Raw genomic sequence first — 69590 nt, 5'->3', positions numbered from 1 at the left:
TGATGGTGTTTGTCCTCCAGGAGTTGGTGCCACGACTCTCTGTTGTTGGGATTCCCCTGCTCGAGGACGTTGGATATATGATGCAGAAGTGTATGAAGCGACAGAGCCAGCTTCGTTGATATCAGTAACGGTCTTTATAATACGAGTTTTTTGTCCAGGTGGGGCAACGATGGATCCAGAGACGGCTTTGGCTTGCCTGATTCGATCTAAATATGATTGAGGAGTGCTGTCGTATAAAATAGTTCGATACAAGAGAGCAGCAAAGACATCCTTTACAGTAGATCCAGTCACAAAACCGATACTCATGTTCTTGATGGAGCCTCTGTATATAGGGTCGACGAGACAATAAGGAGTTTCGAGCGTCCATGATATGGCGTCTCGAGTGATTGCATATATACCATTACGTGGCGCGTATCCTATACGTTTGGCATACCCCATAACAAGAGCCTTTCCAGGATGTTCAAAGTCTAATAACGACGAAGGGAGAGAATCCAAACTACCGTGACCTGTATATATACGTTTCCCAAGCTTGTATAGAGTTCGAATAAAATTATTGGATGGTGGCAGATATGGCAATGAATCATTCGCGACCGTCAATCGATGCAAGACAACGTGAGATCTTGCTAAGCATTCTGATATCGATGCTGCCAAATCTGAATCTCCTGGTTTCATGGCTCCAAACGTGTAGGCTCCTTGTACGGTGTCAGACCATCCATAGACTTCCTCTTTACCACTACCACCTAGACTACAAGACTTGATGTGGGTGAGAAACAGAGTGGCGAGGGTACCACCTAATTGATGGATTGTTCCAAGTTAATTGAGTTGGTGCAAGTCCAATCGGATTCAGTTTTGCCGCGCTCATCACCTAATCCGTGACCAGTAATCCAGATAGTTGGAGGAGGTTGATTCCAGCGTCGATCACCAGAATATCCAAACTCCTCCTTGAGCACCTCCTCGATCGTCCAGATCAACGCTTCAGTCAATCGTGGAGTATTTGAAGTATCATGATTGGGAGGTACGAATACTTCTTGAGCTCCATTGACATATGTATATCGAGCTCGATCACTCTCCCAGATTTGACGTCGCCTTTGCTGGTTGGTATTATATGATGCTGGAGATGCCAGTTCCAGAAGCGAGTATGCTGGTTCATGTACCATGCCACGAGACAGTTGTTGTCCATCTGAGCTGATCTTTGTAGGTGTCAATTCCATGAGCCACTATTGGGAAATTGTCAGTGTCAAACGGTGGTTGTACCGACACACCCAACAATTCAAGAGAGGACAATGATGTGCACTTACACCATCGAGATCAAAGAGCTCCTTGCCTTTGAATACTATAAACAGACACTTGTAATGGATTGAATATAGTACACAAACATTGGTTTCTCTACCACCACAGATAACAGACTCGACTTGTAGCTCCCAAGACGCATGGATCAACTGTTTCATGACCAAATCAGAGCTATAAGATGCAGCACAAGCTTGCATCAATAGTTCTGCGAGCGAGAAATTCACGTTGGGGTTCGACTTTAATGTTGGGGTGAGCTCATCCCAAACCGGTTTATACGAGATTGTATTGCCTCGAGTCATGTAAGATAGTGGGTAATTTTTGTTATTTATGGGTATATACTTGGTGAAGGATACCAACGAGAGCAGGAACAAGATCGGTGCCAAAACGAGGGCAAATACAAAAACCAAGGCATTCAAGGCAGCTAGTGAGAGGCCATCTAAGATGTTAATAACCACGACAAAGAATCTGCCAGTGACGTTTCTGATTTCGTCCTTCATGTTTGCTTGGAGCCGACGTTGCTCGTCGTCGAAAAGTTGCGAGACAGGACCAACCGACTGCAAGAGGACTGTAAGTGCAGAGACAACGTCGGCCAGAACGGAACGGAATTTTGAACACATCGTAGCGTTAAGAGGCTTTGTCAGTAATTTATATTATAAGCAGCAGCGACTACACTTTACACATCCCCTCTCCTTCTCCCTCCATAGACAAGGCCAACGATTCAGAATAATGCAAGCTATGAGGTATCATTCGTGTTATTCTTCAGCAGCAGCCTGTAGCTGCTGTTCTTTATGGAGCTTCCAGTTGGTGGCGACCATCTAAATCAAAAAATGTTGACAGGTCATCAACATGCACAACCTCTTTGGCAGCTCGTATTGAGTACTCACTTTGAATGCTGCCTTGTGATCAAGTCCAAGATGTTCAGCTTTCACGATTGGAAGTTGTTCCTTCATATACCGATTATATGCACTGCAATATTATGGATTTCTTAAGTATCCATCGACAAGCTTACACTTTATTGGGTCTATACATTACCTAATACCACGTTTTTGACCTATGATCATCAAGAGACATTTAATCATTGTCAGTATTGATAGAAAAGCTGTAAATCAAGTGGCTTCATCATGAGACCACACGTTCAATGACGTATGTCAGCGTAACAAGGGAGACGTATTTCATACCTACGACCTTTTTGCCAGATTTCTTTACAGATTCAGCTTTAGGCATAATCAGTTTACTATTAAACACTATGTTAGACTCGAGATCACGTATGTCATTATAATCAACAGATGTGAAGTTAAATTAAGTAGTTCGTTTCATTGAAAAGGAGCTCAATATGCGAATAATAAACTCGTAATAGCATGATTGACTTACTTGTACACCTCTTTGGTTGAGTTTGTCTAGTTAAATATGACGCAAAGTCTCCTGAGAGTTTTTACGAGTTTGAAGTGTCAATTTCGCGAAAGATGCAACGTCGATCACTCAGTAAACACGTCGAATTTTAAAGAAATAAGATGCAATTCGATGGTTTCTACATGTCAATTACTTGTGTTTCTAAGTGGCTTCCTACGCTAGAGCTTTGTCAGTTCAAGATGGCCTGCGATGGTGAGCGATTAACGACGCAATCGAACATGCAAGACAGAGGCACAGAGTCTTTATAATAACTTTATATAAAAGCTAAGCAAGTTTGGAGCGTTTGCTCTGATATACCACACAACTATATACAAGTATGTTCGTTTGATCATCAATTAAGACTGGTTCTTGGGATTCTCGGGAGAGTTGCTCCAATTACCAGCAGCCTTCTAATGTTCCATTGTGAGAAAGGTGTTAGAAGCACAGAAATCGCTCGCATTGCATAACAGAATAGAATGCGACAACATTCTCTTTCGTACCTTGAAAGCCTCACGATGGGTCAATGTTGGGAATTCTGCCTTTACGGAAGCCAATTCAGTTTTGATAAACACTAATAGAGGTGTGAAGCACGTGAGGTGAAGGAAAATCGACAAGGAATGCGTGAAACGGGCAAGGCAAACTATATAATGGATGCATCGACGTACTGTTGTATGGAGAGACCCGTTTGGCGTCAGCCGAGTTGGCTAAAATAGTTAGAAAAAAGTTGGGTGTCAATGTTTATGAATTGTGAAGTCATTCCAAAAGCAGTTCAGCCATTGTTCCCGCGAGATCTTGGCCCATTAAATCACTGTAAGCATCTGGCAGATGCCTCTCAAGTTAGGCGATGCCGGTACGTCGTCAAGTCATCGATCCATTGGTTCGATCATGTCACCAGTCCCTCTCCCACCGCTCCTTAGTGCATTTTTTCATGACCGATGCATAATACAGGTCTCATCAAATCCCGATAAATATAAATATTCAAAACAACACATCTTTTCGTTTCGATTGATCATCAACACGATCATCAACACCAACCAAAACCCACATTTCTCGTTTTGATGACTTACTGTTCTTCTTTGCGGCTTTAGTTTTCTTGACAACGGCGGCTTTAGGCATACTACATACATTAATACAAGCATTCGTCAGTATTTATATCTTTCGAATAGAGTGTCCTATCAGATCTATCCATCGTCCAATCATTCCCATTTTTGTTGACATTTGGATCAACCGCTGACAAGAGACGGGGGAGCCGTTTGAATAGTAGAATGAATGGATCGTGGAGCGTATACTTACTTGGAATTGATGTCCTGGTGTAGTTGAAGGTACTTTTGTAAAGGTTTTCTTGTCACGAGCGTGTTTGCGAATTACTTGATGGCAACTAACGAAAATGCAAAGGAAAAACACGCCAGGTGACATTCTATACTAACCGCGAGATTACAAGGCTTTTTTCGCATGCACGTTTTCGTTGGACATCATATCATGACTGGACTCATGCTTCCAACTGGTAAAACGGCTGTGTGTCAAATGCAATGTATATCAATATTACGCGTTATCTTGGCCAGATGCTACTATAAGACATGCCAAAACGTGTCTGGGATCATCGTAAACTGTTTCACGTTATTAACTTGTCGGTAGTTGGGTTGCTCGTGTAAAGAATGTGTATTGCTCAAACTTGTTACATTCGGCCACTCGCCGTGACACTTTGACCACCATCGAGTACAAACACTTGTCCCTGTATAATAGAAGGAGTGTTATTGACGACAGAGGACGCAGAGAGGGAAAAACCATCCACTCACGGTGATGTGTGCTGATGCCTTTGACGACAAGAAGAGAGCTAAGCCGGCCATATCCTCAGTGGCTCCAATCCGCTTCATTGGTTGAGAAGCATCGAATCTTTCGGCAGCCCCCTCTTGTTTAAGGGCAAAGCTGCTCATGCGAGATGGGAATAAACCTGGAGCAATACAATTTACTTGAATGAACTTTTTCGACAACGTTAGTGCCATAGTTCTAGTAAGATGGTTGACAGCAGCTTTGGAACTACTATATGAAGGAGTTCCTAGTAGTATAGAAAATGTATGTTCTGGTTAGATGGCTGACACGTCTGCCTAGAAAATGTCGTAAAGCAAACCTGTTCCAGCTTGACCAAGTCCTCCAGCTTCAATATCTCCGGCCATGACACCACCGGCAGAACTTATGTTGATAACTAGAACGACACGGAGAGATTGGAATCAGTAGCGAACTTGCTGGGTAGTTCCAAACACCGCACAGGCCTACCTTTAGCAGGATCAAAGTTTCCGTTTGCGGCCTTCTCAAGCAGAGGCAGTAAGAAGGCAGTAAGGTAAAAGATACCCTTCACGTTTACAGCATACAATTGATCCCAACCCTTCTCTGGGAAATCTGTCATTGGGCTAACAACGACGAAAAAGTTAAGCATTCGTTGTAACGGTTTGAGTCATACACCCAATCATATGTTTCTTACGCTCCCCATGTGATTCCACTGTTATTGACTAGGACATGAAGCACGTTTTCACACTTCTTGATCTCATTAGCTAGTGCCTCACATCCAGCCTTGGTCTCGAGATTCGCTGTAAGAGGAATACAGACTCCTCGTCCACCCATATCGTTTATTTCCTTGGCAGTAGCGTCAATGACGTCTCGTTTACGTGAAGCAATGTAGACTAATATACAAAGCGGGTCAGTGAGGCGAATAGCCAACTTTTCGCGTGGGGTTCTCGCTTCCCAGTCCAAAAGGAGCTCGAATTGAAGTAGCACGGACGTAATCGTGCACGAGCTTTGAATTACCTTTTGCTCCATTCTGTACTAATCCAGCTGTTATCATCTAATTCAATGTAATTCAAACTGGTCAGCACATTGAATGTATTGCACCTTCGCTAAATCATTAACCGCAAGAGGTTCGTTCAATCATTCCGGTTGAGCGAGCTGCTTGCGATCAGCTTCCACTGGATACCTTTCCAATTCCAGTTCCTCCTCCAGCTGTTTTTCAAGATGCAAAATGTTAGTTCACATAGCTGACTGGAAAAACAGTTGAAGACTTACTAACGAGGCATATCTTGTTTTCCACATTCAAGAGCGAGTTCAGCGTGAGATTAGGAGCCGATGCTTGAGCTGCCATTTTCGACTTTTCTCTATGCGCAAACGTGGATACAAAATGTCTAAAAGTGTTGTAACACAGGAAGCTTTAGTTCATCACATATATCGAATTAGCGTGCCTGAGGTAGCTCTGTCGCATTTTATCAGCAATTGAAGGGATTGCTGTCATCGTGGATCAGAAATCAGTCGAGTGACATGTTAACAACACGTAAATGAGTATTCTTTTGAAATCAGATAGCTACAACGGACAGACAGCAAACACCATGAGATTTTGTTATATACATGCTCTTTTAAACTGTGGCATGGAAAAACAGGATGATTTGTCCCTCAATTTCCTTCTTTTGATCCTCCGTCAATCGAGACTTCTTTTCAGCATGCTGAATCCTACTTGCAGTGTCTGGTCGTTCAATCATTTTGACTGAGATATCCTTGTATCCCAATTCTTCAAGCAAAGCCTGTAGAGATTCTTGACTATTCAACCATCGAATATCTTTTCGGTCTGGTGTTTGTCCCCATGTCTGAGCAGTTACATTTCCAACACAACGACCAAATAGAATGCCTGCAGATGGCTTCAGAGCGCGTCTAGCACGAGCCAGATAGTTGTGTTGTTGTTCCTTGGACAAGACGTGCAAGACTACATAAGATAATGGTTGACGTTAAACAGGGCTTCCCTTACAAAGCTAGTAGAAGCTCAAGGTCTACTGTCGCTTACCTGCATCACTGACGACGTAATCAAAGCCCGTCAATCCTAGGGTTTCTAGATTCACTGCCGCTTCGTCCGTATCATTCGTGGCTGCAAAGTTGCCAGCCAAGAAACGTACTTTCAAGGTATCTTCGTCCATAAACACTATTATTTGTAAAAGGTTGTGGTCAATTCCGTGAGTTACAGCACTTTCATTGTCTGACAAATAAACTTCAGCGAACTAACTCTTCAATCCCAAGTTCCAATATGAATCAACGACATCAACACATGTAATGTTTTCTGCTGGTAGGCCATCAAGAATGAGCTGGCGAGCATCTTGACCAAATGCACATCCTGCATCAAGGAGTCTCAGTTCCTTTAGATCTTTGCGTTCAATCAGGTCGATATACGACGGATGATGACGAATTGAAGGTGTCAAGAATACAAAGTCTAAGCATCAGAGAAGGATTGAAGAGATGAGAGCCAGATTCTGAGTGTGACATTCGTATAAATTACGGTGAGACGCGACAAACCTCGGATACATCGATACACGTGGAATTTGCCAGTAGCTTCACGCCATATGGAGTATATGTGGTCCTTAAGCTTTTGTTCGTCAGATATCTTGGTGTACTGAGAGATGAAGACCAACTCGCTGGAGGTTAATTCACGAGGAGCTGCGTCCTGGTGTACGACGAGCGATGTTGTAATGTTAGATTCCGCAAATGTAAATGTACATAGAATGGAAGCATAGCAATGACGAGAACAGGCTTCTGTACATGGAATACACGAAACGGAAGTGAAAAATCACTAGAATCTCATACTTTTTCATGCCATGCGTTTGGATCCATAGGTGGAATGTTCGAACGTTGTTTGGTGACGCGGAAAGCCTTGGAATCACTTGGACGCCGAGGGAGTATTGGATCTGTCGTCTGCTTGTTTACGGTGCTATTCCGGTCTTATTCCAGCTCTTCCTGGAATAAAGTTGAACTGCTTGTTGACTTGCTATGTTTCCTAGTGGTTTCGTGGACAAAAATGAGAAGGTTTTTATGACATGGGCCGACGTGTCTTTACTAATTTTGATAAGATTTTTGGACTCCAAAACTGCGAGCATTGAGAAATGGAACAAGCTCCGGTGTAAACCGTAACATGGTACCAAACACAACCGATGTGAGTCACTTCGATTTTTGAGGGCAGGTTGGTCCAGTCGCCCAACTGCGTGAATTAAATCATATCAGAAGCGGAGTGATCGCGATATTACTCATTACAGCCATGTTGTATTCAAAGACATTGGGAACGGTGTCCTCTAAGCGGTGCTGCTAATAGACATTGTTTTCAGGTAACTACAATGGACAATATGAGACATTTTGCAAATACTGGCTCTTCTACGCCGCAGCATGGAAGAAGAGAAGCCTTCGCCCCTCGACTTGTTTCTTTTCATCTTCTGTCAAAGGACCATCCTCTTCAGCACGTTGAATCCTGTTTGTAAAATCAGATCCTTCAACGGCCTTGACTGAGATGTCCTTGTAGCCTAGCTCGTCAAGCAAAGCCTTCAAACTATCTTGAGAGTTCAGATATCGAAGATTCTTTCGATCGGGCGTTGGTGCCCAAATCTGAGCATTCATGTGTCCAGCACAACGACCAAAAAGAGTACCAGATGGCTTGAGCGCACGTTTAGCTCGAGCCAGATAGTTGCGTTGTTGTTCCTTGGACAAGACATGCAGGACTTTAAGGGATTGATTGAGTGTTTATCCGTATTTGAAGTTTCAAGCTTATGACGTCTCATTGCTAAACGGTACTGGTGAATGCAAGGACGTCCGCTTACCTGCATCACTGACGACGTAATCAAATCCAGTCAAACCTAGAGTATCTAGATTTACAGCAAGTTCATCCGTATCATTCGTGGCGGCAAAGTTGCCAGCCAAGAATCGTACTTTGAGTGTATTTTCGTCCATAAACACTAGTATTTGGAATCAATTGTGGTTGATTAGCGACTTGCAGTGCATTCATCGTTGGCGAAACTCACGCTTCAGTCCCATGTTCCAGTAAGAGTCAACCACATCAACGCATGTGATATTTTCTGCTGGTAGGCCATCAAGAATGAGTTGACGTGCATCTTGCCCAAAAGCACAACCGGCATCAAGTAGCTTCATCTGCTTGAGATCTTTGCGTTCAATCAGCTTCATATAAGACGGATCTTCACGAATCCAAGGAGACAGGAATTTGAGGTCTAAGGGCCAGGTAAAAAGGAGATTCGGAGTGGTGAGATCTTGCTGTTTTGGTACAACACGTTCTTGCAAGGGAACAAACCTCGGATGCAACCATAGACGTGGAATTTGTTGGTTGCTTCACGCCATACTGAGTATATATGGTCCTTGAGCTTTCGTTCATCCGAGATCTGGGTGTACTGAGAGATAAAGACCAGGTCTTTCGACGCAAGTTCACGAGGAATGGCGTCCTATTAAAAGAAGGTGTGATTGAGGTTATGAAATGCACGAAGTAGAAGCTACGGAATCACAGGAATCTCATACCTTTTCAGTCCAACTGTTTGGATCCATGTTGTATTCGTGTGCTTTATCGTTTTAACTTTGTTAGCTACGCGGAGAGCTTTGGAATTACTTGGAAGGATAGAGGGCTGAAGGTGCTTTTTTGCCTTGTTGAAGGTGCAATTCCGGTAATCTTCCAAATCTTCCAAAGAGTAAACTTGAATTGGTTGACTTGTGTTGCTTGTTGGGATGGTGCGTGAAGGTTTTGAACCCCACCTTCGAAAATGGACCCGTCTTGATTTCTCTTACTAATTCTTAAATTGTTGATGTGCCCCATAGACACCAAAAGTCCTCATCATTGGCATCGATGGATTGCGCTTCGATCGTGTAAATTGTGACATTGCTCCAAACATTTCCCAATTGTTTGAGGATGGGCTGTCCCATCATCTTTACTGGCCTACTACTGCAGAGGAAAAGACATTATCAGGACCGGGATGGAGCACTCTCATGACGGGCACGGTTCCTGAAAAACACGGTGTATTTGAGAACAAATTCTTTGATAACCGTTATCAAGAGTACCCGGACGTTTTGACACGTGCAGTGAAATCGGGACGCTCAGCACACGCTGGTCTGTCTTGGCCTCCATTGGGAACGTTTACGGAAGCTGAAGGAGGGCCGCTATTTAGTGACTTGGTGCAAAAGAGCAACTTTGATGGTGAGACCCATCATACCTACAATAAGGTAGTTTCCCTCAAACTGTCTTATGTCCAACATCATTTTACACGCAAGGCCCTGTCTCATTTTTCGCATTTCTAGATCGATCCTATATGCACCAAGGTTGTTGCGGATAGGATACGGTCATCATCACCGCCAGACGTCAGTTTCGCATACGTTGGTGTGGTCGATATCGCTGGGCATGGTTATGGTGCACTTTCGCCGAAATACTCAAGGTGTTGTACAATGAAATTGCTCTTTGATTACCCATTGTTATTCTTGTTACAGAAACTCACAAGGAAACTCTCTAATTTAGAGCCATTCAAATTGCTGACGGATGTGTAGCACAACTGATGGATGCAGTCAACTCGCGGCCTGCATCAGAACATTGGCTGGTATGCTGGGCAGAGCCTCCAATCAACCCCAATGTACCATACCAACGAAGAAACCACACATAGATATTACTCACCACAGATCATGGACATCTTGATGAAGGTGGTCATGGCGGAAAGCATGAGCATGAACGAGAATACTTTTTGGTTGCGTGGATCAAGGGGCACGAAATCAAGACAATCGCCAGTCCGTATCGTGTGGGTGATAGAGAGAGTAGAAGGGATGTATCAGCAGTGGATTTGGCGCCAACTGTCCTCAGATGGCTTGGTATCGACGATCATGAAGAACTAGATGGGAAGGGTCTTGATCTTCCTTATTTGAGTTACAACAGTCGTCTATGAGTGAGCGCATGAAGATGGTGCTCCAGTGAATATTTTATTGTGAACTAATTTGAAATAGATTAACTCTGAAACCTGCAGAACTACATGTACAAATCGGACATGGAAATGTGTTTTCCCTGTCAGTTCTTTCAAGACTCTCGTCAGTGACTGCCAACTGATCGTACCTTGAATCATCTTAGCAGCATCTGATAGGACGACTAACAGCAATGAGCACGAATAGAAGTAAACGATTGCTGAAAAATGACGACAATGTTATACTGGTGAGGACTAGATCAAAATTTGTATAAACAGTGTATTCTTGAAGATTTGCTACTTGTAGAAAGAGAGCATTTTGAGAAATATCAGAAATATGGTTTCAGATGAGAGTTTAAGCTTCCTTGTTTATTTTGGTTGCTCGTCTGAAAGCTCGAAATTAGAGTCACTGTCGAATTCGACGCTCAACAACTCAAGAACGCCCAAATAGCTCGACGAAGCATTGCACCACGCTACTAAGAAAAGGAAATCACCATGAGTTCTTCTAACGGAAAGCGACGGGTAGCAGATGATGACGATCTTATTCTGGTTTCAGAAACCAAAAGACCAAAACAGTCAGAATCAAATGAGTAAGGTTTCTCGAGAACTTGTGTGTTTTGTTGATGAAGAATACGAGATCTGTCGTAATACGATAGCAAAGTCTAAGATCTATTCTCTTTTCAGTCTAGTGACGTGTCCAATATGCCAGTCAAGTGTCGCATCTGAGGTTTGATTTTTGGGACTTTGACAGCAAAGCTTCATGCAGAAGGAACATCATGAGGAACTGACATTTCACATCATATTTAAATAGGAAATCAATACACATTTGGACATTCATTTGGATTTACCACCTGCCGACAACAACAGCACCGCAGTCGTAGCTCCAACACCTACAATGCCACTTCGTCAAGCATTGGAAGGCGTAGCAGACTCGGGACTCCGTCTATTACGTATTCGAGATCTCCCAAGCTGGACGAACAGAGCTTGTCCCTCATTACGAGATATCTTGTCAATGAATGGACCATTGCAACGAGTGCTTCAACTCAACTTTATGTTTGAACTCGACTGGTTTATGAACCAGATTCCAGTTGAATCAAGACATGTGCCTATATACATCATTCATGGGATGAGGAATGTTGAGCCTGATCCGAGGAGCTGGGGTGACAATGTGAAGGTTAGACGAGCTGAGGTTCCTGATGCTTACGGCAGGTTTGGTATCCGGCGATGCATGATGCTCGATGTATTTATTTACTTTTTGTTTGGTGATTGAATGTAGGCACTCATCACACAAAGGCAATGGTACTTCAGTTTCAAGATGACACTCTTCGTATCGTTATACACACTGCAAACATGATCTCTCGCGACTGGACTAATAAATCGCAAGGAGCTTGGATCTCGCCACCTCTCAAGCGGAAAAGTGCTGGGCAAGCAGCTTCTCGCTTTGGTATGATAACTAGTGTGTTGATTTGCGGGTCAGACTTTGTGAAGTGGCACTTCGAAAACAAAGTATCTGATTCTGCCTCCTTCTGTTTATTCTTTAGAGCGGGATTTGATTTCATATTTCGAAGCCGACTCATATAAAACGGTACTACCGTCATGGTGTAAACTAATCAAGGAGTATGATTTAAGCCCCTGTCGAGCTGTGCTCATTGGAAGTATACCAGGTCGTCATAAAAACGGTGATTTGCACAAATGGGGTATTGGGAGGATGGCAAATGTGCTTAAGGATGTTGGGTGGGTCCGTCTTTTTGGTTGCAGAGCTATGAAAGCTAAAACCCCTGCTTTATCTTTCTTAGGTCTGAAGCTGAAGGAAGCATTATTGCTCAGTACTCTTCTATGGGATCACTTGGCAGCAACGATGAATGGCTGAAGGAAACTTTCCGCAGGGCCTTGTCACAATCTACTACGTTGAACAGTGGTATTTTAGCAAAGCAGGCCTCTCGTCTTCCGGATTTGAAGTTGGTGTATCCAACTGTAGAAGACATTCTTACAAGGTGGGCCAATTTCCAATATGATGATTGCTCTCTCGAGTACGTTTCTGTCTGTATATCATCGGAGTGAACTCTCTCCACTTTTCCAGTCTTGAAGGTGTTGATGGTGGTGAATCTGTGCGGCTAAGCGGAGAGGTATGTCCATTTGTTGAAGAGCTTCGCCATTCGAGAATCAATCGGTTTTGTTGATCATCTTAGAACTGGTCTAAGCAACGAAATTACCTTCAACCAATATTGCATCGCTGGCAGTCCCGCGATCAAGGTCGATATACTGCTATGCCACATATCAAAACATATACACGAGTGAATGGAGCTGGTAGTATCGCATGGCACTATCTTGGCTCGCACAATCTGTCTAAAGCTGCCTGGGGATCGCTGGAAAAGGACAAGAGCCAGCTGTTTATAAGGTCGTTTGAATTGGGGGTCCTGGTTTATCCACAGCTCTTCGAGGTAAGAGAAACGTGAATGAGGACTCGAATCAGAGAGAGTTACCAACGACACTTTCTACACGACACTTTCTACTAAGGACGCTGGCATCAACGAAGTCACAATGGTCAACACTACTCCCGTAGCACTTCCAGAATCACTCTGGCTTAATATCCCAAACGGTCAGCCCTATAAGAGCCAGTCAAACATCGTTCGCATTCCAATTCGCTTACCTTATGACGTCCCTTTGGTACAATATACAGCTCGTGACATTGCATGGAACGACGGAAACGATCCCAGGGCGCAACAGCACCGTTAAAAACTGGATCTTTTGTATACGTTGTTATACTGCTTGTATATTGTCCGACTGCACAATGAATCATAAACTTGTTCTATCATAGCAATGCGCTCATCCGCGAGGTTGTGTCGGACGTTGACGTTTGTGCTGAAGCGTATACACTATCAAACGAGACGAACGCCAGACCAGTCGAATACCAGAGTCAGCCTGAGCAGGAAGACGATTCTCTTTGGTGGTCGACAGCGCGAGACGTCCATTTCAACCAATGCTCACTAGTGGGAATCCGGACCAACGGATTCTTTCAAATAAAGAATATCTCGCTGATGACTGTGGTAGAGGTGGACTGTGATCTTCTATTGCGCCTTGATAAAATGGTCTTCCTGCAAGAAATGCGCTTTACGGTTTAAGGAACGATTGGCGAGGTAATGCGGTAGAGGCTTTGCCTTTTAAGGGCATCAATGAATCGAATCCCGCTCCTAGATTTAGTGTTTTGCAACATCCTGTTGAGTTATAAACAACATCTTGATTTCTCAACTTGTGGTCTACTATCAACAAGAGGCCAAGAAGATACGTATGTAGTTATAATAGCAAATATATTACGTATATTGAGTAACAATTCCATTTTATTGATGCTTCTATTGGTGATCCTCTGTGTTTTTCACACCAGGCTGGGAACTGGTCGTCGGCCCATTATCACCCAAGTGGCGCTTAACTGCTAGATCAAAGCTATTGTAGCTACAATAGACCTCAAAAAAGATCTATTTACCACTCGTGCCCTCATTAAACACCCATAAGCACAGGCAGCGAGTCTCTTCACAAAAATGTAAAGTTGCGACGTAACGAAGTCGGAGACGGATTAAACCTGTTGCTCCCTACCGGCAGTAGTACCGGATACCCCATTTCGCAAGACTTGCCAGTACCGACTTTGACTCATAGACTTGAAGACGTTGTCTGAATTTGCAATAAATTGCAAACCAAGTATCTACCATCCCGTCCTGAAGATACCATGAGGAGCCCGGATTTCTCCACACAACACCAGCAGTATCAGGTAGCTCACCGCAACTGGAGTCTTCCTCTTGCCTGGGGGAACCCCAGCAGAGCAGTCTGCCCTCATCCTCATGTTTTTCCAATGTCAGGAATTTTCCCGACAGGCGTTTGCTTAAGTAGTGTCTTTTTCGAATTCCGCTCCTGACAAAGCACACATTGCCACTGTCAAAAAATGTCACAAGGACGCGTTTTAAGAGAATAAATATAAATTGTTCAACGTTGTACTCACTGCAAAATCTGAAATCACGTTAAAACACACTTCAATTGCTGCAGTTCTGTTCGTCCGAATATGCTCAAAGTTCGAATATCTCTACTAAAATGGCTGGTACCAAACGAAGAGTATCCATACCTCGTCGGACGTCTCGTCGCTGTCTTTTCGTGTCTTTATCGCCACTAGTTCTGTGTGTCGCTCTTTATGGAAATGCTGCAACAGAAATCCTTTCCTCGAAACCCCACGGCTACCGGATTCATCGCGACAACTACTTAAGATTCTCAGACAAACTCTCGTTTAAGGCCTAGGGAGACGTTGAAGATACATGAACTCAGCGACGTCAGAAGTTTGAATTCTCGTGTGAAGAGCTTCAAGAGAATGAAACATCGCAACGGTACTCACAGTCTCTAGTATGTTATGGAGATCTAAAAGTTCATCTGGACACTCATTAGGCTCCACCTCCGTGAGCATTAAGGGCACGGTCGCTCCATCAACACATATCGGAAGGCGTACTAGCAGATCGGTCTGCGACGGATTTTCCATTTTGAACGACTAGAGCGTCTGGTTCATGAAGAGATAGCTTTTTAATGACCGGGGAACAGAAACACGTTCTACAGCTCAACCGCATGTTTGAACTCGATTAGTTTGTGAGCCAGTTCCTGCTCATATATTTTATAAACTTTTGACAAAGAAGCTTCATAGTACCGTGACAAAGTGGTATTCTGACGTGTAGCCATCTTGCATACGGATGTGGTCATCACGAAGTCACAGCGGGTCGACTATCTTCTGAGCTCCCTCATGTACAAGACACGTTGGTCAATGACGACAATAAGATTCAACCTAACCATTGTTTCATATACCGTTTTACTGTTTGTATATTCTCAAATCTGTACAAAGAAAGAGAAAGAAATCATACACTTGTTCTATTATATCTTGCTCAACCCCAAAGTTCCTTTTTATGATGTTTTGCCACCATCCCAAGACGTGAACACATCATCAAACAAGACAATGCCCGAGTCAGCATCAGCAGTATAACAATTATTCTCCTCGCTATTATTGAGATTCAACAGGTAATCTTCTAATGCAGCCATCGGACACGTATCACACCTTCCACCGGCTGCACACGGCTCTCCCAAGTCTTCTACATCTAGTAATAACTTATCTAGAGTCTCGTCAAAATTGTAGATATTGACAGCTTGACCTTGATTTCCTGGCAAGTTGTTTATGAATGCGGATGGGAGATTCATTGTCGTTGTTGATGCGGATGATGTCATTGTAGACGGTGGTGTTATAGGAGGTGTTATAGATGGTATTTGCGTAGATTGTTGCTGTAGGTGTTGTTGTTGCAGTTGTTCTAGTATCTGTTCTATTGTCTGTATATTGGATGACGGTTGTGTCATATCCGCCGGAAGATATTGTGGTGGCAACGACGGTAGCATGTTTGGTGCGATATTGGGCATTGGTTGCATGTTTGGTCGTATGTTGTTTCTCGGTATTATGTTTGGTAATACGTACTGTTGTTGCTGCTGTTGTTGTAATCTAGGAGGCGACTGATACAGCATACTTGGTAGTGGGAGCAGTGGTTGCAATTGAGCCCTTCGTGCCTAAAGCAGAGGAAGAGACATGAGTTGAACGTGCGACATGGCGAAAACGTCAACTGAACGTCCGAACGAAACTCCACTTCTTGACAGCACACGTGTCAAAACTCACTGGAACGATTTGAGCTTCTAGCTTCCCATACTGGTTTTGAGCAATCTTGACTGTTCCGACAGCATCCCTAGTCAATGACGATGGGAGCAATGGGCATCCAGCGCACGCTTGTTGTACTGTAGGCTTCTTTGGAGTAGCATCGACACAAGAGTCTTCACACCCCTTCTTTATACATCTTGAGCACGGTCGTGCCGAGTCACAAGAGACATGGCTCTTCCTACAAGGCAGACAAGCTTGGCATGTCTTGCGTCGTTTACCACACTTCTTTGGTAGCTCTTGTTGATCTTGAGGAATAGGGGATGTACTACTGTTACTATTGGGAGTGTTTGGCAACGTATAGTTTTGAGAATATGTTCTTTTGAGAAAAAGAGATGGTTGCTGTATGATATTAGTGCTATTATTATATTGTTCTTCTTGTTTGAATGCTGGCTGTTGCTGTTGGCGATTGATGATTGACGAGAGATCTTCAATGGCAACCAAAGGACAAGATTGACAATCAGGCCCTGTGTGCTCATTCATATGATCAAAATCATTGTGTTGATGATCCTGGGTGACCATCTTGTATATACGTTGCCTTGGTAAAACTCGTTTTTTTCTAGCGGGTTTGATGGATGTGAGCTCTGTGATGTCAATAGGGATTCCGGAGCAGAATCAACAAGGAGATAGCACTTACCAATGGCAATGAAGCGGTCGTTACTCCTATATTTCGTCTATAAACCACTTCTAGTTCAGCCAATGATGTCAGTTTAGGATTATGTTTAGGATGAGTGACGATGGCAACCAACTTGTTTTGTCAAGAAGCCTCAAGAAGCGGCGTGTTTGAGGAATCAGTACATTGTATAAATCTGATGTACAGATAAAATCGCCACAGAACGCGAAATCTTTGCCAAAAATGTAGGTGTTCCTAGGCTAAATCGATTTTCACCACCACCGCGAGATTCACACGAGAAAAACGCCGAATTCTATAAGTAATATAGTATTATACAGCTAGCATCGCGTCTTGTTGTATTAAGGGACCTAGTTCAAAGACACCGTGAATATGATCTCACCAAAATCAACAACATTCAAGATCAACAGTCAAGATGCCCACCCCAAGTGCCAATAATCCGTCGACGTTGAGCGCGATGCACCGCCAACAGATGAAGCAGTTTACCACCAACAAACAGGCTCTTGAACAAGTTCCAACGTAAGTTGATCACTTAATCGTCGTGTTGACTATTGAAAGCGGGAGGGATGCGTTCTGTTACGGATTTCTACAGATCCAATCCGTATTTTCAACCAGCTCTATTCATCATTCAACTGACCCTTCACCTTCTCTAGTCTTGTCATTGAACCGCTCAACGATACGTTTGATGCGAAAAAGTTGGACTTGTTTGAACCTATAAAGATTGGTAGAAAACTCGGGCCAAAGGCACCCGCTGAGGCCGGCAATGGAATATTCGACTCAAAAGTACTATCACGAACACATGCTGAAGTCTGGTTTGATCGTGGCAAGGTAGAGCTCGCTTACTTCACATACTCTTCACACGTGTTATACTAACACTACTACTCAAGGTGTATATAAAAGACGCCAAGAGTTCAAACGGAACGTTCGTGAATGGGGTGCGGTTGAGTGAGGAAGGACAAGAATCTAGTCCGCATGAGCTCAAGACGGGCGATATTTTGGAATTTGGTATTGATATCATGACAGACGATGGTCAATCTGGTATGCATTGTACCATGTATACGGTTCTCCGTGTTCGCGTTTGACTCTTGCACTTTCCCCCTAGTTCTGTACCAGAAGGTTTCAGGAAAGATTGTTGTATTAGTGGATGGCATCAACCCTGCAGCTTCAACTGCCGTCGTTCAACCTGTCGAGGGAGATCCTTCCAAGATGTATGTCAAAGCATCAGCGTCTCTTTACAAGAGGCTTTGGTATACTGACACCATTGCACCTCGTAGGACACTCAACAGGAAGAAACTGGATACCATGAACAAAAAAGTCGAGGTTGGTGGCAAATAAAATCGTCGTCTTAGACCGCCATTCTAATTGAGTATTCATTGCTAGGCCGAGATTGCTGCTGCTGTGCAAACGAACGCACAGCTAGAAGCATTGAAATCAACATTGACCAATCTGGAAACCCACGCACTACCCGCAATTCCAACATCAACACCAGCCAACAACGACAATAGCAACACTGAAGCATTAAAAGCAGCACATACCGCCGAAATCAATTCATGGACTGAGAAACATACATCGGCTCTGAGAGAAATCGAATCATATAAAGCAATGGTTGAGCGATCGACTCAGCAGGTTGACATGATAAAGAGTGAATTGGTGGATTCCAGATCAAGAGTTGATGCGTTTGTAAAGGATGTGGAAGAGTGGAAGGATAAATGCAAGAGGTTGAATGAAGAAATGGACATTGTCAGAAAGGTGCGTTTGTCAAAGTGCGACCAGATCTCACATTCACTTACTTTCGTGTGCGTTTGTTTACTTGCCCCCACAATTTCATCAAAGCACGCTGACTCAAATCATATAGGAACGAGACATTGAAAAGAAGAGATCGGAAGAAGGAGCATCAGACATACAACGCCTTACATCTCAAAACGCAGCTATAAATCAAGATCTAGTCCAGCTGACACAAGAACGAGATGAATTACGTGCTCTGTCAACCAAATCAAAACAATCTATGGATGAATCAAGTCTCGAGATCTCTTCATTGAATGCCAGAATCAAGAGTTTGGAAGTTGAGGTGGCACACAGCAGGAAACTTTTGGAAGAAGCACGTAGTGCCGCTGCTGCTGCCGCCGCCGCCGCTGTGTCTGAAAAGAGTAGGACTGTCAGTAAATCAGGAAGTGGTGGTCGAGGTGTTGCTCCGATATCGTCTACCAGGCCGGCCTTTTCGATATTCTCGGTACGTACGACTACTTCAATGCATTCTTTGTTGAATCATCCTGTTGTACTCTTTGACAGAGCATTCTTCTCTACGTTCATAGATTTCGTCATGGTTTTATCTGGGACTGACCGTGAGCAGCGCGTACGTAATATATTATCTTTTACTTGATTTTACATCTGGGGGCCCTTCTGTACAACATTGATGACATATACATATCTCTTTGTCCCTTCTGTGAATCCCACCCTTTTCCCCTGTTTTTGTTTGTTTCAAAGTTTGATCAATTGCGTTAATTCTGCTCCATCTACTCTTTTTTAGTTTCCTGAGAATGTTGGGCCTGACGGCTAAGGAAACTGATAAGGAGGCATGATTTAAGCTCGTCGAGTTTTTGGAATGGGACAGTTTTCAGTCCCTTTTTCTTTACGCAACGCATTTGTAAATGTCACTGCTTTTTACCGCACTTAGTCATATCTTCTTTTAAAATTCAGTATAAGCTTTCTAAAACGCATACACGACACGAAAGTTGTTTGGTGGGTCAATGTTCTATATTGTTGACATCTATAGAGACCACGGGCTCATGGAAACAACCAGACAAGACAAACTAGGTGGATAGTTCGAGACATGTATCTCTAGTTGATGATGGCTTCAATCGCTTGACCTGGTGACGAAAATGTAATGGTGAGCTTTCTTCCAATGAGATGCTATAACAAGACGTTCCAAGGTACATACCAACGAATGTTCCTTCACTTTCAGCGGCCTATGTCGCAACCGTCAGCATGCACTCAACACAACAAATCCGTAATACTCGAAAAGACACGTACCTCATGAACAGTCTTTTGAAGGGCAACAATCTCTGGATCAGCAGCGACAGTAGCAATAGTTGCGAGATTGTCAAACACAGATATGGATACTGCAGCACGAGGGTTTTCGGAATTGATGTAGAAAGCGAATCGCTTGTATCCAGGTACTTTGGCCATTACGTGTTGGATGTGGGCGTAGTCTTCGGCTTTTGGTTCGGGGGTGCCAGGCTTGGCGAGGATTACACCGATCGAGAGGACGTCGCCGGCTGCTGGGGCAGCTTTGTCGTCACGGTGCCTTGAGAATGGGGGATGGTGTGTGAGTTTGGAGGTGGCAATGTGAAACAGTCTTCGAGAACACATTCAACGGGATAAAACACAAGGAGGACGTACAAGAGAGTGTTACCACCAGCCAACCATGGCTTGAAGGCTGCGTAGAAGGCAGCAGCTTTGGGCTACAACATGATGTGATATGTGAGTTTATTGATTTTGCGTCGTCCCAAACATTTTTCGCGGGACATGAAACATAAACCCTGGAAAACGACAAGCTGGCGAATTGGAAATCTGGCGTTGCATTATAAAAACACTGACATACCATAAAGGCCTTCAGCTGGGCGTCAGTTGCAAACTGTTGCAACAAAACATGAGAAGATTTTGCGCCATTTTCGAAGGCCTTCTTGACGATGGAAGCGGTGGTGATTCCATCAACTTTGGCCATTGATGGCAAGAATGCCTTTAATGCGGCATCATCACCGTTCTATAGAGAACAACGTGTCAGTCTTGTTTTGCGTGTATTGCATTCGAAGCACCAAAAGCTGGAATCAGGAGGACATATGAGGCTAACTGTGACGAATAAGCAAGAGCATACTTCGATGAAAGCAAGGTAGATTGCTAAAAGCGAGAAAAACAGCTTTAGCTTGGTTGTCGTGGCAAAGTTACACCAGTCCAGAACGTGATAGTAAGCAAGAATGCATCAACGTCACCATGGCACGGCTACTTACAGTGTCCAGCTGAAGCCATTTGAATGTTTAGATGTAGATCGGATCGATTTGAAGTCAGGAAAGAAGTTGGTAAAAGTGTCGGTGTTTTTAGGAAAGTTTGAAATCGATGGTGCGATGGTGTACAAGGTCAAGTGGCACTCCTAGCCTAGCCTCGAATCTAAAAAGAGAAAAAGAAGGCTCCTTTGCGGAAGTCGATTGGATTGGTTAATCCGAGTGCAAGAATTTATTGTCCACTTCGCGAATCGCATGGCAGATCCAGGACGCAGGAGCTAACCGCGTGCGTACTAGCTTGAAGACGCATGTCAAGTCAATAGTTTTGGGGGTCTGTCTTGGCTTTACGCTTGTCAAAACTAGGAAAGGAGTGTCAATTCAGTTGGAAGGGAAGGCAAATTGAGCCTAAAAACTGGGTGCCAGTCCCAATGAGCGTTGTGTCTGTAAAAATTGAAGACCAGAATATAGATATCTTCCTGGTACATGTGGATGCATTCATGACTAAACCTGACGGTGCTTGAACAAGAGCCTGACGGTGCTTGAACAAGTTGTCAAAGTTCCTTGAATTTGCAATTTAGCTCACAGCCTGATCTAATCGTTCAGGTAATCCAAGAGCAGGTCCGAAAGTGTTCCTGGTATCAGTTTTCTCAACTTTCGCTATTTCTTCAAGATGTAATCAGTAGCCGAACGGATTGGGTACGATTTTGTAAAGTTTTCGCTAAACAGGCGCACACACCAAATTTGAGACGGTCAACGGGCTTGGAACTGCGAACGAATGTCTGCTGGATTATAATTGCTGCGTAAATTACGTTATAAACGAGAGCTCATGATCTGAATGCCTATATTTTCATCATGCTCCAAACTTGTTTTCGCGTGTTCCCACTAAAGGAGGTCTTGAACTGAGGACGAGCCGGCACACCATTCTGTGCCATTTTACAAGGTAAGTCATCGTGTCAGATATCGCTAGTAGTTGGCCTGCAGTGCGTTGTCGCGCGGGATTGAAATGACTGACCAAAAACTTGCTTCATTTATCTTTCAGTAGGCTGGATGTCATTCGTGGCAAAAAGTCGTGTCATCAGGCGTATCTCGCCATGTAATATATGCCATCTGAATCTCGTACAGTCCCGACTGTCAAGCACCTCAAACGACAAGACATCGACATCAGCAAAACAAGATACTAGTTCTTCTCCCTCTGACAATAAGAATGCAACTCCCCCAGACAATAAGAATACAACCCAAAAGCTGTTTTCTGTTTTGCCGCCGTTTAAAAGCAGAAACAGTTTGACTTATCGGTTATGGATGAATCGTAATCTCAACCTTGACAAACCAACTGGAGCTTCAACAACGACGACAACTGTGCCACGTCTAAAAAGCAAGAAGATGCATGATTCTTATGTTGCAGGTAGGGATGTCTGCTTTCATATTCAAAAGACTGTCTAACTAATACGAGCTTGGATGACAGACTACTTGCGATTCAAGACAGACCCAGCAGTACGGGAAGAATACATCAACGCATTTGGTACAATCCGTATCAGCAAGATATTAGAGGATTTAGATGCTCTGGCTGGCTCAATCGCTTATTTGCATGCTGATGATGGTAACAAGGATACGGTGCCTCCCACAATGTCAGTTGTTTAGCTTGTTTGTCTAAAGCATTCAAAGAAGCGCATCTATACCTCAACAGACTCAACACCCTTCCATGTTTTTAGAGTGACAGCATCGGTGGATCGTATTGACATGTTACAACGAATACCGCCTGATCAAGATATCCGAATGAGTGGATTTGTGACATTTGTTGGAAGCAGCTCACTTGAGGTATCAATAACAGTCGATTCGTTACCAACCGGAGCACCACCACCAGGCTCTGAGAATGTGCTGCCGGAAAACATTGAGAGCAACCCCATACTCGCAGCCAAGTTTATCATGGTGGCTCGAGATCCTGTGACTGGCAAAGCTGCTCAGATGTAAGATTGGCACACTCTTCTTGAAGCTGATTCTCGCTGAATGTTCACACGTTTGCCCCGTCCAGAAATGGATTGAAACTGGAAACTGATGAAGAACGAAGACTCTTTCAGTCTGGTGCTGAAGCAAAAGCTCGCAAACAAGTAGCCGCTTCAACTGCACTTACAAAGTTGCCACCGTCAGTGGAAGAGATGGTGCTAGTGCATGACCTGCACTTGCAATCTAAGAAGGTGATTTAAACTTTTTTTTGTTGTTGATATCGAACTGATTATTACGTGTCGCTTGTCTCTCAAACATTGACGTTTCCAGTTCTCGGATCAGAAACCAGAAAACGTCATATTCATGGACGAAACTGAAATTTCAAAAGTCGTCATATGTCACCCATCCGAAAGGAATATTCATGGAAATGTGTTTGGAGGATTCTTAATGCAGTCTGCATACGAATTAGGTAAGTAAGCAAGGAATTCTAAAACAAAAGTAGTCGGACCACAACAACAAAACGCTAAAAATTCTTTTCCAGCATTCGCGAATGCGTTAATTTTTGCGCGATCAGCACCATTTTTCATCTGCTTGGATGATATATCATTCCTCCGACCAGTACACATTGGAGCGCTGTTGTCGATGTCGAGTCTTGTTGTTTATTCACCGGGAGCTCCTAGTAGAAGCTTCCAAATCAAGGTGAGGTTTGCATTGTCATAGACACTTTCATAGTTCCTCCATCTTCCACGAGACTGATGATCTGTTGTACTTAGGTCAAGATCGATATCATTGACCCACTTCAAGGAACGCGAGACACGTCAAACGAGTTTCATCTAACTTTTGGAGTGGCAAAGGACTCTGCAAGTCCTCTGAAAGCTGTCATTCCTCAGAGCTATGATGAAGCCATGGTGTTTCTTGAAGGACGACGTCGTCGTAAGAGGTACGAAATCACGGTTTTGCAATCAGCAGAATGTTTTGGAGTTACAGCCATTTTTGTGTGCTGACCTCGAACTTTTTTGCACCAGATGGCTCGTGGCAGCTGCACACAATACAGCAACGCTCAAAGGACAAGGTCGTAAGAACATTGTCGGTGAGGAGATGTTGGGCGTTGAAGACGATATTGCTAAGCGTGTCTGAGGAATACCCACAATGTGAGGAATACTGAATCAAAGTCAAGCAGAAAAGCATCTGCAAGGATATGCACATTCATATAAGATTTTAGAATTTATGTCATATCATATTGTATACATGTACATTGTTCACATGAGGTTCGACGTAGTATCGCGGAGTCAACTCTCCTCATTTTAATATTTGAATGTCTTTGTGCATCAACAAATGCAATATATGTCCATCCAAATACGTCTCTCCAGTGTCAGCAGTATACCCAAGCGACTCATAAAACCCTCTTTTATCCACCTGAGCTTCCAGATACAACGAGACTTTCTGTCCATCTGCAACACGTATCGTATCAAGCACATTCTTTATAAAGTACTCTTCAGCGGCTCGCAGCAACCGCTTCCCAAGTCCTAACCCCCTTGCAGACGATAGTACTGCTAGCCTGCCAATCCAATACTTGATGATTTTTGGATCATCATCAGCTCGTATCGTAGTCTTCTTTACGAGTCGTGATGTTCCCAGGCTTGATGATGCTGCATCCTTGTCTGCTGGATGACATAGGAAATATTTGGTGAATGTGTGAGTGTCGTAGTCGTCGAATTCTCCTTCTGGAGGGTATCCCTATAGAAATATAAGAGTAAGATGAATTGAGATTGATCGCTTGCATTGGATCTGTGCAGAAAACCAAACTTGTCAACCTGTTCTTCAGCAAACACTTTCAGTCTAATGTTTCTCATCGTTGACAATTCATCTTCTGTAGTTGCCAAAGAGACAATGAATGCTCCCGATGAGCTCATTCTTGATACGATCTGCCTGTTGCGGTTAGGATTGGACGTGCTAAAATTTGAGCTGTCAGCTTCTGCGAACTCCGTCAACCAAGACACAATGGCGTTCCTTCGTTTCCCGCGCGACAAGATGTCCACGATCTCAAACTGCTCTGTGCAATAAAAGACTATCGCGTATTTCTCTTTAAAAAATGCAGATATATTTTGAAACGACGAAATGTATACAAACGAGTGACTCGATTCTGATTCTCTCTTCTTTTTTATAATTACTCCTCTATTTTGTTTCCTTCCTTCGATGGGACTCTATTGAGTAGTGACACTCTTGGCCAGGTTTCTTAAGAACGAAGAGTTGAAGAATCGTTAATTTCATTCTTGACGACCTAAAACACTTCATCAGCACTCACCTTGGATTGTCAGGGTTGATCTTCTTGTTGACAGCAACGTGGTATGACAATAGTTGTAAAGGAACCACATTCAATACAGCTTGTAAGCAGTCAACGGTAGTGGGAACACGTAACGAGTTGAATGGAGCGAATTCACTGTTCTTGTCTGTTTCAGATATAATCAACAAGGGTTTGCCTTCTCGGGCAGTGACTTGTTTGAAGGCGTTCATGTTGTCGTCGTAGTGTCGATCCTTGGTCATCACCCTGCGTTGTGAAAAGTGTTGGTTTGAGTATTGGTGACTGGATGGGAACATGAAGACGGGTAAACAATCAAAACTCACATTATGATTGGCATGAGGGCATCAATAAGAGCCAAAGGACCATGCTTCAATTCGCCAGCCAAGATACCTTCAGCGTGAATGTACGAGACTTCCTTGATCTTCAAAGCACCTAAATTTCGAAGAGCAATGGTTTTAGAGTCTTTGTTGTCTGCAAATAGGACAATTTCCAAAAGACATCAAAATACTGACCTTCTAATACAGTAGCTCCTTGATATCCACGACCCAACAAGATCAAGTTTTCATGCTTTCCGTATTCAGTAGCGTACTTTTTGATATCAGGTTCCAAAGCCAACACTTTTCGAATATTTGAAGAGAGAGCAGCCAATCCATCAATGATTTCGGTTCGTCGTGCTTGCTTGTCAAGACGATCTTCAGATAGTTGAAGAGCAATCATTGTCAAGGCAATGAATTGAGATGTGTAGGCCTATATATGGTCCAATTAGTTTCACGTTGATCATAAATATGCTGAAGATATAAGAAAACATGACGGGTAATTGATTACCTTGGTTGAAGCGACAGAGATTTCAGGTCCAGCGTTTATGTGAACACCGCAATGAGTTTCACGAGAGATGGTAGAACCGACAGTGTTACAAACACCTAGGCACAATGCACCTCGTTCTTTGCAGTATGCGAGAGCAAGGAGGGTATCTTTTGTTTCACCTATTTGAAGCAAGTGTTTGAAAAATATGTCAGTGTTTTGCCGGTGCAACAAAAGCAACCGATTTCTGCCTACCTGATTGGGAAACGAATATGCAGACATCATCACGGAATACTGGGAGACGTTCATCGAGGAATGCAGAAGCCAGCTCCACACTTACAGGCACTTCAACTAATTCAGCAAACAAAGCTCGAGTCTAATTGGAAATATGTGATAAGAAAAAAAGCGATGAGCTGTGACGAGAACAGACAGACGAGCAAGCTTGAGAATCATTTCTTACCGCGACACAACTGTGATACGAAGTACCACAAGCACAGAATATGATTCGTCGACTTCGTCGAATATTTGACAATTGAGATCGAAGGCCACCCAATATGACTCTAGAAAGTAACGAAACGGTTGGTCAAAAAAGAGACCACCGAGGAGTTGAATGCTGTTTCTATACATGTAACCGCCAGCGTCACACGACCAATCTGTTTAGCCAATACGAGTAATGATCAGAGTACACTTACCGGTAGGTATCAAAGTTCACACGACCTCTCATAGTATTGACAACAGACTCGGGTTGTTCAAAGACTTCCTTTTGCATGAAGTGAGCGAAAGATCCCTACAAAACGATACTTCTCAGCAAAACAAGCAGCAAAATGAAGGTCTGAAGCACGGTAGGACAAAGTGCTGAAGCACGGTTGGACAAACCTTTTGGATGGCTTCCAATTCTTGTTCCAATTCAACCAGGGGACGAATGGCAGACATTGTGTCATCTCGACGCAATCGATGAATTTGAAGTTCTGTAAATTTGGAGATCATTTGCGTCAGATCATCAAGAGGAAAGAATCAGAGAAATCAACTCTTTACATACCTCCGTCATGAATGTGAGCAATATCATCGTCTTCGAGATATAAAACTCGTTTGGTATGTTCAATGATGGCGGAAGCATCAGAAGACAACAAGAATTCGATAGGTTCTGGGTTTCCATCTTCAGCCATGAAGGCTCTGGATTGTGTTCGTCGTAAGCGAGGAGCTTCAACACCCAAGAAACCATTGGCAGCCGTGTCCACTAGGATAGTTGAACGTCCGTCAGCCACAAAGCGCAGAATTGATCACAATGAAAAGTTCTGAGATATGCTAACGTACAGGAAGCCATGTCTGTTTCAACTTCGACATCAACAAAGTCGACCTTGAGTTTCCTGGTTGTTTTCACACCAAGGAGTAAGGGAGAGCCTCGACGACAAGCGACCAATTCTCCTGGGAAGTGTTTGGAAGACTTGAAGATGAATGCAAAGGCTCCTTCCTAGGTAAAGCAAACAGTTGTTAGCAACATTATAAGCTTTTGAACAGGTAGAGAGTGACTACGTACCAACTGAGAACAAACAGCCTTGACAAGTTTGGTAAAGCTCATTGATACACCAGCTTGCTTTTGTTGATCGTAGACGTATTTGCATAGCTAAAATGGAGGGAAATCTTAGTTAATTCCATGAAAACTAATCACCTTCGAACCGACACCTCACTTTTGCAACACATTCAGTATCAGTTTCAGAAGTGAATGAGTTTTCACCGTATCGCCGTTCCAAGAATGTCTTTAGGTCCTTGTAATTCGTAATGATACCATTGTGAACTACCATGAACTCATTCGTTGGGTCGCTGGAGTGAGGGTGACAATTGCGGACACTTGGTGGTCCATGGGTAGCTGTTTTGCATAGGGACAAACGATTAGAGATTTTCAAGATCTTAATTTCTTCACCTCTTACCCCAACGGGTGTGTGCCATTCCACATTGAACCATGAAAGTCTTGTCAAGGTTCAATTTCGCATCTTTGGCGATTGTGGCACGAAGATTCACAACCTTTCCAACTTCACGATAAACGAGGGTCTCATCATTGTCTCCGTCAATACATAAGCCAGCGCTATACGATGATTGGAGTGGGTTTTAGTGATTTGGACGAAAGATTCGACCTGTACAACCAAAGACTGACGAGTCATATCCTCGGTATTCCAATCTTGCAAGACCATTGAGGAGAGCGTCAACGATGTATTTGCGGTCTCGTTCGATCAGATAAGTTTGTATACCGAAGATCCCGCACTAGAAAGATATGGAGGTTGGTGAGAGCGAGTTCCTTGTAGATCAGTTCAGGAACTTGAAACGTGCTTTACGGCAAAATTCCAATGTCCAAAATCATTCAGCTGGTGTGTGGATGCTGTTTTGGTACGTTCACGATCATTCCAAAGAAAAACGTGTTTTGTGACAAAATGTCACAACGTGCAATTGACCAATTCAACATCAAACAAGATTGGAATCACATATTTTACGGAACAATTCTTTCAAGTTCATTCATTGAAATGAATTGGCGGTCTCCATATCAAAACCAATCGACAACGACAATCAAATAAATCGATTTGGCTTAAACCACGTAGCAAGCGCGTCTTTCACATACCATGATGACAAGAACAACTTCGCCTTGGATACAGTAAGAGGATGTTCAAGACTCTTCTAAGATAGTCCAGAGTTGTCAGTTGCCGTTCAATTTGTGGCAGTTCTCGAAGTTGCTTTGTAGTCACGACTAAATGACTAAATGGAACTCCGACCGTTTTCCAACAGAACGTGAAGAAGGAACATAGTTACGATTATATAATTAGCAATAAATACAATAAAGAAATATATTTAACGCGCGAGTTACACGTGAATTTACAGATGCAGGCACATTCAGGCCGCTGATCATTCCAGCTTGTCGCAGATCTTCTCCAAACGAAGAAGAAGGAGCGACGCGTCAAATGCGACCTCACCATGTGAACTGAGCGTCATCAATGATGTACGTACGGATCTCAACATGGTCTCAATCTCATCTATATCAATACACCTCGACAGACACGTGTCAGTCAGTCCTTTCATATCCTCCAACGCAAACCTCAAGTACTTGATCAAGAATTCCAGAAAAGCAGTCTCTTCTGATAGCAAGAAATCAACCATACTGGACGATGAATATGATAGCATGTTGGCGTATGTAACAAACATATCGTGAGGCGTACATGTTGCCAAACAACGTGAGAGAAGTGGCAGGGATCTACAGCAGATAGAATGATTTTCAGTTTGTGCGCGTATTGCGATAAAGTGGTAGTAAGGAAGTTGTGCTTACTTGGCGACCGAAGCGCCCACTTCCGTTTTCAATGCAAAGTGGATTGCTTGGACGAGATTCATGAATTCCATTAGACGTCCATCATGATCTGTATTTAATGTCAGCAAGTCCAATGCCAGATCTCGCCTTGCCAGGATAGCTGCATTTGGTGAAGATGAGATTCAAAGATGCAAAAAAATCACCATTTTTCGATTTACCTTGTTTCGCTTCAAGTTCCTGCAACACTCCTATAACTTCGACATCTCGAGCTATCAAGCAAGACCGTATGGCTAATCCAATAGTATATAGAACGTGTCGTAGACTCTCTCTGTCTGCAGTCTTCCACTCGTCCTGTTGTTCTTGGTTCGGAGGATGGTCAAAGGTAATCTCAGTGTAGTCTTCGTCTGATATAGCCGACCACCACATTTGAAAAGAACTTTTATAGCAAACTTCAAGGTATGCTGAGAAAGCTTTCACTGCACTGGACTAGCAAAAGTCAGCATTGTCAATCTCATGATCGTCAGAACGAACGAAATCCATACCAGGTTGGTGGGATTGATCTCAGCTATGCGTCTTACGACCTCAAAACACTTGCGTCTAATTAGGGGATGGGACCTCGTTCCTACATCAACCAACTTTAAAAACGTCACAACTGGCTTACACGTAGTTTCCAAGGCCTAAGGTTCAACGTACCTGTGAAGTCTGAGACTCAAATACATTCATCACATCACCGAAATAATACCCAAGCGAGTCTCGTTGCAATTTAAAAACCTGAGTGGCGACTTTCAAGAATGCGACATCAGAAACCGTGTCTTGATGTAGGACATGCTTCGCCAATGCATCCCCAAAGGCACGAATAGATATTACTACTCTCCAATCGTCACGTATCTGACTGGCTCTCGCATGCTTGATAATAGCATGCAGTACTTCATATAGACCAATCCGGTTTTTATCAATTAATGATGACAGAGATGTCGTAAGATCCAAGCCTGCTGGACTCGGCGATGCGTATATGGTGAGAATCAGCAGCTTGACGGCCAGTTGACGTTCGAATCGGGACGGTGAATTGGCAATGGTTGCCACCTATTGTTATGGAACTGGTTAGATTCTCGCATCGTGTCAACCCAATGCTGTACGAGACTTACGACTGCATCTATGGTACCATCTTGATTTATTAAGGCCAAATTCCCAGCCTGGAGCTCCTTAATACGCCTCGTGAGCTCCAGCAGTTGGTTGTTCATCGCTTCAACATTTTTCAACTCTCAACGAATGTCAAAGACGCGACAAACTTTATTGAACGATCGAATACACTGAACATCACCACACCCTGTCAGCTCAAGTGAATTATGTCATATTCGTCACTTCTACTCTGGGAGATGTAAGCAAAACGGTATCTTCATCACTTCAACAAATTGCGACAGCGACAACTACAGAAACACATCATGAATGTTCGTGGTTTGAATTTTCTCTGTGTAGCTCATAGCATCCATTACGCATCTCCCTCGATCGCTATTCCGTAAGGGAATTCCTCTTGTGATTGAAGGTAACTGCGGCAACTAAAACTTTATTGAATAGTTTTCCAAATTCCAGAGGAGCCAGGAGTTCGGAGACAGCTATGAGCGCATCTATCACTCAAGTGGTACGATATTTGATGAAGACGACGTACAACATGTGCATCGAGTAACATTTCCCCCATAGATACTGGGAAATGTCATCAGTGGAATCGGTCTGCTCGTGAATGTTCAAAGTAGCCCTTTGCCATCTTCTATGCATACCCTCATGTTTACTTAACTGAATTTAATTTTATCGAAGCTCTGTGGAACTACGGACTGCCGTTAAACTACAAGACGATTCTATATAATGACCAAGAAAGACAGAAATTCCTCGCGCTGCTAATGTTTATCGCATCATTCATCACCATTACTCTGACGGGATACAATGGAGCCCACGACTTATTGGCATTGCAGGCTACCATTGTGCTCTCGTTCATCATGTTTATATTGATCATGGTAAGCTTGAAACACATAGTGTTGCTTCCATTGTCTCAACCATTTTCGTTTCCTGACACTTGAAACCCCACTCACCTGTAGTACGGACTCTCATCGCTCGTACACACATCTCTTTGCAGACTCTACGCCACATGGAGCAAATCGCCCAATCCCGACCGATTCAACCAATACTGCACCGTCCTATACATCCTTCCAATCTTCGTTCTGACACCATTCTACCTTCTACTCGCACACAACTGGAACAATCCTACCCCTTGGACAGCTTCATTCATGTTTCATGGGATGTGGGAGCCTCTATGCTTTACTCTGATCTTTGCAACGGAGTTGCTTGCAATATTCTGTGATTTGTCTCTCCTTGCCAAGGTGGTGAAGGCTGTGAATGCTCTTAACACTCTTGTCGGGAATAGCAAGACAGTTACGTGTACGGCAAGGCAAGCCAAATTTCGGACATTCTTGGCCGTGTATGGATCTATCTGGGTGTCCTTGTTTACTGATGTGACATTAAAGTAGGAGACATGAGTAGAGCTTCTACAATCATTAACGTTGCTAACAGTGCGGTTACCTTGTAGGTTTTTGCTCATGTTGTGAGTAATGAGTTGTTTGGCCAAAAAAAAATCACATTTCTCACATCATCTCATGACTAGCACCACTTACGAAGTCCTATTTGATGCCCAAATGACCATTCTGACGCTGAGTTTACGTGCAATGGCGAATCTTCTCTTTTCCATCTCGTTGAAGGACGAGGTACAAGGATTCGGCATCAGTGAGACTGCACCAGTAAGTCCCAGGGCTCCCAGCCACTCCATGCAAGGTAGCACTTTGGGAAGGACCGTCTCCGTGTCTCGACAAATGGTCTAGCTCCATCCTTTTCGAATCCATTACCAAACATGTACATACCACATAATTGAAACACATAGTTGTATTTGGAGCAGACGAAACGAGGGTTGTTTCTTACAAAAAATGTTGTGCTGCTTGACGCATGTCAAAGTACTAGATTATCACAGGAATTTAATCAACCAAGAATACACTATCTTTTGGGCGTTTTGCCCTTGTCTGCTTTAGGTGACATTGGTGGTGTAAATTGAGATCCATTGCCGGTACCAGCGCGTCCCAATGTCCCTGGCTCGTCATCTTCGGTGTCTTTGAACATGGCTGGCAAGCCATCGAATGCTGGCGTCCTATTAACAAGGGGAATGAGTCAGGTATGAATTCATTTAGGTGAAAATTCATTCGCAATTCATTCGAAAATCTCACTTTGGCAGTGAAGCTCCTTGAACGGCGGGATGAGAGATTCTGTGGTCAACCATGGCAGATTTGAAGTCTGACATTATAGCCGCAGTCGTTGGTGCTCCTTGGTATTTAGGGAGTGGTTGACGAGGCTCTAGATTGCCCTGTGGGATTTGATCTAGACGACGAGAGAAAAAAACTTTGAGATACCTTGCATCACCACAACACGGCCTTTCGACATGCTTACCAGCGAGATATTTGCCATACGTAGAAATAATCAACATCTGTTGGGCCAAATCAGCAAGCGCATCCATCTGCAAATGTATCGCGTCTTTAAGCACTTTTCTCTTGAAGCCTTCTGACTCGGCCTGCACTTCTTCAAGCTGAATCTGCACAGCAGTCATTTCGTCCCTTTCTACATCGTGTGATTTCCCGTTCTTGGCCAATGTTTCGTAGGTACGTTGGGCCTTGTTTCTCTTTTGACGAAGATTGTACATGGCATCCTGTTGAGATGGGGATTTGAAGTGTCAGCAAGCAAAGAAAACAAGACACTTATGCAAATTGCAACTTAAAGCTGATGTCAACCACTCACTTCACGTCTGAGAATCTCCTTTACTGTCTTACGATAAGCGGTGTAATTGTCACAGTACTATTAAAATGAAACAACACGGTTAAAACAGGATCAATAAGACGCTGTTGTAAATGATATTCGCTAAATACCTCCAGCTCCGTATCACCCAATTTAGCAAGAACTTGAGAAAACTTGTCCGTAATATCTGCAATGTCTTCATGTTCCTTCTTCGCCCATTTCTGCATATACGTTGAGGCTATTATAGAGTTTAGAATGAGTAACATAGAGCAAATATCAGATCAAATTGCGACTTCGGTTGTGGAATCCGTTCCGCAAAATGTCACCCTAGATTATTTGGGTTTGAGAAACCAACGTACCTGCTTTCTTTTGCTGGGTAGAAGACTTTGCGGACTTGACATACTCTTTCTCGTCCTTTACCCTATCGTTTGGTAGCAATTTGTTAAAATAACGATGTTGTTGAATGTAAATGTCTCAAAAAGCTTGCCAAATGGTAAGCTCGCTGTGTTCCTTGGAGTTGATAGATTGGAAGGCTATTGAGACAATTAGCTTTAACAATTAGCTTTCAACGGCAGAAATTCAGTTTTCTTATAGTCCAAATGGTGAAACCCCCGAATGCCAGAAATCACGTTCACGCAACCACCAAACCCATTGAAGAACGGGAAGAACAGACACTTACTTCTTCTGATCTCACGACTTATATTAGATAATGCCATAGTTCCTAGGTCACTACGTGTTTTTTGAGATGTTTGGAAAACGGCAACCTGCAAAGTCAAAAGGTTTAAGCCAAGAAATCAGGGGAACGGAATTCGTGCAAAGCGTGCAGAAAGGGTGATATCTGGCATGATGCTAAAGTGTATTTGTGTGCTTTCTATGAATATTTGTTACGTGTGAGTGATTTAAATGGTATTATGATGTCAACGGATCCCAGTCTATTGCCCTAACAGGTTTCAGTTCCTTCCCACCAGCGTCTTCGATACTCGACAATTGAATCTCCTGCGGTTTTACTATTACTGCTTGTTGTGAAGATTTGACTGATAGACCAGCAAGCGAATCTAACATTGCTGCAGGACTCCAAGCTGATGGTATGCCAAGACCCGCCTCTTTTGTAACAGTTTCCACCCGTTCGTTCACTTCGACTTGATTCTCTCCATCTCGAGCATACAGACCCGAGAAGAAGCGTAGATTACTGGAGGACGGATACAAGATGTCGCCATCGGGACTGACGGTTCCAGGTTCACCGTTCAATCCAATTGTTCCACCACCAGCACCATATTGTACAGAGTTATTAGAGGATGATGAAGAGGCCACGTATGAGGAGTTCTTAAACTCGGTTTCATTAGATAATATATGGGACCAGACTGAATGCGATGATTCTTGAAGTGATAAATAGCCAGTGTTGTCCGGGTTGGGTATACCAAAGGTATTACGTTCTCGTTCACAGTTACTACAAAGCACAGTGTGAGTTCGTTTTGACGCATGAACTATAGCAAAGAAGAAGGTGACCAAGCACATTTGCCTATTGCAACCCAAATACTCACAATATAAAGTTACCAAACTGACATGAATATGCATGTTCAGCAAGCACAACTAATAACTTATCAGAATACTCAAAGTGGGTTGGGAATTGTGTCCATATCTGATACAAGCAATCCAAGAATTGCACAAACGTCGGACAGCATTCCTTAGGATGTGCTGTCTGTCTATTCACACTCTTTTCAGACGGTAGATTGGCATTATAGGTGGTATTGAGATTGCTGACACTAGTCGCAGATCCAGACCGTCCAGATGCCAATAGCGACGTGGATCCATTCGTATATAAGGAACTCAATCCATCAACTGATACAGATGTCGACAGCATACTACTACTCATGCGAGTCTTGGATGACGACATCAGACCCCGCATACTACCAGCTATAGAATTCGCTGCTGATTTGGAAACTTGTTGGAAGGGGTTTCCTGATGAATTCGAGCTGCCAGATGATGTGTCTCCTTCTGAAGCACCACCATGAGAAGCATCCATACATAAGTGACCACATCGATCACGGAATTTGTGACCAAAGGAGCACCATTCTTTTTCTACAAGGACTGCAAATCCTCTGATTGTTCGATAATATGGATCAAGACATATTTGAGCTAGTGACGTTAACTGAGCTGTTCTATCCCATCCGTCACTACAAAAGTAATGCACTGTCAGTCCATGATGCGCCAAAAAGCAGAATGATTTCACTGCAGTAAGTGTTTTGTCCCGTCACATCAACCTAGACCACATTCACTGACAAACAATAGATTCGAGAGGTTACCTGCAGTGCACTAGGACATGCGCATTATACAGGTGCACATGTTGAACCACTTTTAAAGATGCATCAATCAAATTCCGTATATGCCTGAGCCAGTTAGTTCTGTCTAATCGATCTCTCGACACCATTCCATCTGAAGATGATACCACTAGATAGCAAATACGAAGTGAATATGTTGATCGACCAAAAAAGGATTAATCGGGGATTCGGCATAGACCAACGTACCATCAATCAACTTGTTCATACTATCTCTGATCACATGAATGTTTTCAATATTCATCAACTCTAGGCGACATCCACGATAATTCTCTGTTGATTCTGTTCCAGCTCCCATAGCAGTTTGACCTGCCACGTTCATAGCAGGACGAGCATCAATAATCAAATTGTATCGTCCAGATTCGAGTGGTAGTAGTCCAGATCCAAATATACATTCAACCAGTTTCTCATCTTGTACTGATCTATTGTTTCGAAGGCCTACCATCGGCTGACTTGATCGTGTTATCGACACCTATTATAATAGAACTTGAGGTTGAATTTCTTTACCACAAGGAGTGTCTGCAACAAGGTTATACCATATTGTGTCGGTGCAGATAACTCAATGCTGGTATTCTAGCTTTACTTCTGAACTTGGCTGTATGTTTCAGAACGTTGTCACTAATCTTATTTGGTACAACGAGCAGTTTTGGATATGTTGACGAGAACTAGTTTGAGTATGATTTAAATTGATGAAGCGTGCGGCACCCTGAGATGACTGTAATGGATCAAGCAGCATACCTCGTAGTGCTCATTGACTTTGGACCATCGCCAAGCATCTGTTCTTGAGCCAACACCCATCCGCTTGTACTCCCTTTCAGGATCAAACACGGACCATCCATCTTCAGAGTAAGTGACTGCTCGTCTGTACGTAAAGGCATACAATTGATCCAATGAAGCTAAGATGATTCAGAGTGTCAGTTGAAACATGTTTCGCTATACACCACACACTGCCAGATAACACAAAACTTGCCAACATTGATGAATTTAGTCAAGATCGAGAAAGCATCTTGAGAATCCTGATCACGTAGCAAGTAGAATCTAGCATTCAAGAAGCTTTTTGTGTATATGAAGATTGGGTAGTGTGTAGTTGCATTCGAGAACGTGGCGATCTTCTTGTCAATGGATGAGATGGAGCAGTACGTGATCTAGGTTGATTAATTCAAGTAATGAGTCCAAACTGTGGATAAAGTAGCTCTTGTTCAATATGGGGTTGGCTCACAGTCAGTTCTCCAGACGCGCCGTCATTTGGGACAAACTGCAAATGTGTTGAATGGAGGGACAATGCTCCAATACGAGCGGCTGTTCGTGGCCTATCTAGTCGCACGTCATAGACCTGTTCATAAGGGAGAAATCCCTTAGATTATTTGACAAGAGTTTGGAATCAAAATTGATTGGACATTTTAGACTTTTGAAACTCAAAACCCAGTCATTTTGATTGCAAAGAAGAGCTCAGAGGAGAATGAAAGCCTCGCCATAGATCCAATCGCTTACCTTTAGAAGCGGCTCCATGCGGCAAACAACCAATCAAATAAAACAAGAAGCTTTGTCGCTGATGTCGCCAACTGTTTTGGAACGCCAAACGCAAGAGGGAAGATACATGTCAAAGACTGTCCTCTGAATCAAAACTGATGTCTTGAAGTCTAGATGACGCACTGTGGCCTGTGGATTCGAATGATCGCGTTTGACAAAGTTCGCACAAATATTAGCGACAACAATAGCCAGGCGTTACCTTGAAGATCGTATCAGTGCTCATACTTCCATGTTGCTCTTCAGAGTTTAATATGCAATTATAATTCGTCGCCTGTGTGTCTTTTCAACAGGGCTCTACAGTGTTCTTGACACCCTTCACTTCACTAAGTTCCGGTGGTGCGGAAAGGCCAGTGCCCAGTTTCGCTGCTCCAGTTCCTAGTTTGACTGATGTTCCAAAGGTCAAATTTGCTAGAAAAACACGGTATGGTAAATATGCGGCAAACCAAACACCAAGTAGCTCTCACAACTTCCATACCACAAGCTCTTAAGCTCATAGTCAAAACAGATATTAGTCCATCAAAATTAAACTGGAGACGACGAACTGACGAGGTCAGCCAGAAGAGTTTGTTAGTTTTCAACCCAACGCGAGGGACACGGAACCCCCCAAACACTTACTACACAATCAGCAGTTTGACTATGACGTTCAAAGAGACACTCATCAAATGCAAAAGTACATGGCCCAGAACGACGTTAGTTCTGTGTTCACAACACAACATTGATTTCTGGTAAGTTTCTTGTTTGATGCTTGCAATGTCGTTGGTGACGTACTTGTCAATTGTGATTTGGCGGTCAAGATTCTCTCCACCAACAAGGTATCGCAAAGAACTGCCAAGGACTCGGTTCCAAGCATCTAGTCAAGATCAATGGCTTTGAGTGACAGGCGCAGGGAAACTCCAAAAATTCTTCCTTCTTATAGCAGCGAGTAGAGTTGAAGAAAGTCTGTCAATGGCAACACACCAACAAGCTCGTACTCAAGGCTTACCGATAATATTCGCAAAGATCTATATGTAAACAATGTTCTCGAAGGTGATCTTTTTTTTTGAACTCGATTAATTAAGAGCAACGGAAGAGGAGCAAATCACTCGTGACAATGACCAGTATCTCAAATGCAACATACCCACTGATGTTTCACAGAGATGTCAATATTCGTGAAATACGGTGTCATCACGACGACGGCCAAGAGATAAAGGACGACACAAACCCGGTTGACGCGTTTAATGAAATCAGCGTCCGTTGATACCCTGATGCTGAGGCGAACCAATGAATTGTGATTGACAAGGACCGCTCCGAACTAGGAAAATTGTGTATGGGTACTTTAGACTTGAGTTGGGAAACCTTTGAATGGTTTACTTTACCAAGATCGAAAAGAGCACCATGGCAGAAAGGGACGTGTACATGGTGGTGACAAACAAGGCCTGATATCCAGGGGACGGAACTTGAACTGGAGGAGTTCGAGGATTTAGATAAGTTTGGCAGATCAAGGGCTTTCGTTTCGTTTGGTGCAAATTACAGACTCTCCATACCAAGCGAGGCCACCACCATGACAAGCGACAAAGGCTTTTTGGCTCTCCTTGTCACTCAGCAGCATGGTTGAGAGTTGTGGGAATCCATTAGCCCAAATGGCTAAGAGCCATAAAAACCGTTTTGACGTCAGCATTTTCTCTTACAACGTAAAGCCTGAACTAATGAAGCTAACCAATAACTTTGAACATTGAGAAATATGGCAGCTCCAGTGAGTAATGAGCCAGCAATCTAGCGGGACAAGCAACGATTGAGTCCTCAAGTAAGTTTGAGCGAGAAATGACAAAATATACATCGGACTCACCGACGGAATTACAACATATAAGGGATCCATTCTTATAACGTTGAACTCTTTTGAGTGGCGCTTTTTGAATTAAGTTTTACAAAGACCCCAGCATGCTTCTGATTCAACCCCGGTTCCAATCAGGATAGCAGAATATGAAATCCGTAAGTCTCCCGGCATTGCTGGGCGCTTCAAGAACCTTGAGGGTCAGCATCGTGGTTACAGAACTGTCCAAGATGTTGGTTGCTTCTTGTGGTTTGTTGCTTGATCAACGATCACGACAAAGGAACAACGAGCAGAGCCAAAGCGAAAACTTCCTTCTGCAAGGATTTCCGAAAAAGAGCCATTTTTCTTGATACAGTGTACTATTTTTCACAATGAGCAATGATATTTACAGGACGAGTACTCGAAAAGCTTTAATCTGCCTCTCCATCGAAACTGTGCCGCTGATTTGTCGGCAAGTCAGTAGACACCCAATTCAGCGGAATATCTTCTGACTTTGGAGCTCGGTCGCCGTTGAGAGGTTGATAATTTGTAGCAGAGGTCTCTGCATCAAGCGTCAGTCGATTTGACGCAATTCCAACCAGCAAAAAAGCAAATCCAGTCAGGGCTAAGCCCGAGGCCACTATTATGTTTGACAATGCGGTGCTATCAAATAACGGCTCCATATTGATTAGGCTCTGATGTGTTGCTGCAAAGCGAGGGAGTAAGGTGTTAAGGGATGCATCAATTGGTTGTTCGTATCAAATACAGAGAAGACAGACGTACCACAAATAAACGAAACTCCAGCAGTTAACACTAAAAAGTTGGATAATGTCGCAAGTGGAAGCGATAAAGCAAATTCCCCGACCTGTACACCCCTCAGCATTACTTCAACGACTCTCACAACACCACCCGACATTAGCAGCAGTCCAAACAGAACATGTATGTCCACAAAGAATTGTGATCCATGCTGTGTGTGCGAAGACATGGAGCGTCCAACAAAGACGATGACGAGAGCCGGGGCGATGTTTTTACCTAAAAACACCAGCATACAATAAATAAGGTTTGGTGCCACAAAGCAAGAGTCAACCATTCAAGAGGCAACACATACGTCCAACCATGGCGTTTATCGACTTGATCTCTAAAATTAATCCCAAGATACCTCCGAGCCAAAAGACGAGTCCCATCGACACGTGCTGCCAGTTCTCTCTGTTCTTCTCTGGGTTCAACATAAAGGTATTAAAGATACCCCAGATGGTGATGACGATGGACTCTAGAAGCTCATTCGAAAACCCAGGTGTAGCTAAGAAGCCTCCCATTCTAGCAATCGAAAAGCCTGCATAGAATACGAATGAGGATCCCCTGCCAAGGTTGTCACAACGTGAGCTTGAAGCTTCGTTTAAACAATGCATCTAGGTCTTAAAGGTCAAACTCACACGCAAACTTACATGGCTAAATGGCTCAAACAGTTCGCAGTCCAGTCAGCAGTACACGTGTCAGACAATACGAGAAATCCAAGCATCATCTGAATATATGAGAATACGATCATACTGGAACCAAAATGCGAGTGGAATGGTGCTATGCGTTTGATTATGTGATCGAAGGGTAACTGCCTTTTTCGTATTACTTTGATTATGATTCCAATGGCAGCTTGTGCTGAAGTTAGTAAGAGCAACAGGGTGCCCAATGTAGCATGAACCGACATTCCATTACGAGTGTCAAGGTCGACACCGTGATGTCCCTCCTCATCATGGAACACGATGGCTAGAAAACCGACTATGACAAAGAAGAGGCCTGTACATTGAACCTAACAGAAACGATGATCAGCCTTCTACTCCCAGGATGCTGATGTTCCAACACAAATTCATGACCAACAAACCTTCCAATGCAGAGCAGATCGTCCTATTCCCAGAGATGCTCCAAGTGGAAAAATGAAGGCTACGTTTGTTAGAAGGAGCAGGAGTTAGTTACTAGTTCTCAAGTTCTCATATTCGCCATTCCGTACCAAAAGCTGTAAACATGAAGCAAATATGAATAGAAAGTCCACCATGTGGCCATAATAAAGGTGTGCTGCTAGCATCTGGAGGCTTATGGTCGTGCCCGCTGTCCATAGGATATCATATAGTGACTATGACTGTCTCCAAAGTGTTGACCTAATGAAATGATGAGGATCACCAAGAGTACCCTCCCATACCAACCAACCGTAGCAATGTTTACGGGATTTTGCTGATTTTGCACGTTAATACGTCTTTTGTTCTCTGTGCTAATACCGGCTTCGATGTATTTTTTCCTGCATCAACTGGTCATCATGATTCCAACCCAACCAACGAAGAAGCAACAGAAGGAACTCGGCCGGAATCAACAGAACGAGCAAGTTCCGTCAGTGTAAACGTTGCCGAATTATAGAATGCATCATGGACGATGTAAACTGGAAGGGTCTTCGCCTACCAAACGAGATCCTAAACCGCATCATCATCACAAACATTGCGAGGGACAAGAGACATCAGAGCCTACGTCAGTTAGCAATTGTCTGCAAGGGATTCAACTCTATTATAATCCCTATCTTATACAATGAGCTGGATACTAGTGCTGGTGCTGGCGTCAAGTCATCAAAGTGGAATTCCAGCTTGAAGGCTCGTCCCTTACGCAAACTCGATATATATAATTGACCCTTTTTCGAAAGCGTCACGGATCTAACCATCAAATCGCCGCAACTCGTATTCAGTAAAGGTCTTGCTCCCTTTACAAAGAGGATAATCCAGCAACCATGTATATGGACTGGACTCAGTCCATATACATGGTTATGGGCTCACACATTACGAGGACGTAGAGGGACAACTCTCAGCTTTGAGAGGTAGTCGTCGTATTGTCCAGATACGGAGGAGGCCGACATGATGAACCGGGAATCTGTACGATGGGACGTGATTGCTTTGCAATCTCCAAACATAACCGTGATGTCTCCGTATACATGGGAGGATTTAGCTACTATCATGTCAGAGCAAGTTATCAAGTACTTTCACTATCGAAAAGTCTTGAAATCTGTGGCACTCAGACAATTGAGTAATTACCTTCAACTCCTCAACAACCTTCTGGTGGGTATCACGGATATCACGCTATGCACCGACTATGGTGGAAGTCCTCCAGGCCCACAAGCCTCTACAGCTTTAATCAATCCGATAAAGAGGAACAGTGCTACTCTCCATACAATATAGAATTGGATCATGCCAAGGGCATTTCCTTATCACCATCCACACGTGATTACGTAAATAGCATTTATCTCACCTCTGCACATGCAAATCAAGTGAATTTGCCTGCAGTATTACTATCGAGGCTCTGCCAACACAGCTTTAGGGGTAGTGGATATCACGGAAACGCACCATTCGACATAAACCTTATTTTTGCAAACTGCCCCAACTTGACATGGCTCAAGTTGACAGTAGAAACCGCCAACATGCAAATGCTACACGATATAATAGTTGGCATGACAAAGCTAGAGGATCTCTCATACGCCATCAGCTCCACTAGGAACGTTTGTGGTGACAGTCTCTTAAAGGCATTACAGGAACAAGATGGATTGAAATCACACCATTTGACATAAACCTTATTATCGCACATTTCTCAAACTTGAAATGGCTCACTTTGTCAGTAGAAACTTGGAGTAGCCAAGCAGTCCACGATATCATAGTTAGGATGACCAAGCTAGAAACGTTGACATACCCTCGAAATGATGTGAACCGTGTTTGTGGTGATAGTCTCTTCAAGGCACTAGAGGAACGACAGGGTATAGAGAAGGTGTCTCTGCTTCGACTACGGATATACTGTCATCTGGTGTTCTCAGGTGATATTGTAAAAGCCCTTGAGGAGCAAGATTCCTACCTAAGGAAGAGATTTGAAGAGAGGATAAATGGAATCGCTACTCTTGATTGTTATACACGCTGCCATATCAAAACATCAGAGGGTGATGCGTGAGGCTTGAAAGCACACATGCCAGATAAATGCCAGATGATATTAATTGTACAGCAAGTTTCGTATTCAATACAGCAGCAAGAGATGAAGATATTCAGAATTGAATGCCCGTGCAATTTGGCCCATGAAACCATGCCTCGCAGCGCGAAAAAACGCCGAAACTCTGACGTGTCGCAACGATGCCAACACTTTCATTCATCAACAGTTTGTTAGCGAGAGACAATTTTACGACAGAAATTAGCTGTAGCAAGGCTCTTTATCACGGTACGCTCATTGAACTCAACTCAGATCACTCATTGTGTCCATACTCTTGAAAAGCGCGGCATCCAAACCGCAAAAGGGATCCTTCACTCGCAAATCACCTCGTTCTATATGTTTCAATGTCTTTATTCGCATGATTGGAACCATAATACTGACATTCTACCGCACAATTTTAGATGGACAAGCTCAAATCTGTATCAACGCTCCTAATTTCTGGGCTTACCATCATGACGGGCTCGTCAATCATTCTTGGAGGTGGAATACTAGTAATTGATCCAAACATGATTCTCAGACATGAGGAGGTTCTTTCCTTGGTGGAGAGGTTGAATTTGGTATGGTCTCTGACGTCTGAATTGGTCAAGAACCATAAGCAAGTGACACTTGACTCAACATATAGGAACAAACGCCTCACATCACTACTGCAACAGAGTCGCTAGGATTCACATTGTCGGGCGCATTGATATCTCTTCTGGGATATTATTATGTCAGGGCAGGGTTTGACCGTAACGTGTTGTTTATCGCGTCGACTATTTCTGGACGACTGGCACTTGCGCTTGTCATTTTGACGCTTGTGAGTTTACGAAAGTTGCCTAGCTGGGTCGTGATACTGGCTGCTTTCGAGGTAAGGCATTGCTGAGAGGTTTGGTAGTAAAAGTTTAAATGTACTGACTGTGGCTACGTATTCAGGTCACTGGAGCCACTATAACATACACTCTACTTCCAAACAAGGCGGTCGAGGATAGCAAAAAGCAACAGTAAACTCAATGCCGACTGTTGTGTATTTAAATAGAATATACTGTAAATGATATCTGATGCTAACCAACACCCGGTCCTATACAATTCTCAGACCTCTAGTCTCTATTTACGACTATGTTGCAATGTTAGAACTCAATTCTCCAACATTCGTCAAACGTGAGACACTTACATTATTCTCTTCCAACTGTTTCAATATGGCTTGGATTTGGGATTCTTGGATGGGAGCAAACTTGACGGGATTGTTTGGCAAATATGAATCATACAGAATGGAATCTGAGACAGATAGCGTTGCACATTGGGCTGCTAATTTAGCGAATAGTGGTCTTTCGTGAACAAACCTAGGTGATTTGAGAAGGAATCTGAGTCACAGGGCCTGGACTCAATAGACACGGTGATATTCAAACCTACATATGTAGTGAGTCCTTGTTTGGCACCGAGTTTTCTATGGGAACCGTCCAGCGTCATTGAGGACAGAGTTTCTAAATGTGTCCTTCAAATATCTCTCTCACCATCAAGCTTAGAGAGTATCGATTCCTTGAAGCACTCCTTGACATATTTGAGTACATGAGAAATTAAGTCCTTGCGTGGCCTCCATGTTGGGAAATGATGGGATATGTCCATGTTTCCGAATCGGTCAATCAATGGGTGGAACATGTCAGTCAAGAAGGTCACTGAAGGTGCCAGCTATTAAAATGTTGAAACTGCAATTGAGTTTGAAATGTATGCAAATGTCCGAATCGTGAAAGCCAAACCTGTGGATATGACTCAGGTATCTTGACAACGAATTTGAAGACTCCTCGAGCGTAAAATCCCTTGTGGATGAAGAGACAACCATACCATTCTATTGACAGAAGGTCAGTTCAGTCGGTCATCAGTTCAAACTGACTGCTTCTCAGACGGCTGATCATCGTTCAGCAGGTCAGCTTGACTTTTCTTATGCATTGCTTTCCAACAACGTTCATCTTTAACGTGGATACCATTCAAATTATCCGGCGAGGGCATGATATAGATCCCTGGCGGACATTGACTTGGATGTTGTAGGTTTTTGCTAAGTTGAAAACGCCGATCAAATGTCAACACATTCAGATGCAAACTCAATGGTGATAGTTCCACCTTACAATTCAATCAACAATTCATATCTCTTGAAGTATCGCGTATAGAATCCAGACATGTCCTGATCAGCTTTAGCTAAAAGTCGAAATGTTAGATTGTGAAGCTTCGCAGTAACAACGATGCCAGGTACATTACTGGACTCACGAGTCTCATCGTTCATTCCAGGCATAGATTCACTGGATGCTACTGCCGCCATGACGGTACTTGAGATGTTTTCGAAAGTTGAAAGATTTAGCAAGTTAGCACTGACTGCACGCGTTTGGTTCTTTTAACCACCTTTTTGCAGCTCAGACGCGTCAAAACATTAAGGATTGAGAGTCAATGCGACCATATTCAAACCTCAAACTCAAACGATGCGCCTAGCTACAGAACGACACTATATTCAAAGAAGCTGCAGATATAAACAAAGCTATTTCACAAACCTACAAACCAAAAAACATTCATAGAGCACCACTGAGCACCATCTTTATTGACTCGTTCTCTTGCAAGAATCTTTCCAGCATCACGCAACAAGACCTCATCAACGACCTTTGGGGAAACGATTGGGGTGGCTGACATATCAGCAATACCAAAAGTCTTTCCCAATGTAGCGACACCTTTCGATTGCTGGGCTTGCCATGCTTCACCCGTCAATACTTGAAATAATGATGCTGCAGCTTAGGTTCCAAGAATGTTGGAGTCGATACACAGTGAGTTCTGGCACCGTATGTACGGTAAAGTGGATTAGAAGGGTCGTATACTTCGGGGATGTTTGGTTGCAGTGGTTTGGTTGAGTGGACGTAGCCGTGGAAGCCTGGAGATTGAGCGATCGGTTTTGGGGGATTGTGTTGGTGATGTTGATCTGACATTGGGATGCGTTTCGTGTATTTCTTTGGTACATAACTATATAGAAAGCGCGTATTGTAAGTTAAAAACTATCCTTCAAAGTTCAAATGGCCCATCTGCACAATCGTCCAATTTCCAAACATCGTACAAAGGCCAATATGGCATCGAATGTGACTCAGAACAGCATAAAGCTGTTTGCAGGGAACTCACATCCTGATCTGGCCCGCCTTATAGCAAAGTAAGCTTACCCTCCTTTCTCCTAAGTCGTTTATGGAGCTTGTCACAAAAATTCATTTTTTTGAGCGCAAGAGATAAACAGTTTTTAACTGGAATGCGTTATGGAAAATAGGCGATTAGGACTCGAATTGGCTAAATGTGTGGTCCTCAAGTACTCGAATCAAGAAACTTCTGTTACTATTGGAGAATCTGTTCGTGATGAAGATGTCTACATCATTCAGGTAGGTAGAAGTGTCGTTTGGGCCAGTGAAGGAAGAGTGGAAGAAGGGAGAGAATGTTAGCTTGAGGTTGAAGAAGAATGTCGGCTATTCCCTTTCTTCTGGTAAAGCTATGAGGGTGTTTGGCTCGTCCTAGCCTGCATACAATCCGAGCTTTGCAAACCCAGTCTCTCTGTTATTCTTCGCTCCCACGCTTGTTTTTTTACTCTACCATCGTCTCCTACATCTCACCGAACCTTACACCCATCCCATAGTCAGGCTGCGACGAAATCAACGACCACCTAATGGAACTTCTCATAATGATCAACGCATGTCGCTCAGCTTCCGCCCGCAGAGTAACAGCAGTCATACCCGCATTCCCATACGCACGTGCTGATAAAAAAGACAAGTCGCGAGCACCCATCACTGCCAAGCTCGTCGCAAATATGTTGACCATCGCTGGATGCAACCATGTCATCACAATGGATTTGCATGCGTCTCAGATTCAGGGATTCTTCAACATTCCTGTGGACAACTTGTATGGTGAACCCAGCATGTTGAAATATATCAAAGAGCATATCAATGGATGGCAGACGGCTGTTATTGTGTCGCCGGATGCGGGGGGTGCAAAGAGGTAAGAGAGATGAAGTAATATTGTTGGAAGTGGTAGAGTAGTAGTTGGGTTGTGTGTTTCGAGGCGTCTCGTCATTGTTTACCAGAAGGTTTCTTTTTTTCTCCCTCTTTCCTCTCATCTCCTAACCTTACACGCATAGGGCAACATCCATTGCAGACAAACTCGATATCGATTTCGCATTGATTCACAAGGAACGTAAAAAGGCCAATGAAGTATCGCGAATGACTCTTGTCGGTGAAGTTCGTGGTCGAGTGTGTATCCTCGTAGATGACATGGCAGATACTTGTGGGACATTGGGCCTCGCTGCAAAAGTATTGATGGATGGTGGTGCTGTCAAAGTATATGCTTTGGTTACGCATGGTGGTGAGTGCCATACTGATATAATCCATTTTTGATACCTTGCTTGATGCTAGCCGCCAAAAAGACCACTGAGGATTCTGATGAACCCATCATTTGTTTCATCGACTCACATCCCTCCTACTCCTCCTCTGAATCGTATAGTACTATCAGGAAAAGCAGTCAACATCATCAACGACTCGGTACTAGCCGGTGTCGTGGTGACAAACACAATCCCGCACGAGTACAAGAAACTGTTATGTCCGAAATTGGATACCATTGATGTATCTGCTACTTTTGCTGAAGCAATCAGAAGAACTCACAATGGAGAGAGTGTCTCCTTCCTGTTTGCTTATGCTCCATCATAATAGTAAAAGTGGGGAGGCTTGTAGGGTTAGAGGGTAGCTGAAGAGGTGGTTGAAGATATGTTGGTTTGAAGTTGAGGTCTTTCTTTGCATGTATAGCAGCGCATTCATTTCATTTACAAAAAGGATAGAAATTTCTTATAATAACCTGTCAATCGTCGCAGTTGCGATCGTGTCTTAAGACGAAGGAGCCATTTTTCAGTTTTCGTGTGTCTTTTCTTTCCTAATGGAGGCCCGACGACATCAGCGTTCCGTTGCATGTTACAGTCGTTGTTCTTTTTTACTTTTTCTATGGTACAAGAGTTTTCTACACTGTTTTTTAAACCCCACCAAAACACATATTTATCTTTCATTCTCGAAAGCCTCCTTCATTTTTAGACATCAGTTTTGGCCTTCTTTGCCGCATCTGGCCCACTTTCAACAGAGACATCACCATCTGCTTTACGCTTGGTAGCTGAAGCAGTCGTATGTGCTGATGGTGCTGAAGTGCTGATACTTGCATTCTTTTTCGATTTTATCAATCCGGTTCCAGACAAGTCATTTACGACAGTAGCGACCTTTTCACCTGTGGATGCATCTCCTTTGGCTTCTTCAGATTCAGCATTCAAGAAGCCTGGTCGAGCTTGAGCTTTCTGACTCATCAAGTCGGTGACCTGGAGAGAAAGGGAGTCGACGAATGAGAAGGTATTCAGGTCACAATTGGCGCAGTATGTTGGAGGCTTTTTGCACTCCTCCTTCGACGAATGCCAACTCTAGCAAAGACATCACACCAGGATTTTGATCGTACCTTTTCAGCCATTTCAACCAAAACACCCTCCATTTCAAGTATTTCGGATTTGATGGGATCAGTTTCTTCTTGATCCACTTTTCCTTTGCCTTTTGCATCCACTTCAACACCAGCATCTTTGAGTTCTTGTTTCAAGAGTTGAATGCGTTGTTCGACAGCGACGACTACCAATCTGACTTGTTTGATGGCTTCGTCATATTGATTTTCATATTCCAATGGCAAAGCAAGTTTATAGTGGGCTTCAGCCAATTCACGATGAGGAGCATTCACCATCTGTTTGAGTGCGATGGCCATTGCATACTCCTTGATGGCTTCCTTATAGTGACCTAATATGCAAAGAAGACGCGAGTGAGCGATACGAGACGAATACGAGACGAGGTGGTTATGAACCATGTTATGCGAGAAGCGGTTCTTTTTTGTTCATTACGAAACTCAAACAACATACCGGCATCAAGACTGATATCACCCAACATCAATTCAACATCACCCAATTTGGCCATGGCTTCTGGAGTATCCATCTTTGTGTAGATGACTCGACACATGTCCAAGACTTCGAATGCCAATTCCATATCATCCTTGTCACCGGCTGGAGCAGCAGCAGCTGATGATGCAGCACCACCTTCTTGTGGTTGACTATCGACTGGCAAAGCGTCGGTAGCAGGAGTAGCTTCTTCTCCTCCCTCTCCTTCAGCTTCCTCGGCTTCAATGTCTTCTTCACCATCTACACCCCATTCTTCATCATCGCCCTCAATGGCAAAGTGACTTGCTGGTTTGCCTTGAACTAGAAGATGTCGATGTAGGTTTAGATTGTGAGTAAACGCCAGATCATCATTGCATTGGTGGTGTTGACGAAGAAACCTAGACTATGAGATTTCTAATGATGAAACAATCACTGTTGATGACCACATACCACTTTCCAAGATCTTTGCATCTTGTTCAACTTCGTCTTGGGCAGCGGTAACGTCTGTTCTGGAACCTCCCAGAGCACTTGCACGACTGACTGCAGCCGTCAAGAGAGTTTGACCATAGATGAAGTAGGCATCGGCACATTCCGGGGCTAATTCACCATATTTTTCATTCCTATCACAATATGATGGATAGTTAGGTTTGTTCAAGCAATACATGAAGAGCAAGCATATGCTGCGCAGATCAAAACAGCACGTTGTCTTCAACAGTCTGGCCAACGCAATAAGATGTAGCGTAACCTACATGATTTCAACCGCAGTTGACAACAAGTCCAATGAAGTATCCCAGTCAGATAGAGCAGCCTTCTTCTTGCCTTCAGCGAGCATTCTTGGAACATCATCAATGCTCCCTTTTGATGGCACTCCAGCAACGACATCACCACCACCAGCAGTAGCAGTAGTAGTCGTGTCTGATGATACATCCATAGCGGTAGATTGGGCTGTTGTCTCTTGAGCTCCAGTGCCACTGTCTGCAGCATCTGCGTTCTTCATCATTGCAGCTTTTTTGGGAGGAGAAACCATAGTATCGTCGGCAGGTGCAGTGATCATATTCTATATAATATTATTGAACTGTCCCTTGTGTCCTTTTTGGGTCTAGTCGAGGGTACTCGTGCGATATTTTGTTTTATGGAAGTTGACGGGGAGAAGATCGCAACGAGACTCAGCTCAATCAAGAATAGAATCTAGTTTGATATACATTTATATGCGATTTACACATAAATCAGGGCAGATCAACTTGTGTTTGTCTATTCAATACAGTAGGCGTTTTCTTTCAACATTCAAACAATCGTGAATTACGAGCTGTACAGCAAACCAATCTCGTAAAGAGCCCGTCTAGAATTGCATTCTAATGTATACATAACCGATTCATAGGAAAGCCTTGCTTACGTATAGCACAAACATCAAAAAGGAAGCTCGAGTTTAGAGCACATAGGAATGTCGGCATTTGCTCATATCCAATGCCCAAACCAAACCTGCGTTGCAGAGGGATGTCCTTTCGCACATCGTCTCAACCAACAGCCTCCCTTACCGTATTATATGCCTCCATTGCCCCCGATTTACAATCAGTATCAGCCAATAACGAGACCAACGACATTATCTAGTGATACTCCCTCTACCTATGGTGGTAAATCTCTAGCAGAACTACTCGCTCAGCTATCGCAAACTCGACGAAATCTATCTCGGACTGACCCTGTTGTACCCAGTGGCAGTACTTCAAAGAGACCTCATGAAGATATGAATTCCGAGGCAATTCCTGTTATCAGTGATGATGATCAGCAGGTCAAACGGGTTAGAGCATCTCTGCCTAGTATCGATTGTCCTGATGTGCCAACAACTGTTGCCCCAGTGGAGGTGCCAGAGTGTAGCAAGCACGTAGATTCAACACCTTTGAAACGTGATGAGGTGTTCAAACCTGCTATTGTACAGAAACCCAAAGAACCAGTAGTGATTTTAATCGAAGATGATGATGATACACAAGTCAATACTCATGTGCACAGTCCACCAGCTAAGGCTCTCGTCAAAACATCGGATAAGACGGTATGATGATGCCCTTTTCTCTCCGCGCGTTGATCCTCACGGTGTTGTGGTGTTCTTTAGGAATCAGCAGATCGAAATGGATTGCCCAACAAGTCTTCGCCTCCGTCATCTAAATCACCACCATCATCGAAGCCGCCATCGTCATCTAAACCATCATCGTCATCGAAACCAGAATCGTCACCTAAACCGCCGTCGTCATCTAAACCACCATCATCATCCTCTACTGCTCCTACATCTAAACCATCGTTGCAGAAACAAAAACAACCAAGTAAAGTAGCACCCGTGACCGCAACATTGCCTCAGGTGCCACTCGACAACACCAGTAAAGTACCTCACAAGGTCCGAAACAATGTTTAAACTGATTACTATAGTGGCACATTTGAGCTAAAAAAATTGTATTGCAGGTCCGCAACAACGTATTGAATGGACTATACGCACAATTTTGTCGGATCTATGAGCCAATCGTACGAAAACTGCCAAACGTTGCTCATGAACATGCTCTGGCTCAGGAAAAACTCCTCCATCATACATCGACCAAGACTTCGTATGTTGGAGCTGGAATTTCTCTGTTGGCAAGGTTGAAGACACGACCTGTTGGTGAGTTGAAGAAGCCTTGAAAGCAATGCAGGCTCTCACATCATTTCTCCTGCGCCCTTTTTAGCTGTAGATGAATTGGATATTGGGCTAGATGGAGAGTGGGTGGCAAGGCCTGCGGTCACAAAGGTAGACGTTGGTATGCGATTGAACTATGTTTAATTAGCGTCCAGGCCTTGTTGCGAACTCTCTTCCAGGGCCGGATGAAAGACATTTTGCTCACACGAATCTCTCGTGTCCTACTAGAGCGTATCAGCCAATACTGTGTTCCAAAGGCAAAGCTGGCTGAAATGGGCTATTTCATTGAGGAGGAAACACAGAGTTCTGTCTCTCTCGACGCTTTGAAGACTCGAAAGCAAGAGTGTGACAGGTGTCGAACTGTGCAATTCACTCCAACAACATTTGCACCGACCAGTGCCTTGGCAACTGAGTGTAAATATCATTGGGGTTACTCTTATAAGGATAAGCCATCAGGGGGTATGAAGCTGAATGAGCATTTCCCTGTTAAAGAGCCATCTTTCTTGGTTTCCAGCGTACATTAATATTAACCTCATCTCTCTTTTACGTAGGAGAACAGTCACGAAGACTTTATAGCTGTTGTCAGCAGATCGTTGGTACAGCAGGATGCACTGAAGGCCCTCACACATTCAAACTCAAGGCTTATTCAGATTTGAATGCTTATGTTCCATTCCGTCGCTTGCCAACTCCACATCAGAAGAGTAAGAGACAAGCTGTACTGGCTCTAGACTGTGAAAGTAAGCAGAATAACATGATTACTGGATCATTCGCGCGGTTTTTTTTGGGTGCTGTGTTGAGTTATTCTCATATTTTAGTGTCATATACTCTTGCTGGAATGGAAGTTACTCGAATCGTCGTGATTAATGCATCAAATGATGTGTTACTTGATGAGCTCGTTAAGACCAGCTACCCTGTCATTGATTACAACACACGCTTCTCGGGAGTTTCCTCTGTTGAAACAGCCCAATACGACCTCAATGGCATATATGACATGTTGAGTGAATACGCTGATCAAGACACGATTCTTATTGGGCATGGACTTGAAAATGATTTGATTGCCCTCAGAGTAAGTAACAGGGCTGGCGACGGTGGCTTCGATGTCATTGTGGTAGATTAACTGACGCTTTTTGGCTTTTGCTAGTTGATACACACCAAGGTGGTTGATACCGCCGCTGTGTTTCCTCATCCAAAGGGTCTTCCGTTGCGATACTCCCTCAGAGTGCTTGCTCGAGAAGTCTTGGGCCGACACATTCAACAAGGATTTGACGAACATGATCCATCTGTCGATGCTAAAACTGCTTTAGATTTGTGCCGAGTGAGAGTCGAAAAAGGTAATACCATAAAGTCAAAGTAATGTGGTTACAAATTGGAACAGGAGGAGGTCTTCGGGGCTATTGTCTGCAGGAGGCCGCCTTAGGCTGGAATAACAAAAAGCACACAACATGTATACTACCATACTATTTCTATTTCTTTCGCGCAAACAGGTCGAAATTTTGTACCTGGCATTTTGCAGGTCGAATTTTGAAATCGCACATCGCCTGTCGTCATATGAAGCAAGCCAAATATCAGAATTCCTCAAGATTAGTCATGTTTTATATTGTAAGCAAATTATATATACGCGCACTTTTCCTCATTGTCACCAAACCATCTGTTTCTGCACGAGCCATTTTTAAAAGTATCTCCATGTCCCATTGTTTAAACTGTTCTTCCTTAATCATGCAAGTCCTCACCAAACTATCACTATATATGTTATCCCATTGTCCCTCTTCCTCGTATCTTCATCATCGTCTTAGACCACCACTAACTCTAACAGCACTACGTTGTCCAGGCCTTGGCGACGTAGCTCTAGAAGTCAATCGCGACGAGGCCTGAGAAGGAGCTCTAGAAGACGGTCGTGTCGAGGCAGGAGTAGGAGCACACGATGCCGACGAGGCAGCCAACTCCACAGCCTCTTTAAGTGCATACAAGTCGAATTGTCGAGGTAGACTATCCGTTACAGCCTTCATTGAGAAGGTGCTGATGCTTTTAGATGTTGCTGGTGTGGGAGCCATGCTGGTAGTATTACTAAACAAGGATGACTGTCCCTCTGCGGCAGGAGCGATTTTGCCGCTGGGGATTGAAGCTGGTGCTGAAGATTTACGTAGGATTGGAGCGACTTTGGGCTTTGGTGGGATGCCGATTATTGCGCCTTGGAAGCGTTCAGTGAATTTTACTAGACCTGTTTGCGAAGTAGAAGAAAATGGTGGGATACGATTCTCGCATCGCCACTGACGTTTGCTTTGGTTTATATCATACCTCCGGACAAGACACGAACATTATCCCATCCACGTTCCAACAAGAAGATGGCGACAGATGTAGCAGGACCTCGAGATTCACCATCGGTATCATACACGATAATGGGAGAAATAGACGGTGACTTGTATGCTAGCAAAGTTCGTGAAATCTGTGTCATGGTTCGTCCTGGTGTAGTCGATGGATATGAACTAGATGTTACAATGTGACTATGAAATCAAGGATGTCGGATGAGTTTCACACATACAACAAAAAAAGGTAATAGTTCATGATAATCTGCTCTACCATGTAGCATAATCATCCTTATCACGAACATCCAACAACAAGAATGGTAATATCCCACTCTCTGAGATATCAGCTGAAGTTGCTGCTGCTGTTGATGATGACATATTAGTACCATTACTATATGAATCCAAAGAATTAGAGAGTTCACTAGATGGAGGTCGTTTCAACAAGTCAGCGACTCCATGTGCTTGTGGGTTGTTGGTGCCAGCGTGTGGTTTCATGGCTTGCACGATCGAGATTGGAGCAATCTGTGGCGATGAGGGGGTAGAGGATGGATGTAGACGGCGTTCGTATTCTTCGAGATCATATTCTGTTGTTGAAGAGAGGAGGAGGCGTGCAAGAGACTAGGGGTCGTGTGAAAGATGAGTGAAAAGCATATTGACGGCTGCGATTCCTGCCTTTTAAAGGAGGACAGGAACGTACAGCTGGTGATATACGTTTGAATGTTTCGTCTGCGTTTCCAGCAATCTCTCCATCTAAATCGTCACAAAGAAATTTGGGTTTGAAAATGTTCCTTTGCGATAACGAAATGGTTTTTTAATGTTGGCGGTTTTTTAACTAGATCCAGTGCCAGATAGACCAGTTCCAGTAAATCATACCTCGTTTCTTTGCTTCTATATCCCGGACTTTGTTTGCGAGCGAGCTTCCGGTCGATACAGACGCCCTGCAAAGTGCGTGTTAATAAGGTTGTTTTGAATGTTGCATTTTTCGATGAAGGGGAAAAGCTAGAGTCTGGGCGGGCATACCTAATGTGTGCATATCTAGGATTACTGGGAGTCTTTCTGTCTAGCACCTTCTGGTCTCCTATAGCCTTCTTCATTCTTTGAACACGGAAAGCACGATTGACCAAAAGTCAAAAGTGGGGGTGCGTGCGTGATGCGATGCAAAGTGAAGGGCAATATGCAGTTTCGTAATACTATATTGCTATTATTGTATCAGAGGCGTACCTTTATATTTCTACAGTATGTTGAAAGGCTTGATGAACACTATCCCATACTTTGTACATTGCACCATCGCTTTAACACACCACTTCCTCTTCTTCGCCGTCTTCGTCTGAACCAAAACTACCATTATAATCCCTTTCACCTGCAGATTTACGTTTACGGTTGACATTGTGCAAAGACGGACGTGTTTCGAAGTGAAACCTTAGAAACTCTTCCTTTACAAATCGTTTCTTCCAAATAGGTTCCGTCGGTACTTCTAGATATTTTCCCTCGATTCCAAGGGGGACTCTCTCCGCTAGCACAACAACTCTCCACCCCTTCTCATCTTTAAAGAAAGTCCAACGAGACTTATCGAATTTGGCATGCAGATCCCATCGTAACAATAACCCGTTCTCGATAGAATCAAGTTTTTTCGGTAGCTGCCATGCGAGACTCTTCACATAATAGGGCAGTTGGTCTATACGGTGATTTTCTTGCCATGACCACGGAACTACATGAGCCCCTATGAGTAGATCGGAATCTTCCTCTCCAGTCAAAACACAGACTCCGTCACGTTGTGCCAATTCCAGTTTAAACGTAGCCGACCTCTTTGCATTTGCCTTTTGATCTGGTGTAGTGATCGATACGGCAGTCATTGCGGCTACTAATGCATCCCCGATAGTTGTAGATTCTGTATCGTTGACTGTTGCGTCTACTCTGGGTGCTACTGCGGATAATGATGAGCTTCCACAAGATTTTATTGGTGTGGATCGACCTGCTTTGGATCGACTTGGTGTCGTTGGTGTGGATATGCCTGATGTCGATGTAGCGGATGACTTAGTCTTGTGAAATAGGGTGTGCTGGGTCCTCATATGTGATGGTGTTATAGCTTGTTCAGTTTCCTGGGCCTTCAAAATATATTCTCCTGCATGGAGCTGGGTACCTTGTACTAGAGCCCCTGCTTCTTCCGTTCGTAGCTCATACTTGGTATGGATGTCCCCTACATTTATAAGAATCGACAGTATCGCTTCTACTATAGACCTGTCTTTACCAACATCTCCAACATAGATCCTTGCCAAAGTTGTCTTTGGTGTACCAGTCTCGGTTCTGAGCAGCAGATACATCTACGGGATTGATATGTTAAAGGAATGCAAAACATTGACGCAACCTTACCCTTACCGAGCGAATGTGTATGTTGGCGAGGGGTTTTGCAGCGCTTTGAATAACAAGTTGAATAATCACGTGCCAAGGACCCCCAAGTGGTAAGAACAGTACAGCCAGTAACGTGAGAAGCAAGTACTTTAATTTCAGTTTCCAGTATTTTGTACTTGGTTAACTAGGACTAGAACACATCAGCCACCACACTCTGTCGACCTCAGTGATGGAATGCAAAGTGCGGCTTTAATATTTTAGCGTATTTTATTACATGTTGCGATATATTAAAAAGCTGCTTTGTTATATAGTGTGGCCTTACTTCACGACAAACTTGGGGATGGTTGGGTGTAAGCCCTGTACAATGAGTCGACGAAATCCTTGTTCTAAACATCAAAACGCGTGTTTAGGCACCTCCAAAGACTTCACGTTCCGTATGCCCAGCCATACCTGAGAAAGCGACCGAATCCGTTTTGCGAAATCTTGTTTGTCGAGACTTCCAGGCGTGCATGGCCCACCAATTGCCTCAACCAAAATCCATATTTGTGATAGATCAGTGATGAGATTCGGTAGTCGTTTAGGCCTTGTTATTGTTGAAGAAACTGTTCGTTTGGATTCCGTCTACAGACCAGCCACAAAAATGAGACATTCATTGTCGCGACGGTACTTTCGTATGAGACTCACAGATGCTGATGGTACGGGAGATGCAGAAGCTGCCCGCTGCAGCATGGCTAACAGGTCCTGGCCACCTTTCGGCTGTTGCGGTTGTTTACTCGTAGTTGAAGGTCTCGCTGATGCGTTTGTCGACGATGTTGGTTGAATGGGTAGCGGCGGCGGTTTCGTTAATGCCAGTGCACAATATCTGGACAACGACAGCTATGTTAGCCTGATGCGACGACTGAGATTAAGATGACGCGACAACACATACGTTTGCAGTGATTCTTCTAGTCTCGTGCGATCAACAGGTTCAAACATCCATAGTCCTTGTACCAAACCATCAGCTAGCCTGTACACCACAAACTCTTCCATCAGCTCGACTTCCAAGACAACATCCAGCAAGACCCATAAGTTTTCAGGATCCAATCGATTCATGATGAAGATGGCGTAATAAGGTGATGTTGATCGTCTAAACACAAACATGGGGCCCTCGATTCCGCGTTTCGTCTAGTAGGTCGAGTATGGGTCAGCGTCAGCTTGCCCATGTTTGATGAATGTTTGGAGGACATGTTGGCCATAGACACAATGTCTGTTTACCCAGCTTTGAGTATCCTCTGTAAAAGTGTATGCGGCTACATATGAGAAGGTGTCTAGTATCTCTTCGGCATGCTTGTCGTATCTCTTTAGAACTCGGAGGTTTGCTCGTCCTCGTTCACCAACTGATTGCGCCAAATTAGGAGGCATATCTATAGTGAAAACGGGTTAATAACGTGTCCGATAATACATTAATGCGTGTAAGAAGGTGCATCTTACTATCCGAATCTGCAGTTGATGCTATTCGTTGGAATTGTGTGGTTTGACCAACTAGAGGAAAGAGACATTGCCCATAACAAGAAATGGCGACTGTCGTCGATTATTATTCAGTTCTGGTACGTGTCATATAGCTGGTGAAATTCGCTTGTGTGTCAATCAATATGAACTAACACGTATTTTCGATATTTAAATCAAGAATCTGCCACCCGATGCGTCAGAAGATGACATCAAAAAAGGTACGCCGAAATCTTCAAATATTGCTTTTGTAGCATCATTGGAATGTATTCAGTCCATGCTTTATACGGTCCAGTGCCCTACAATTCCCAAAACGTGCCCAACATTAAAATCACACCGCCCCTCTACATTTTACAGCTTATAGAAAGGAAGCACTCACATGGCATCGTAAGTGAAATGGAACTATTCAGTAAATGGAAAAGTATTGAAAGGCTCAATGGAATTCCTTTTCAGCTGACAAGAACAAGTACCGTGCTGACGAAGCGGCCAAGAAGTTTAGTACCTTGTCTGAGGCATATGAAGTCTTAAAGGAGTGAGTTCTGTGACTTAAATTAAGATGAATTTTGCTCATATTGAAACTGATGGTGTTCTTCCCACTCTTTTTTTAGTTGTACGTGCAATCAGTCTCAGTTCCCTAATATGTCATAGGCTAATCGCACTCAACCTCTTGACCTATTCACATAGCTGACAAGCGTGCAATGTACGATACATGGAGGAAAGGTGGTGCGGTTCCTGGAGTAGCACCTAATCCAGCATTCAATGGTGGTGCTCCTCAACAGCAACCTCAACAATCACCACCCAACTTCAATCCCATGAATCCTCAGCAAGGAGGAGCATTCCCTCAACAGCAGCAGCAGCCACAACAACAGCAACAGCAAGGATACAACCCATTCTATCCAAATCAAACACCTATGAACAATGGAATGGGGAATGGAATCCCAAATATGCAGCAACAACAACAACAGCAGCCTATGAATATGAATAATCAAATGAATGGAATTGGTATTAATAATCCTATGGGTATGCAGCCTATGCAAGGAATGGGAGGAATGAATATGCAAATGGGCGGGATGCCAATGAATATGGGAATGCCTATGATGATGCCTATGCCATTCTTTAATACTTCGTTTCGTGCTCCTGATGAGATATTTCGGTACGTTGCATTCTCTGTGTATTCGAGAAAAACGTCGCGGGAGCAGAGACGAAGCGACCTTGTATCCCGTATTTTTTTGTCCTCACAAACTACTCATCTGTAGTGAATTCTTTGGTGCAAATGATCCGTTTCCTCAGCAAATGGGAGGAATGCAGGGCATGAATCCCAATGTGATGAATAATAACAACATGATGAACAATGGGAATATAGGGCGTAATCCGTCACCCATACCTGATCTGTCACAACAACAACAACAACAACAGGGGCAGTCACTCAATCACAAGTCATCGGCTTCGTCTCTCAAGTCATTCAACTCGACATTCCCTGCTGATTTGTCTAATCTGGGTATAAATGACACGTCATCTATGCCATCTTCGAACAATATGCCACCACAGATGCAACCAAATATGCAGCCACAGATGCAACCAAATATGCAACCACAGATGCAATCAAATATGCAGCCACAGATGCAATCGAACATGCAGCCGCAGATGCAACCACAAATGCAACAACAAAACCAGTTCTATCAAACTTCATTCGGTAGTGCTGGATTATCCTCACAGAAACAAGTCATTGGCATACCAGGCGGTGGCACTCGAACTATAGAGACAGTAGCAGATCCCACTGGTGGTGTTATGATAACAACAACGATAACGGATTTGAGTGGAAATGTGATATCCAAGAACGTGACTAGTCAGCCATCTGTGATGGGAAGTAACAACAACTTTATGCAACTACCCATGAGATCGCCATCGCCTGTTAATATGGCTGGTATGAATACGGGCATGAATACTGGGCCAGTTAGAAGTGGAAGTCCTCAACCCAACTATATGCCTAACATGTCGACGAACAATAATAATAGTAGTATTCCGTATTCTATGCCAGTGAACTCGAATACCATGCCGATGAATATGGGTGCTAATATGGGTATGAACAACAATATGGGTGGTACCAACATGTCTTCATCTCTAAATAACAACAATAATATGGGAAATATGGGAGCGAACCTGTCTTATGGCAATATCGGTAGCAGTAATGTAGATCCCAGATTGAGTACGAGTATGCCTACACCATCTAGCGTACCAATTATACCGAGTATTAAACCATCACCTCAGACGAACGTGTCGACACCATCTTCATTCCCGAAAACGGGCTCGACTAGCACCAGTGGTAACATACCCTCTGTGTCAACAGCTTCTCCCGTCAAACCTATATCGAAACCTGCTGCTCCATCTAATAGCAACACCACGTTTACAACAACTACTACATCAACACCATCACCTACATCTATACCATCTCGACCGTCAGGAAGCAGTAACATCAACAAGCCTCCAATAACACCATCGCCGACCACACCATCACCTACAACAACAAGCAGCACCCCATCGAATATATCTTCTAGCAATAGTAGCAACAGCACAGCAGCAACCTCACCCGCTAATACTGCAACATCGGGTCCGGATATTTTACCTAAGGCTGGAAGTGTCAAGGATAAGATTGCTGCGTTTGGAGGTGCTGGTACACCAAGTGTTGGAGGATTATCGTCATCATCGTCGTCTGGTAGTGGAGAGGTCGATGATAATGGTGCACCAAAGGCTGTAAAGGACAGAATAAAGCAGTGGCAGAATCGATAACAGAGTTATGTTAATTTGTCAATCATTAAATTTGTGCGTCGATTTCTAAATTAGAGATTGTATTCACCGGCTTAGTCCATTACTATGCATTATATTCGGAAAAACGTGATACACTACGACGCATTATTTATATACCACATTCATATCCTACAATGGGTTAAGACAGCATCACCCGAAGACACAGCCACTCGCAGTCACATCTCAAGGAGAGGAGCCCGCCAAGTGGCCGGCAAAGAGCTCAAGAGCTCATGAGCACCAGCAGCTCACTAGGGCTTTTGTCATCATTATTGTTCGCGTTTTGTTCCGTCGAGCGAAATAGTCAATTGTCATGATCTGACTGTTTCTGGGCGAGGAAAGTGGTTCTTCAAACAGTTCATCGTGTTCCACTTTTACTGACACTACGTTGACGTCGTTTCAGTCAAGTTTCTGTGCCAAATAGCTGCTTGAGTCACTCCATATCGTAGGCTCCCAATTTATTCATATACCGCCCATCCACCTCGTTTTTGACTCACAGTCCAGGATCGATCATCACCTACAGCGGCCTCTATACCATAGGTGGACAAGCTCTCGGCAGCATTCGTCCAAAATGCGTAGGATTCATCGTTTGCGAATACGTCATTTGAGGTGACGATAAAGAAAACTTCAGGCTCTGCCGTCACAGCTCTCAGCCATATTTTGATCAATCCATGCTGCTTCATCAGTTTTTGATTGTCATGTATAAATTGGATGACTAGAGTGAACATCAAATGATATTAATGTTTAGCAGTGAATAAAGAAGTTCCCGCATACCTTTGTCCTTCAATCCAACTGGTGCACCTCCTGATGCAGCTAATACCCCAAAACGACATGCGTAAGCATACCAATTATAGCCAGTATGCAATCATCACCTCAGACGAGCGTATCGACGCCATCTTCACTGCCGAAAACGGGCTCGACTAGCACTAGTTGTAACATACCGTCTGTGTCAACAGCTTCTCCCGTCAACCCTATCTCGAAACCTGCATAGTAATACCACGTTTACAATAACCACTACATCAACTCCATCACCTACATCCTGTACCATCTCGACCGTCAGGAAGCAGTAGCATCAACAAGCCTCCAATAACACCATCGCCAACGACAACAACAACAACAACAACAACAACAACAACAACAACAACAACAACAACAACAACAACAACAACAACAACAACAAGAAGCAGCACGCTATCGAACATATCTTCTAGCATTAGTAACAACAACACAGCTGCAACCTCACCTGCTAATACCACAACATCAGGTCCAGATATCTTACCTAAGGCTGGGAGTGTCAAGGATAAGATTGCTGCGTTTAGAGGTGCTGTGCTGGTGCACCTAGCGTTGGAGGGTTGTTGTCGTCATTGTCGTCTGGTAGTGGCGAGGTCGATGATTATGGTGCACCAAAGGCTGTAAAAGATAGAATAAAGCAGATTCGATAATACAGTTATGTTAATTCGGTAATCATTAAACTTGAGTCGTGATAATCAGTGTCAGTTGTTCGACACTTCTGAGTACCAGCCTTTTTTTGTTGTTTGCTTGTAAATGGCAGAAACCGTTTTGACATTGTGCTGGCGACACGGAATAGAACAGAGCAACTTGAGCAGGCACCGCAACACAAGTGCAGTCAAATCCTTGAGAACGTTGATTGACACTAGAACATCATCCCGAGACAAAAAGAAAGTACTCGACAAAATCCGCGCACAAAAACACACTTGCCGTTGTATGGGAAGTAAATCTGTGGTTTATTCAAACTATACATGATGCGATAACAAAAAGTACCACCAAGCTTATCGGTAGGACTTTTGGTATCTTGCACGAGCACCATTACCACCGAATTTCTTTGGTTCACATCGTCTGGGATCAGCGACCAACAATGTTCGGTCGTAAGCAATCAATTGCTTCTTCAATTCAGTCTTTGATGCTTCATCTACGAATTTTTGGTAGTAGGCAACGATAGCTTTGGCAATTGCTTGACGCATTGCTAATATTGGGAAAAGATGGTTAGAAAAATGTCTCGAAAGGGTCATATGAGTTTCAGGAAGCCAAAAAAGCCAACCCTCAAGAAGACAGAGGTGAGTCCTATCATCCTAAAACATCTCTAGAAACTCACCATATACTTGAGACACGGGCCCCCCACCTTTGACTCGGACACGAATATCGACATTGGCGAATTTATCCTTGCCAACAATCAAGATGGGTTCGTAGACCTTGTATCGTAAAATATCGGGTTCTACTAGTTCAATAGGGGATCCATTTACTTTTAATAGACCCTTTCCTTTTTTGCAGTGAGCTACAGCTGTGGCGGTTTTCTATTTTAATAAGGAGGTGAGTAAATTTGATGTGATTGAGTATTGTTGTGACCGTTGTTCGTAGTAGATGTGGATCACTAGTTTGTGGTTTGACTTGGCGAGCGATTCGGGATTCATCTGCATCTTGCTGAATATCGCCGAGTTATGAGTCGTCATTCTGCTTTGGGTCTTGCGAAATCTTCCACATGCTTGTCTCGACTTTGGTTTGGATTCCGAGCCAAACCACTCCTATAGCGTCCAAGCTACGACACCCAGCACTAGAAGGTTATTTACCTTTCGGCCATATGTTTGGACAGCTTCTACGTTGGCCATCTAAAAGTTGAGAGTTGTTGTTAGCTCAAATGTTGCTTAAATGTTTCGCTTCAATTTTGCATTTGCAATAATCCACAAGGGAAGGGAGAGAGTGCAGCAGTATTCGGACATGCATTCAGCATTTCGTTACATGTATCCCTTCTCGTTTAACTGACAACCACACCAAACTTCACACTTGACTTTCGTAGTGTCCAAGGTTTGAACAATTTGCCGAACAGATGGGTTTGAGGGGTAAAGGACACCGATGCACTCGTTCTCCGTAATGTGAACTCTTATAAATTCAACTTTCTGTCTCTCCCTTACCTTGTTTCTAGTAACTATCAATTGGATGGATTCGATAGTTGGGATGTCTGGAGCGCTTACATAATCGGGTTTGCTTTTGCAAGACGGAGCTGCCTACCAACAAGTTCCTCCAATGAAACCGTGTCGTCGACTGAAGATCTCGGATACTAACGTGCACGAACTATCGGCGACGACGAGATCAACACGTCGTTTCTTTGGCTGGACGTGTGTCAATACTCTTGACAAAGTGACAAGAAAGGTACCATGGTCAATTCATAATTCATAAGCAAGGAAGCTATCAAGAAATTCAGAGAGAGCTCAAAACACGAACGGTGGAAAAAACCTCCTGCTTCCCACACAAAACCCTATTACTCAAATCCGACTGCGCTGAAAACTTGACACATCCAGCTTTGCCTCTCCAGTTAAGCCTGTACATAAACACTCATTTAACGATGCCGACGCCATCAGGAACTCTACCTACACGTAAAAGACGTGCCAGCACGTCTATGCCCACGTCCTTACCGAGGGCAATTCCCAATATTTCCCCTACACCACTATCACCTCCGTTATTAGCATCACCTACTACTGCAGCAGCTCTAGTTCTCGATGCAACATCAGACGTTACTCTAGAAATGGGGTTGAAGGATTCACCTGCTTTCAGAGCTGCACTGTGTGTGTTTGATGATGAATTGGAAGAAGCGTCTAAATGGTTGGATGGATTGTGTAAAGGGTTTAAGAAATATGCTGATGAACTTATTCGTAAGTTTGCTTGGGAGATATCTGAGTGGTGTTTTGTCGTGGTGTGCTTTGGACTTGAACGTCGGCCTGACTCGTCTTTTGTGACATAGACAACAATGTGACGATATCTGGTACATCAAAGTTGCTTGGTAACTTTTCCACTGCAGGATGGCTAGGAGGTACAGAATTGTTTACCTGTGTTGGCCCGTTTCTACACTTGAGCCAAACGTATAACACACTCTTGGTCGTAGATGAGACCGAAGGCTTATTGCGATCGTTCAGTGACGCACTCCAGACCAAAACCTCACTAAGAGCCAAGCTGGTAGATTGATTTTTACAGCAGTCGCAACCATGGGACAGATGTGCTTACACTTCACAACATAGGTGGATGATTTGCACGAACAAGTTGTTGATCCATGTCAACAATTCCTGAGAGACGATGTTCGAGAAATCAAGGAATTTAGACGAAATTTTGATAAACAGATGGAAAAGTATGAAGCCGCTTGTGCTAAACATGCTGCTATACTGAAAACTAAAGAGTCGAGCGCTTTACGAGAAGTACGTAGTTGCTTGCTGTATCTGGAAATCAAAGTTCAAGTAACTGATATATTCCACTAGGATGATTATCAATTCTACGAAAGCAGAAAGGTCGCCATTCATCAATGTTTGGAATTGGCTTACAGGATGATTTTGTTCAAGTCATCACTCAATCACCTGCTGACTGACCAGGTTTGTGAGAAACGACGTGGTTGATGCTACAGCGCAAGATTAAATTTAAACTCCCCGTTTAGATACTGATTGCCACCGTTGCTCATAACGACTTTTACGAAACAAGTTTCGAAGTGTTTCGAGGCTTGAAGCCTGCTCTCGATGGGCTAAAAACCCGGCTTGCGAATGTAAGAACATCCCAAAGCTCTAATATCAGCCCAGAATCTCAACACATTTACACTAGAGCCCTGTATCACTCACCGCCAACAAACTGGAAGTCGCTCGCAAAGGCATGGAGGAAGAATCCATCTCCAAATGTAAACCAGCTATAAAGCCAGCATCGAATGGAAGTGGCAGTAGTACAGGCACTGCTACTAGCAGAGACATTGGAGATGTGACATCCCTGCAAACATCGCCAACTCCAAACTCATCAGCACTACCATCAGGAAGCGGTACACCAACATCAGGAGCCGTGACTCCACGAAGTGTTGCATCACCTGCTCATTCAAGCACCCCATTCTTTGACAGTTCGACTGTCGCTTCACATTTGTATGAGAAAGAAGGGTATTTGTTTAAACGATCCGGACAGAAGTCGTCTCTTGTTGTTCCTACTTGGACGAGACGGTACTTTGTGGTCAAGAATGGGAATTTTTGGTATTCTGTTGCAACGCCTAGTGGTAAACATCGTGGAATAGTCATGTCGACCAGTCCTGTGAATGTGCTCTTGTGTAATATTCGGATGGCGAAAGATACTGAACGCCGGTTCTGTTTCGAGGTGTATACTTCCAGAAAGTGAGTCACAGATGACCTCCATGCGTTTCTATTCCTCGTTTTTTTTGCTTCGAAACTCACACAAATGATTACACAGATCTTTCGTGCTACAAGCAGAAACGGAAGAAGATTTCATCGACTGGATTGAAACATTTCAATCAGCCAAATATCACGCTGCACTTTCAGATCAAAAGAATGATGGAGTTGGACCAAAGACCGCTGCACTGATACAAGAAGGCATGGAATCAAGTCTACCGAGATCTGTTGTATTAGCAGCTACGAATGATGAAGCACAGGATGACGATGCTGAATCTGACGATGATGGCGAGAAGCTTCATAAGGAGGCACAAGTTACTCCACTTGTTGTTCCAAACGGTGTTCCGGAGGAAGGAGAGGCGAATTTGGGAGATAAGAATCCTAGTTCAGAGTGAGTCATCTCTTGAGACCTTGAGAATCATTTTGACCTTGACGTCATTTTTTTCGCATTAGTTTACTAGCTTATACGGATCACAGTCTGGAAAAGAAGAATGAGGAGCTACATTCATTGTTGAAGTCAGTTCCTAGAACTGATTATGTTCTCGATGGTAAAAGCATCTGTAGTAATCCTCCAATATTGAATGCTGATTACTTCCACCATCATCCTAGTCTATTCTTGTGCACTTCAGAAAGATGTGATGATACAAGGACGGATCTTCATGACACAGAATCGAATATGTTTTCATTCTAATATTGTTGGATTCATCACTGTGGTATGCGTCGTGTTGTGTTACGTGTTGTGTTTTTGTCAATAGCAAACTCTTGAAACCTCACTTCCATTTTTCATAGCTGGTCATTCAATTCCGTGATGTGACTTCCATAACAAGAAAATCAAATCCATTTTATGCTACTTTGGTGGTAAATGCTAATGACGCCACGGTATGCTATTGGATGACAAAAAAAGTCATTACACCTCCACCACTGATGATTTGTTACATGTAGCACACATTCAAGCTGTTTAGAGGGGACGATGTTAAAACAGCAAACAACATGAAACTAGTATGGCAAAATGCTGTCAACACGACAAATCCTGCGAAATTGCCAGACCTTTTGGTTGCACTATCACAAACCAAAGCAGATGACAAGACATCTAAAAAGAATGACGATGGTGTTGATATTGTCGATGAGCCTAGTGGCGATAAGGAGCAGAGCAAGAAGGGTGAACTTTCAAGGTATGAGAATCCAGTATTTCCGTTTCAAGTGGAAAATCCTCACTATGATCTAAAACTCTCCTTATTATGAATAGTGGTTCAACTAATGCGTTGGCTGATGGTATGTGGATATGAGCGGTCTCTGCATCATCTTACTCACGTTTAAGATTATTTCTTTGTTTCTGTAGAATTCGCCCTACCTTCCAACATAACACCACCAACTGCGGAACAAACTTGTGACTGCGCTGCTGACGCACATCATGAAAAGCGTGAAGTGGATGCTGTATTGAATCTTCCAGCTCGACGACTCTTCGAACTCTTGTTTGGAGCTACTGACTTGGGCTTTAATGCCAAATTACATACTCGTCGTGGTAATACGGCTCTGGTGGTCGGAGCATTCAGTGAGTCTGGGGAGAGGGAGGTCAAGTATGTTATTCCTGTTAGCAATCCTATGGGTACGTTCAAACTGTGTCATAATTGTTTTTTTTTTTTTTGCCTGACGCTCACACCGTCGGTTTCATTCCTCAATTTAGTCAAGGTCACCAAAGCTGATACCTTTGAGACTCAAAAGATTGTCAGAAGAGAAGAACACCTGTACGTACATGTCAGCTGCATTGCTTTTTTGCTAGCACTGATACTGACGGTATCTCGTAGTGTATATGTAATTGAAACCAAGACCAAAACACCCGAGCTGCCGTACGCAGACGCATTCACTCCTCACATGCGATACTGCATAACATGGGTATCAGCAACATCTTGTCGTCTAGTAATAACCTACGGCGTCAAATTCCATAAATCACCGATGGTCAAATCACTCATCAAGTCAGCGGCCATGAAAGGACTATCTGATACCGCATTGGCCGTTCTAACAGCCGTGCGAGAAACTACAGCCTCTGGTACCCCACAAGCAATGATAACGCAGGACGGAATGATAACGAGTAGCTCTTCACCTGTATTATTTGCAGCTTCGAGCAATTCTCCTGCATCGCCTGCCATGTCGTCGAATGTGGATCAGCCATGGTCTTCTTTGACTTTGGCTTTGACTGGGTGCTTGGTGCTTTCGCTGCTCCTTCATATCGTGTCGTGGTGGAGGAGAACACCGTTACCTATCTTACCGAAAGTGATTGTTTCCTCATCCGTTTCCACTGGCTTGGAGTCGTCCGGATTTGATTGGTATCAGCAGTTATTTGAGCAAGCTGAACTTGGGTTTACAGATAGACCTGTTTATGAGCGCACGTACGTGATTCGGGGTGTCGTTTTTGCTTACAGAGTTCTCACACACGTCACCATTTTCTCGTAGAATTGGGGACTTTTTATCAAACCACTTCAAAATCCTAACAACAAACACTACCTCATCAACTCCCCGCTACCTTACAACACAGCCAGACTATGCACGAACAGCACGAAGACACTACATCACCAACTTGCATCGAGACCTTCATTCCCACCTTTCGTCATCCCACCACACACTCCTACAAGTTCGACAAGCAGCTCGACACACACTTGAAGCGACAAACAACATGGAAGCAAACTTGATCAGAGCTTGGCTTAGCAACTGGGTTGCTGAACAGTTAGATCAATGTCGAAATGGGGATTTGGTTAATAGGATGTATTGTGATGGGTTGACTACGCTTGTGAAGGATATGGATGTCGTGTGGTGATCACGGATTGTACTATTGTGATCTGCCGAACAGAATAATAGTTTTAATACTTAGCTTTTGGCTCGATTTGACTGTTGTCGGTTCTGCTTATTTGCCAATGAAGCGACGGTACAATTACTGACAACGAAAAAATGGCTACCGGCTGAAAGAGTAACACCATGTCACAGTAAGCACATACTCAAATGATGTTCGGACAGCAAGCAGCGCGACGGTAGTGGGGCAAACTGCTACCAGCCTCAAATCCTGTCAAATTGCCCGACCTTTTAGCGACTCTTTCACAACCTAAAGCGAATGGAAAGGCATCTGAAAGAGCTGATGACGGTGAGGATATAGTTGAAGCGCCTAGAGGGGACAAATATTAGAGCAAGACAGGTAATTCTCTAATGGTGAGGACTCAGTATATACATATTGTGGGCTCTCTTTTTTGTTTCAAATCAGTACTAGGGGTCATGTTCAAAACCCCTTCCTTCAATTCAACAACACACGAAAGGCTTGGAGTAATAGCTGAGTTGCCGAGCAGCAAGAAGATCAATGCCGAAACAGGATTGAATGTACTGTGGTGATGATTTGTATTATGTGACCATCAGAACTATTATTCCTTCCTAGTTGATCTTGGTTCAATTAGGCACATGTGGTGTACATTTGAAAGTTTCCACCTTCAAAGTGTTTTGACCCAGTTCTTGAAACCAAATACGTCCTGATCGAAATGAAGACAGATTCAGACAAAAAAAGGCACAGCTAAATGGGCAGAACAGTGCACTACACTGACCAAAGGATAAATCGTTGGCAAATTAGCATCTACAACAATCCTTGGTATAGCGCCCCCAGCGTCCGAATGCTGAATGGAAATCCATTCAATGCCTCCAGCAACTTCACTGACTTGAATATATGATACGTATGCTCCTCGTACATGACCTAATCACGCAACAAACCGTCACCATCATGATACTCTAAGTTAAACAAGAAACTCCAACAGATCTCCGCATCACACCTGGCTTCTCAGGCGCACCCTTATGCAAGAATGGATGACACACAATCGAGAACTTTTTCCCATCTAGCTTCTTCAACGTCAATTCACAAAAGTCTCTTGGATCAGTGATTAAAGACACGAGACCAGTAATCTTGTATGAGATATAGGTCACGTCTGCTTGATCAGATAGTTTCTCAACGAGTTCAGCGCCTTCACAATCTTTCAGGTAGAATTTGCCATTGACAAGGTGGTCGTGATATAGGTATTTAACTGCAGTGTCGAATGATATGTCTGGGTGGAGAGATGTGCGTTGGAACCTAGGTCGATAGTGTTAGACCGATGTTTGGATTCGTCAAAAAAGAGGTCATGGTGTAATTGGTATATAGCAACCAGAGTGTGTACAAATAATCGATCTCACCATGAATTTCCACCATCAATCTCCTCCTTCTCTTTCTTCTTGACATCGACTTTAACACCATCCTTTTCAGATGTCGCAACTACAGGCCAGCTTTTACTCGACTTGAATATTCCATCTGCCTTCGTA

The 69590-nt window shown here is 43.6% G+C and overlaps 14 protein-coding genes across 14 annotated transcripts; 6 read left to right on the top strand and 8 right to left on the bottom strand.

The window, feature by feature from the left end:
- Window positions 1-2042: 2042 nt before the first annotated feature.
- On the bottom strand, window positions 2043-5812 carry SmJEL517_g04916 (uncharacterized protein; the record flags this gene model as incomplete). The annotated part of the gene is made up of 16 exons (XM_031170844.1): window positions 2043-2105; window positions 2175-2256; window positions 2323-2341; window positions 2469-2534; window positions 3080-3089; window positions 3180-3250; window positions 3345-3383; window positions 3747-3796; window positions 4359-4411; window positions 4476-4735; window positions 4808-4882; window positions 4954-5087; window positions 5159-5357; window positions 5482-5518; window positions 5648-5673; window positions 5737-5812. 16 exons carry the CDS (start codon window positions 5810-5812, stop codon window positions 2043-2045), a joined length of 1260 nt encoding a protein of 419 aa, XP_031023182.1.
- A 4797-nt stretch (window positions 5813-10609) lies between these two features.
- On the top strand, window positions 10610-13151 carry SmJEL517_g04915 (uncharacterized protein; the record flags this gene model as incomplete). The annotated part of the gene is made up of 8 exons (XM_031170843.1): window positions 10610-10663; window positions 11227-11629; window positions 11692-11859; window positions 11957-12149; window positions 12212-12409; window positions 12496-12541; window positions 12605-12856; window positions 12933-13151. The coding sequence occupies 8 exons, from the start codon at window positions 10610-10612 to the stop codon at window positions 13149-13151; spliced, it is 1533 nt and encodes a 510-aa protein (XP_031023186.1).
- A 4029-nt stretch (window positions 13152-17180) lies between these two features.
- Window positions 17181-19344, top strand: SmJEL517_g04914 (uncharacterized protein; the record flags this gene model as incomplete). Its single annotated transcript, XM_031170842.1, has 9 exons — window positions 17181-17284; window positions 17419-17593; window positions 17653-17803; window positions 17868-17973; window positions 18040-18085; window positions 18146-18514; window positions 18621-18995; window positions 19078-19118; window positions 19293-19344. 9 exons carry the CDS (start codon window positions 17181-17183, stop codon window positions 19342-19344), a joined length of 1419 nt encoding a protein of 472 aa, XP_031023181.1.
- A 2874-nt stretch (window positions 19345-22218) lies between these two features.
- Window positions 22219-23841, top strand: SmJEL517_g04913 (uncharacterized protein; the record flags this gene model as incomplete). The annotated part of the gene is made up of 7 exons (XM_031170841.1): window positions 22219-22388; window positions 22473-22727; window positions 22793-22955; window positions 23035-23173; window positions 23246-23403; window positions 23478-23644; window positions 23730-23841. 7 exons carry the CDS (start codon window positions 22219-22221, stop codon window positions 23839-23841), a joined length of 1164 nt encoding a protein of 387 aa, XP_031023185.1.
- A 1067-nt stretch (window positions 23842-24908) lies between these two features.
- On the bottom strand, window positions 24909-30337 carry GFA1 (glutamine---fructose-6-phosphate transaminase (isomerizing); the record flags this gene model as incomplete). Its single annotated transcript, XM_031170840.1, has 20 exons — window positions 24909-24939; window positions 25010-25252; window positions 25330-25438; window positions 25519-25753; window positions 25832-25989; window positions 26063-26183; window positions 26268-26367; window positions 26500-26594; window positions 26684-26775; window positions 26847-27044; window positions 27122-27278; window positions 27345-27431; window positions 27496-27674; window positions 27736-27890; window positions 27960-28066; window positions 28802-29045; window positions 29118-29256; window positions 29315-29582; window positions 29790-30179; window positions 30242-30337. The coding sequence occupies 20 exons, from the start codon at window positions 30335-30337 to the stop codon at window positions 24909-24911; spliced, it is 3204 nt and encodes a 1067-aa protein (XP_031023188.1).
- A 3493-nt stretch (window positions 30338-33830) lies between these two features.
- Window positions 33831-38642, bottom strand: SmJEL517_g04911 (uncharacterized protein; the record flags this gene model as incomplete). Its single annotated transcript, XM_031170839.1, has 11 exons — window positions 33831-34368; window positions 34463-35095; window positions 35225-35369; window positions 35447-35729; window positions 35794-35922; window positions 35996-36153; window positions 36219-36402; window positions 36477-36590; window positions 38298-38410; window positions 38491-38539; window positions 38613-38642. The coding sequence occupies 11 exons, from the start codon at window positions 38640-38642 to the stop codon at window positions 33831-33833; spliced, it is 2376 nt and encodes a 791-aa protein (XP_031023183.1).
- A 5020-nt stretch (window positions 38643-43662) lies between these two features.
- On the bottom strand, window positions 43663-44865 carry SmJEL517_g04910 (uncharacterized protein; the record flags this gene model as incomplete). The annotated part of the gene is made up of 8 exons (XM_031170838.1): window positions 43663-43668; window positions 43726-43894; window positions 43965-43998; window positions 44066-44240; window positions 44309-44397; window positions 44534-44604; window positions 44675-44744; window positions 44814-44865. 8 exons carry the CDS (start codon window positions 44863-44865, stop codon window positions 43663-43665), a joined length of 666 nt encoding a protein of 221 aa, XP_031023184.1.
- A 787-nt stretch (window positions 44866-45652) lies between these two features.
- On the top strand, window positions 45653-47266 carry SmJEL517_g04909 (ribose-phosphate diphosphokinase; the record flags this gene model as incomplete). The annotated part of the gene is made up of 5 exons (XM_031170837.1): window positions 45653-45732; window positions 45844-45952; window positions 46204-46562; window positions 46702-46900; window positions 46976-47266. The coding sequence occupies 5 exons, from the start codon at window positions 45653-45655 to the stop codon at window positions 47264-47266; spliced, it is 1038 nt and encodes a 345-aa protein (XP_031023215.1).
- Window positions 47267-47637: 371 nt separating this feature from the next.
- On the bottom strand, window positions 47638-49564 carry SmJEL517_g04908 (uncharacterized protein; the record flags this gene model as incomplete). Its single annotated transcript, XM_031170836.1, has 5 exons — window positions 47638-47916; window positions 48051-48376; window positions 48496-48831; window positions 48961-49130; window positions 49260-49564. The coding sequence occupies 5 exons, from the start codon at window positions 49562-49564 to the stop codon at window positions 47638-47640; spliced, it is 1416 nt and encodes a 471-aa protein (XP_031023214.1).
- Window positions 49565-49951: 387 nt separating this feature from the next.
- SmJEL517_g04907 (uncharacterized protein) lies at window positions 49952-52520 on the top strand (the record flags this gene model as incomplete). Its single annotated transcript, XM_031170835.1, has 8 exons — window positions 49952-50554; window positions 50615-50893; window positions 50959-51151; window positions 51216-51287; window positions 51395-51625; window positions 51718-51903; window positions 51982-52232; window positions 52308-52520. 8 exons carry the CDS (start codon window positions 49952-49954, stop codon window positions 52518-52520), a joined length of 2028 nt encoding a protein of 675 aa, XP_031023194.1.
- Window positions 52521-52947: 427 nt separating this feature from the next.
- On the bottom strand, window positions 52948-54563 carry SmJEL517_g04906 (uncharacterized protein; the record flags this gene model as incomplete). The annotated part of the gene is made up of 6 exons (XM_031170834.1): window positions 52948-53384; window positions 53462-53667; window positions 53744-54087; window positions 54167-54219; window positions 54343-54407; window positions 54490-54563. The coding sequence occupies 6 exons, from the start codon at window positions 54561-54563 to the stop codon at window positions 52948-52950; spliced, it is 1179 nt and encodes a 392-aa protein (XP_031023193.1).
- A 198-nt stretch (window positions 54564-54761) lies between these two features.
- Window positions 54762-57219, bottom strand: SmJEL517_g04905 (uncharacterized protein; the record flags this gene model as incomplete). Its single annotated transcript, XM_031170833.1, has 5 exons — window positions 54762-55790; window positions 56269-56439; window positions 56503-56680; window positions 56747-56982; window positions 57073-57219. 5 exons carry the CDS (start codon window positions 57217-57219, stop codon window positions 54762-54764), a joined length of 1761 nt encoding a protein of 586 aa, XP_031023196.1.
- A 4676-nt stretch (window positions 57220-61895) lies between these two features.
- Window positions 61896-62573, bottom strand: SmJEL517_g04904 (uncharacterized protein; the record flags this gene model as incomplete). Its single annotated transcript, XM_031170832.1, has 3 exons — window positions 61896-62089; window positions 62219-62417; window positions 62496-62573. 3 exons carry the CDS (start codon window positions 62571-62573, stop codon window positions 61896-61898), a joined length of 471 nt encoding a protein of 156 aa, XP_031023195.1.
- An 890-nt stretch (window positions 62574-63463) lies between these two features.
- Window positions 63464-68076, top strand: SmJEL517_g04903 (uncharacterized protein; the record flags this gene model as incomplete). Its single annotated transcript, XM_031170831.1, has 17 exons — window positions 63464-63770; window positions 63860-63928; window positions 64001-64071; window positions 64134-64307; window positions 64368-64478; window positions 64541-64645; window positions 64702-65249; window positions 65326-65655; window positions 65718-65812; window positions 65874-65977; window positions 66054-66143; window positions 66207-66436; window positions 66511-66536; window positions 66604-66870; window positions 66949-67009; window positions 67070-67651; window positions 67716-68076. 17 exons carry the CDS (start codon window positions 63464-63466, stop codon window positions 68074-68076), a joined length of 3531 nt encoding a protein of 1176 aa, XP_031023213.1.
- Between the last annotated feature and the right edge of the window lie 1514 nt (window positions 68077-69590).

Source organism: Synchytrium microbalum (assembly GCF_006535985.1).
Source record: "Synchytrium microbalum strain JEL517 chromosome Unknown SmJEL517_scf0038, whole genome shotgun sequence".
Taxonomy (NCBI): Eukaryota; Fungi; Chytridiomycota; class Chytridiomycetes; order Synchytriales; family Synchytriaceae; genus Synchytrium; species Synchytrium microbalum.
The sequence above is the reverse complement of the archived record's forward strand: the minus strand, read 5'-3'. Positions and strand labels throughout refer to the sequence as shown.